Raw genomic sequence first — 71034 nt, forward strand, 5'->3', positions numbered from 1 at the left:
TGGACCATGTGTCCTTCTGGGACCATGTGTCCATCTGGGACCATGTGTCCTTCTGGGACCATGTGTCCTTCTGGGGCAATGTGTCCATCTGGGACCATGTGTCCATCTGGATCATGTGTCCATCTGGGACCATGTGTCCATCTGGACCATGTGTCCATCTGGATCATGTGTCCATCTGGGACCATGTGTCCATCTGGACCATGTGTCCTTCTGGGGCAATGTGTCCATCTGGGACCATGTGTCCATCTGGGCAATGTGTCCATCTGGACCATGTGTCCATCTGGGACCATGTGTCCATCTGGGACCATGTGTCCATCTGGGACCATGTGTCCATCCACCACTCTTCTCTGGTCAACAAATGGTTTAACACCATCTACAGTTTACAGACCTGTACCTTCCACCAGATTCAATATTTCTAAACTCCATCCAAGAGCTGTTCTGGGCACGGCAGTGGAAGGTTTATGATTTCCAGACCCAGGCTCAGGGCCCCAGGCTCAGGGGCCCCTCATCCAGGCCATGGAAGAGGCTTGTGACCAAACTGACGCTGCTGCTGCTGACCTTCCTCCAGCCCACTGCTTCCAGCTGCTCTTTTCCACCAGTCTGCTCTGCATCACCTTCACTATACTTGATCTGCTCTTCTACATACTGTTTGAATTTTACTACCATCTATATATGTAGTAGATTTAATGCCAGAACTGTACACCAGAACAGGAAACTATGGATCAGTTTACATGTTAGCTTCTACTTTGTATGAATCATCTGTCTGATCATACATGGATCCACCTGTGTGTTCTATGTTCCTTGTTCCCCACGCCCCCTGTTCTCTCATCCCTCTACCTCTTCTGTCCCTCTCTACCTCCTTCCAGCAGCAGATAGGTCCCTCACAGTAAGAGTCGGGTTCTGCTCCAGGTTTCTTCCTGTTAAAGGGTGTTCTTCTTTCCACTGTCTCCTTTATTTTATTTATTTGTTTTATTTGTTATCTTTCTTCCTGCTGGGGCCTCTTGCCAGGTCATTATTGTAAATGAGAAATTGTTCTGATCTGATCTTAACTGGGGCTGCACAGTGCTGTAGTGGTTAGCACTTTCACCCAGGCATGAACTAACCTTGACGTCACCCGTTGGTTTCAACGCCGAGAAAATGAAGTCCGGATTTTGCTACTTCCTGGTCGCCATTTTGGATTTTTTGGAGCCAGTGACGTAAAAAGCGTCATCAAACAGACTGGACCGGAGAGCAACTAGGGGCAGGACCAGTCAATGGAACTGTTAATCAAGTATAGCCACGCCCCCTGGCTCCACCAACTTTAACAATTTATTTAAAATTCAGTATTGATTTATTTAAGATCGGCCACCTGATCTCTCATTTTGACCATGAAAACTAACGGGAAAAAAATCCTGAGCTGTTGAACATCAGTCTATCACATTTTATTTTTTCCAAAAATGAATTGGGGTCTATGGAGAAAAAGCTTTTTGGAGCCAACCCTAGTGGATGGCGGGATATTGCAAGTTTTTGACACTTCCGGGTTGGCTTCATTTTTGGAGCCAGATGCTACGTCCACTTTATATACAGTCTATGGTTTGGCCTTGCAGCAAGAAGATCCCCGGTTCAAATCCCTTCCTGGGCCTGGGATCTTTCTGCATGGAGTTTGCATGTTCTCCCTGTGCATGCGTGGGTTTTCTCCGGGTACTCCGGCTTCCTCCCACAGTCCAAAAACATGTTGAGGTTAATTGGTTACTCTAAATTGTCCGTAGGTGTGAATGTGAGTGTGATTGTGTGTCTGTATATGTAGCCCTGTGACAGACTGGTGACCTGTCCAGGGTGTCCCCTGCCTTCACCCGAGTCAGCTGGGATAGACTCCAGCACCCCCCATGACCCTAGTGAGGATAAAGTGGTGCATGGAGGATGGATGGATGGATGGATGATCTTACCTGGTAAAATAAAGAATTAGGGTGCTCTGGGGGTTGATGTGGGTTCTGGAAAGCGTCTTGAGACAATCTGACCTGTAGTTGGTGCTATATAATTAAAGTTGAATTGAACTGAATTCAGGACGGTTCTTCCCATGTTGTCTTGCCAATGATGACATTTCCTGCAATGTTGATGAAATTCTCTGTCCAGATCCAGCTAGGTGAAGAGATGTGTAGTATTTATTTTACTTTACAGTACTATAACCTGTACTGGTACTACAGTATTTTATTGGTCTGTATTCTGGGCTTGCATTGTTGGGACATGATTTGTTTTGATTGTCTATGTTGACTGATTTTGGTTTTACAAAATAAATCATATTTTCAACAGTGTGCAGCACTGATCTTGTGTTTGGAGAGTTTACCATGTTGTGTATTTATACTTTCTCTGTGTAATTCACTGACAGTAATCTGATTACTGAGAGGCAGAATTAGTTTAAGTGTTTTAAGTTAAACACAGCAGTGTGTAACAGGTTCAGACAGAAGGAAGCCTGATGAAATGTGTGTTTCATGTGGGAACATAGTGTTTTTTAGAAATGGGTGTTTTATTTGGACAGGATCTGTGGTGTTCTGCATATTGTGTGTGTGGTTATGTTAATTGTGTGTAGTGTTTTGAAATTCTGAGCTCTGTTTTCAAAATCGTGCTGAAGCAATCATAAAAAACTTTAAATACTTTATTCCTCCTAAATGAACTTTACGATCAGAAGTCCAGTTATGTTTTCTTTTTATCATGAGTTTGAATCTTGTAAAAGTTCTTAACGTCTTTTCAAACCAGGTTCTGTTTCTCTGAATGATGAGGATTTATCTCTGAGCTCAGGAAGGTTTTCACTGTTGTTCAAACTGGTTTAAATAAAGTTTTAGCTCTCTGTTCTCGAACAAAAACACCAAAGTCATGATTTAATGCTTTTAATTATTAAAAAGCTGATTTACACTCTGTCATTTCTGCTTCATTTCAGCTTGAAAAGTTAAAATCTGAGCTAAAAAACAAACCGTTGGTTAAAAATCACAGCTTTAAAGGTTTGTTTATTTAGGACCAACAGCGCCCCTTGCTGGCTGTCGGATGAACTGCAGCTCCACCTGACAGGTAGATTAGCTGACAGGTTCCTCAGTAGAGCTTCATGGAGGCTTCAAACAGGCGGCTCAGGTCCTCCTCGTTGTGCTCTCTGGGAGACAGTTTGGTCACCCGCTCCTGAACGCACCACGGACACATCGTTAATCAAGCACCTCTTCAGAGCACCAGACACTAACAAAGTTTGTTAAAAGGTCCAGGTGAGACTCACCTGAGGGATGGTTCCTTTAACCAAAGCCGGGATGTCGTCTTTACTGTAGCCGACGGCTGAGAGGCCGTCCTCCACCTGCAGCTCCGACAGGAAACACCGCAGCGCATCAGCCAGGACCAGCCCGGCATCCTCCCGCTTCACCTGACGCACATCTGCACCTGAAAGCAGCACACAGTCTGTTAATGCACCTGAATGCAGCACACAGTCTGTTAATGCACCTGAATGCAGCACACCTATAAGACCTAAAATGGGGCGTTCTCTGGCTGTGGGAAGTTCCCTTATTTATTTGTTTTTTTTGGACGGGACAGTGCACATTAAGGAACATACAATCTCATGATAGTTTCCACAAGGTTGCAGTAAATACGCCGGGTTTAGCATGAGGCTAATTTCCATCCGTTGTCACACACATAAAAGAGAAAACGAGATAAATTAAAATACAGCATTTTGGACGCATAAAAGACAATATAAAATTAAAGCTGCAAGCAGCATTGAACGGGTCCTCGCGTCCTTGCTGGTCGGCCACCCCAAGCATGTCCACCAGGCAATGCTGTGACTGAGAGCGTATTTAGGCCCATGGATGTAACGAGGGCTGGATTCTGAGGACTCAGGTCAAATTTCAGGCAGATTGGAGCATGTACAGGCTATTTATGCAGCATTTTCTGTCCATCCACCAGGTGGCGCTATCTCTGTGACTGTATGTTGGTCTATGAAACTCATCAGGCCTGGACTCTGATCAAACATGTAAAGTTTGAGGCAGATTGCAGCATGTACAGGGGATTTACACAAGATGCCTGCTTCATGGCGTAACATTAAAGTTCAGTTGGTCGCCATGGCCACGCCCTTTGAGTTTTGTGAACAATTTTCGCAAATATGCAACCTGAGAGCGTGTTGTATATTACTATTCCAAATTCAGGTGTTTTGGAGTTATTGCCTGTGAGAAATGAATTATTGAAAATGACCAAAAACACCAAAAATCTGACATTTGATTCAAAATAGCGGACTTCCTGTTGGGTTTAGAGAATGACTCCAAGATACTTTTTTGTTTGCACTGACGTGCTACATATGCATGCCAAATGTCATAGTCATAGGTGAAAGTCTGTGTGGAGGCTATTTTTTAAATGCTGTAGGGGGCGCTATGGTCCATGCTGTGAATGTATATTGGACTATAAATGTGATCAGGACAGGACTGTGTTTAATCATGTGAGGTCTGAGGTAGATTGGAGCATGCAGAGGATAGTTAGGTAGCACTTGATGTTTCATGGCGAACCATCACAATTCTGGAGGTCGCCATGTCCACACCCTTTGACTCTGGAAGAATCTTTTAATAACTTTTGATCATAACATCGTGTTGTATATCCTGGCAAAATTTCAGGTCAGTAGAAGTTAACCCCTCGGAGGAGTTCACTCTCAAAAATTAAAAAAATAGAGACAATTTTTTCACTTAATTCAAAATGGCGGACTTCCTGTTGAGTTTAGGGGATGGCTCCAAGAGGCTTTTTTGTGTGTCCTGGTGTGCTCTATAGGCCTCCCAAATTTTGTGGATGTAGGAGAAACGTGCTGCAGGGGCTGTTTATTAAACATACTACAGGGGGCGCTATAGCACATGCCCTGCAGAGAGGCACACAGTGTTATTCCTTGAGACGACTGTGATGTGTGTGTAAATTTTAGTCAGCTGTTGAGCATTCTAAGCCTGTCATAAACTACTTTGTTTGTCACAACAACAACACGTTGCCATGGCAACAGCTTTTTATCAAATGTCAAAATCTTCACAGTATGGTATTGTCTGGGGTTGAAGAATCAGCTGACCAATTTTCAGAATGATATGACAAAGTTTGGAGCAATGGTATGGGCAAATGTCATTTCTAAACTTCTTGTTACCAATAGGTGGCGCTACGACTTTTCCTAAATGTTTGAGTGTGGATGTCCTCACACTGGGCCTGGTGTCCAGCACATGAAGTTTGGGGCAGATAGGAGAAGCATTTGCTGAGATATAAGCATTTTAGTCGTCATGGCGAGACATCAAAATTCGCCGTGCCGCCACAGACACGCTTTTTGATGACGAGTCACCATTTTCACTGTGAATCATCATCCACATGTTTAGGTTTATGTCAGCACATTTGAGGTGAATCTGAGCAAGAGGCAAAGAATACTACATCAAAGTGTAAAAAATGACATTTTCTGTTGCCAGCAGGTGGCGCTCTGACTGTGAATGGATTTCATCATATGGATGTGATCAGGGCAGGACTCTGATGATACATGTAAAGTTTCAGGCAGATTGGAGCATGTTCAGGGCATTTACACTGCATTTGAAATTTCATGGTGAAGGATCAAAATTCCACAGACCGCCACGGACACGCCCTTTGACTTTGGAAAAAGATTTTTTTTTAAACTTCTTTTTATTGTTTTAACAAAGGAAATACAACATTATTGTGCAAATAGAACAATTAAATACATTATGATGAAATAAATCAAAAGTAACCTCATTCCAGCCTTCCCTTTGGTACCTTTCCCCTCCACAAAACAAATAAACCATAAAAAGGACGTGGGACAAGCCAGGCATACATAGCCCAAGTGCACATAAAGAGTTAAACAAAATAACTCATGATCCTCAGTAAAAAAATAAAATTCTTCTTAGCATATTCTGTGGTGTGACCTTAGTGAATCAAGTTATAGAAATCACTCCAAACTACAGCTCAATCTGGTGTAAGTGTAAATTGTGTGCTGTTAATCAGGACAAAAAATGGATTCCAGATCTTACTCAACTTTTCTGATTGTCCATTAATCGACAACCTGATTTTTTCAAGTTTTACAAAGTGTAAGACATCCCTGAGCCACCGCATGTGTGTGGGAGGTAGAATGTTTACCCTAACCCTAGAATGTTGAACCCATTTCCATCTTAATAGAATTAGCCTCCGGGCAAGAAGAGTAGCAAAGGCCAAGGTGTCTTTCTGTGAGGAGGAGAGGCTGAGTGGGGGCAATGGAACTCCAAAAATAGCTATGAACGGACATGGTGGAATCAATACACCTATAATTATCGATAACGAGGAGACGATTTCGTGCCAAAATTTAGAAAGAAGTGGGCATTGCCAGAACATATGAAAATAATTAGCAGGGGTATGATGGCAACGATCACAAGATGGTGACACATTCTTAAACATCTTTGCCATACGTTCTTTAGTATAGTGAGCACGGTGTAAAATTTTACATTGAATAAAACAGTGTTTGGCTCAAATAGAGGATTTATGCACCCTACGTAAAGCCTCACCCCAGATGTTTCCAGAGATTTCCATTCCTAAGCTAGTTTCCCAAGTTCTTCTATAACTCTCCAAGGAGTCTGACCTAAGTTTGTGCATGTTTGAGTATATAGAAAATAGGGAATAAAAATTGGGATACATTGAAACAAGTACATAAAACGAGGTAGAATATTCTTTCTAATTATATTGATTTTAGCAGCTACCGATAAATATAAAAGAGACCAACGGTCAAAATCAGATTTAATTTGTGTCATCAGAGAGGTGAAGTTTCTTTTAAATATGGATGGATAGATGGATGGATGGATGCACTGACTTTCAAATTTTACTGATTAAATCAATGTTCAGTTTGATTATAAACATGCTGATTATTCGGGGTGTTGGAACTGCTTTCTGTTGTGTTTGTGAGGCGTTCAGGTACCAAGGATCTCTGCAGCCTCCAGGTGGCGCTCTGGACACATCGGAGCTGTGAAGTTGAAGACAGCCGGAGAAGTGAGGACGACTGAGAGTCCATGAGGCTGAAAACACACAAGAGAACACACAACATGAGAACACAACATGAGGACATACAGTAGGTACAGAAAATATTCAGATCTCTTGAAATTGTTCACTCTCTGTGTCATTGCAGCCATTTGCCAAAATCAAAAAAGTTCATTTTATTTCTCATTAATGTACACTCAGCACCCCATCTTGACAGAAAAAAACAGAAATGTAGAAAATTTTCCAAATGTATTAAAAAAGAAAAACTGAAATATCACATGGTCAGAAGTATTCAGACCCTGGGCTCAGTATTGAGTAGAAGCTCCTTTTCAGCTCGTACAGCCATGAGTCTTCTTGGGAATGACACAACAAGTTTTTCACACCTGGATTTGGGGATCCTCTGCATTCTTCCTTGCAGATCCTCTCCAGTTCTGTCAGGTTGGATGGTGAAAGTTGGTGGACAGACATTCTGAGGTCTCTCCAGAGATGCTCAATTGGGTTTAGGTCAGGGCTCTGGCTGGGCCAGTCAAGAACGGTCACAGAGTTGTTGTGAAGCCACTCCTTTGTTATTTTAGCTGTGTGCTTAGGGTCATTGTCCTGTTGAAAGGTGAACCTTCGGCCCAGTCTGAGGTCCTGAGCACTCTGGAAGAGGTTTTCCTCCAGGATATCTCTGTACTTGGCCGCATTCATCCTTCCTTCAATTGCAACCAGTCGTCCTGTCCCTGCAGCTGAAAAACACCCCCCCCCCAACATGATGCTCCCACCACCATGTTTCACTGTAGGGATTGTATTGGGCAGGTGATGAGCAGTGCCTGCTTTTCTCCACACATACTGCTTAGAATTAACACCAAAAAGTTCAATCTTGGTCTCATCAGACCAGAGAATCTTATTTCTCATAGTCTGGGAGTCCTTCATGTGTTTTTTCAAACTCTATGCGGCTTTCATGTGTCTTGCACTGAGGAGAGGCTTCCGTCGGGCCACTCTGCCATAAAGCCCCGACTGGTGGAGGGCTGCAGTGATAGTTGACTTTGTGGAACTTTCTCCTACCTCCTGACTGCATCTCTGGAGCTCAGCCACAGTGATCTTTGGGTTCTTCTTTACCTCTCTCACCAAGGCTCTTCTCCCACCATTGCTCAGTTTGGCTGGACGGCCAGGTCTCGGAAGAGTTGAGGTCGTCCCAAACTTCTTCCATTTGAGGATTATGGAGACCACTGTGCTCTGAGGAACCTTGAGTGCTGCAGAAATTCTTTTGTAACCTTGTCCAGATCTGTGCCTTGCCACAATTCTGTCTCTGAGCTCCTTGGGCAGTTCCTTCCACCTCATGATTCTCATTTGCTCTGACATGCACTGTGAGCTGTAAGGTCTTATATAGACAGGTGTGTGCCTTTCCTAATCAAGTCCAATCAGTTTAATTAAACACAGCTGGACTCCAATAAAGAAGCAGAACCATCTGGAGGAGGATCAGAAGAAATGGACAGCATGTGAGTTAAATATGAATGTCGCTGCAAAGAGTCTAAATACTTCTGACCATGAGATATTTCAGTTTTTCTTTTTTAATACATTTGCAAAAATTTCTACATTTCTGTTTTTTTCTGTCAAGATGGGGTGCTGAGTGTACATTAATGAGAAATAAAATGAACTTTTTTGATTTTGGCAAACGGCTGCAATGACACAGAGAGTGTCGTCCACTGTACACCCCCTGTCAAAAGTTTTGAGATACTTTCTCATTCAAATAAATTAGAACCTGTCTCAAACTTTTGACAGGGGGTGTATGTCTGAACACATCATGAGAACACAAAACATGAGAGCACACAAAATAAGAGCACCACAAAAGAGCAAAACATGAGACTACAGCATGTGAACACACAACATGAGAACACAGCATGACATCACAGCATGAGAAGACAACATGAGAACACACAACATGAGAAGACAAGATGAAAACACAAAATGAGAACACAGAACATGAGAACCCAGCATGAGAACACAGCAGGAGAACACATAGCATGAGAACACACAACATGAGAACTGGTTTTAGGTAGATGTTGATTACCTTGCTTGCAATGTCTGAACAAAAGAACTCAAAACCAGTATACAAATAAGACATAATGAATGTTTGAGACAAGATGAGAACACACAATATGAGAAAACAGCATGAGAACACAACGTGAGAACACACAACATGAAAATACACAGAATGTGAACACACAGCATGAGAACACAGCATGAGAACACACAACATGAGAACACACAACATGAAAATACACAGAATGTGAACACACAGCATGAGAACACAGCATGAGAACACACAACATGAGAACACACAACATGAGAACACAGCACGAGAACCCAACATGAGAACACACAGCATGAGAACACAACAAGAGAACACACAACATGAGAACTCAACATAAGAACTAGGGCTGCAACTAACGATTATTTTAAAAATCGAATAATCGGTCGATTATTTTTTCAATTAATCGATGAATCCGATAAAAAAAATACATTTTTAATTTTTGCTTCTTTATTCAGAAATAGAAAATTTGGACTGACAGAGCAAATAAGATGATTGTAGTGAAGCCTTTGTCTTCAACCATCAGAGGCCTCATGTCAGTGACGGTCATGGTGAGGATGCTCTCAGTCAGACAGCTGCTTGCTGTGGTGGACATGATGTCTTTCTATCATGAAGCCTGTTAATGTGATTCATCCTGCCTCACTCCAACACAGACCAGTGTCTTCATTCAGATGTCAGATAATTAAAACTTGAGGCTTAATCTTTAAATTGTTAACACCCCCGTGTATCAGTTACATTTATTTAGAATACATATTTAAACCATGCTTAAGCTGATTAAAGTGAAATAAAAATCATCTCTTACAGTCACACATGCCCTATCACTGTCATTCATCAGCTAACAAGCTAACGCTAGCATCAGACAAGCTAACAGAAATGGGCTACTGACATTACATTTCCTCACTTTAAAGTGGAACAAAGGCAGGATAATGCAATGACTTAAAGTGTGTGTCCACTAGATGACACACACTGTTTGTGACATGCTGGTCCGGTTGCAGTGCGTTTCCACCTGCAGTCCGGTGTGTTTACCTGCAGCTCATTTACATAAAGTAGACTCGACTTCTACTGTCCTCAAACACCTAAACTAACGGTCCGTGAACTAAACCAGGACAGATTCAGCTGCTGCAGCTTATTCACCGTCAAATGATTTCAGAAATATTTTCCGCTTAAGTGTTTTTGAAATAATACAGAAAGTTTGCCACCGAGCCGCTGTGTTTATCAGACTCATCTGTCGGACGGTCAAGCTGAAAGCGCGGCCACATGACCACGTAGCGGTCCGCTCATAACCGTCCGCCATCCGTGCGATTTTTAGATGCGTGTGTTGCCGTGCGGGAAAATCGCATGTAGTGAACAAGCAGCATGTTTTTTGTTTTGAGAAACAGTTTTCTACGTGTCAGTCATGTTTCATGTGTTGAATTTACTCTTCCCTTGAAAACCCCGCCTCTGCTCTGCCTCCACCTCGCTCTGTAGGTGAAGTAGACGGCTCTGTGACATGATGCATGAATCGTGCAACACAACGAATCGATAATGAAATTCGTTGCCAACGCTATTAAAAATTGATTATCATCGATTTTATCGATTCGTTGTTGCAGCCCTAATAAGAACACAACATGTTCCAGAACCACAGAGGTTCCTTGAGGAACCCTGATGATAAACTAATGTCCTGACTCACCACTAGGGGGTGCTCCACGCTGTAGCCCTTGGCATAGTGCGTCTTCACGTTCCCTGCGATCGGATAGGACATCCCATGACTGCAGAGACAGAACACACAAAGAACCGGGTCATTGAGAACCTGGAGAACTTCATGTTCTTCACACTGAGAATAGGAGTAATGTCATCCAGGTGTGATCCAGAGGTTCAACACTTTACCTGAACGTTTCAGGTAAATGCTTTAAATCTCACCACAGATGAACTCCAGCATTCCCGAAGCCGATCCCGGCGAACACGCTGGCCAGGTGCATGCTGGAGCGAGCCTCCACGTCCTCCGGGTCCCGCACCGCTCTGTGATCAATCAATCAATCAGTCACCAATCAATCAGTCACCAATCAATCAGTCAATAAAAAAATCTTGCTGGAACAAATCCTACAGGTCAGCTACAGGTAGAACAGGTGTATGGTTCTCAGGCTCTCCTGATAACTGGGACTTTAATTAAAAAAACAGTTTTAGTTTTTAAATGTGTTTCAATATTTAGATCATTCTTAACATGATTAAAGCTGAAATGTGAATCAAAAAACATGTTTAGATCGTCCTTAACGTGATTAAAGCTGAAACGTGAATGAATAAAAACGTTTAGATCGTCCTTAACGTGATTAAAGCTGAAACGTGAATCAATAAACACGTTTAGATCATTCTTAACGTGATAAAAGCTGAAACATAAATCAATAAACACTTCAGATCGTTCTTAACGTGACTGAAGCTGAAACATGAATAAACTCTGTGGAGTTCCTCAGGGTTCCTGTTTGGCTCCTCTGCAGTTCTTCAGATGGAACCACCGTACATACCGTTTCATGTACTTGGCGACCACATGGAGGGCTTGGCGGGACCAGACGTCGCTGATGGGGTTGCTACCCTGGTAGGCGGGGCGGTTGATAGGGTTGGTGGGGCAGGGCGCCCTCTGGTGGTAGGGCAGGGCGGTGTAGGACTCCAGAGCGTGGCTGAAGGACGGGAAACAGTCGTGAGCTGTACTGCCTGTTTCCATGGTAACATCAAACAACATGAAGCAGGAGAGAACTCAGAGAGACAGAAACCAGAGAGAAGAAACCATCTTTAAATAACTCTGTTCTAAGAACGTAAAACCTGGAACCAACATGGTTCTCCGGCTGTTGCCACTCTGGATAAAATCCTGCAGACATTGAACTGTTTCCATCTCCTCTCTGGAAACACTGAAGTTATTTTTATTTCTGGTCTGAATCTGATTCAAGCAAACTGTTTAATTTATTCCCAACGAATAGACGGTTAGTTCACAGACTGTCAGAAAACAGGAAATCCCAGCTCTGTGTCTGTAATTCCAGGAGCCTGTTGGATGAAATAAAAAGGTTGAGGGTTCCACAGACGGACCAAAGGACGTCGAAGCCGCTGTTGGCCGCCACTCTCTCGGGCATGCTCAGTGTGTGCAGCGGGTCCACGATCCCCAGCACGGGTCTGAGCGCTCTGCTGGCGATACCTGAGCAGAGACAGCCAGTAACAACTCAGTCTGACATTGATGTCATCATCACTGCACATGACTTCACAGATTCTTCTTCACTAACAGATCATAAATAAAAGTTTAACATTTACATGTTCTGTTAGCACTAACCAATAATCTTGTTTGTATTGACTGAATTTTTCTGTTCAAAGGTTAAACTCTCCAGCAGGGCTTTTAACCCTTTACGCTTCAGTGCGTAGTAGGTGTACCGCCGATGGTACACCTACTAATTTGCATAGGAATTTCAAGAATGTCTGACGGCTGCAAATGTGATTATACAAACACTATACGCCGATGGAAAGCTTAGATTCTCATGAATCCGCCGGTATAAACCACTTTCAGATGCGATTACCACAGCGGGTGAGAAAAACACATTTGTCCGACAAAAACAAATATTCATCCATCCGTTCTCTATACACGGCTTCAACGCACACAGCGCGACTCACATTTACGGGTTCATTATTACACACAGATGAAAAGATTCCACAAAAAACGGCCATAATCCAACCTTTTACATCCAGATGACACAAGTCAGTAAACTATTTTATCCAAAACATGTCCTGAAGTCGGTATAAAATCCCCGAATCGGTCGTTTTCAAAGAAATGCACCTCGCGATGTGCGTCCAATATTCCCCGTACTTTTCATAATTTTTTTATTTAAAAATAGAATATTAGCGATTTTTTGTACTGAAAACGGCTGGAATTGACTGCAGCTTAAAGGGTTAATGTGAAAGGGTTAAGTCTCATATCAACCTTTAGAAAAAAGTTTTAATTTTGAAACTGGCCTGTTTTGGCCTTCAGCGGCTCATAGTCGAAGATGGCGACGCCGGTCGTCTCACTGCCAGTTCCTGCAGTTGTAGGAACTGAAAAACATCATCAATAAATTGATCAATGAAATAAGCTGATGGCATCTGATCAATTCAGTGATCAAAACTCTGATTTATCAATAAGCTGCTGATGTCAGATTGATTATCCCATGGATCATTATCCTGAGCGTGTCCTACCTGCGATCAGCGGCCTCATGGCGCCTGTCACCGGCTTCCCTTTTCCGATTGGAGCGTTGACGAAGTCCAGGAAGTCGGCGTCAGGGTGACTCGCATACAGATTGGCTGCTTTACAGGTGTCAATCACGGAGCCGCCGCCCACCGCAACGAACACGTCGAACGAGTCGTTCTTAGCGAATGAGATTGCATCTTTGAAGCTGCGACACACAGACAGTCAGAACCTCTGAGGACTTCACCTGGAACCAGCGAGGTCACCTGACTCACCTAGCGTCCGTAGGCTCCACCCTCACGCTGTCATACACCCGGTACCGGACACCATTCTTCGCCAAAGACTCCAGAACTGCCGCCACTGGAGGGAGGCGGGACAACGTCTGGTCCGTCATCACGCAAACGTTCCGAGCACCCAAATTCTGCAAATCCTGGAGAAGAAGAAGAAGAGCTGCCATGACAACAACAAAAAAACCCAACAATAACAAAAACAACTATAACAACAACAACTATAACAACAACAATAAAACAACAACTATAACAACAATTCAATTCAATTCAATTCAATTCAATTTTATTTATATAGCGTCAATTACAGTCAAATCGTCTCAAGACGCTTTACAGAACCCAAATGCCTGACCCCCAGAGCAGCCCAAAGGCGACAGTGGCAGGAAAACACCCTTTTAACAGGGAAGAAACCTCGAGCAGAACCCGGCTCTATATAGGGGGGACCCATCTGCCGGCTGGCCGGGGGGGTTGAGAAGGACAGAGGAGGGCAAGGGGGAGGGATGGGAGAAGAGGGAGGGGTGGGAAAGCAAGGAAAACACAACACACATTTGGATACATGTATGACAGGATATGTGACACAGACAAAGTATAAGCTAACATTGAAAACTGACTCATAGTTTACTCTGATGATGTACGGCTCTGACATTAAACATACTCCTTATATAGCTAGCAGTAAAATTCAAACAGTATGTAAGTTAGCATAACAGTATAGTGAAGGCAATGCAGAGTTGACTGGTGGAAAAGGGGAGTTGGAAGCAGAGGGCTGGAGGAAGGTCAGCAGCAGCATCCCACAGTGGACATGGTGGAGACTGGACCAGCTGGTGGAACATCAACCACAGATCTGAAGCATCCAGCTCTGGGACCAGGGACACTCGGAGAAATAGCACAGGGGGAAACAGAGTGAATGTACTGCAATAACGGTATACATATTAAATGTAAAGGTAGATAGAGAAGGGCTCAGTGCGTCAAGAAAAGTCCCCCAGCAGCCTATAGGCCTATAGCAGCATGACTAGGGGCAGAACGAAGGGACGTCCAAGAGGGAGTCAGCTGTGCAATGAAGACACAAGCCGAACCCCTGTGGGTCACCCAGTCAGCCCCAACTATAAGATTTGTCAAAAAGGAATGTTTTAAGCCTGGTCTTAAAAATAGAGAGGGTGTCTGCCTCCAGAACCCAAACTGGGAGCAGGTTCCACAGGAGAGGAGCTGATAACTGAAGGCTCTGCCTCCCATTCTACTTTTAGAAATTCTAGGAACAACAAGTAAGCCTGCAGTTTGAGAGCGAAGAGTTCTACTAGGATAATAAGGTACTATCAGATCTTTAAGATATGATGGAGATTGGTTATTAAGAGCTTTATATGTCAGAAGAAGGATTTTAAATTCTATTCTGGATTTAACAGGAAGCCAGTGAAGAGAAGCAAGTATAGGGGAAATATGATCTCTTTTGCTAACTCCTGTCAGTACTCTGGCAGCAGCATTTTGGATCAACTGTAGATGTTTGAGAGAGCTATTTGGACAACCCGATAATAAGGAATTGCAATAGTCAAGCCTGGAAGTAACAAAAGCATGAACTAGTTTTTCTGCATCACTCTGAGACAGAATGTTCCTGATTTTTACAATATTATGCAGGTGAAAAAAGGAAGTCCTACAGACTTGCTTTATGTGTGAGTTAAAGGACATGTCCTGGTCAAAAATAACTCCAAGATTCCTCACAGTAGTACTGGAGGCCAACGTGATGCCATCCAGAGTAACTATTTGCTTTGAAAGCGAGTTTCTAAGATGTTTGGGGCCAAATACAATGACTTCAGTTTTGTCTGAATTTAGCAGTAGGAAGTTAAAAGTCATCCAGGTTTTAATGTCCTTAAGACAATCTTGCAGTCTAGCTAACTGATCAGTTTCATCTGGCTTCATAGATAAATACAATTGTGTGTCATCTGCATAACAATGGACGTTAATACAATGCTTCCTAATAATATTGCCTAAAGGAAGCATGTATAATGTGAAAAGTATCGGTCCTAAGACAGAACCCTGAGGAACTCCATGATTAACTTTAGTATGCTCAGAAGAGTTATTGTTGACATGCACAAACTGGAACCTATCTGATAAGCAGGATTTAAACCAGTCCAGTGCTGTCCCTTTAATGTCAATTGAATGTTCTAGACGCTGTAATAAAATGTTGTGGTCGATTGTGTCAAACGCTGCACTAAGATCTAACAAAACAAGCATAGAGACTAGTCCATTATCTGATGCTATGAGAAGGTCATTAGTAACTTTCACTAGAGCTGTTTCTGTGCTATGATGCACTCTGAAGCCTGACCGAAACATTTCAAACAAATTATTCCTTTGTAAGTGTTCACATAATTGATTTGCAACTGTTCTTTCCAGAATTTTAGAGAGAAATGGTAGGTTGGATATCGGTCTATAGTTAGCTAACACATCTGGATCTAAAGTGGGCTTTTTAAGCAAAGGTTTGATGACAGCAACCTTAAAAGCCTGTGGTACATAGCCTGTTACTAGAGAGAGATTAATCAGATCTAACATTGAAGAATTAATTAAAGGTAAAATCTCCTTGAAGAGTCTAGTTGGGATAGGATCTAAAAGACATGTTGATGGTTTGGATGTAGAAACTGTTGAAATTAGTTCAGAGAGACATATAGGAGTGAAGAATTCTAAAGATTCATCAGGTCTAACAGCCAATTCAAAAGCATCTGTGACATTTGTAGGAAGGGCCAGATTAATTTTATCTCTAATCAGAACTATTTTATGTGTAAAGAAGCTCATGAAGTCGTTACTGGTTAAAGCTAAAGGAATACAAGGTTCAACAGAGCTCTGACTCTTTGTCAGCCTGGCTACAGTGCTAAAGAGAAACCTAGGGTTGTTCTTGTTCTCATCTATTAAAGATGAATAATAAGTTGTCCTGGCATTACGAAGACCTTTTTTATAGATTACTAGACTATTTTTCCAAGCCACATACACTTCCTCTGAATTAGTGGAATACCACTTTCTTTCCAGCTTTCGGGATGCCTGCTTTAAAGTCCGCAGCTGGAATTATACCAAGGAGCAAGTCTTCTCTGAGATAGAACTTTCTTTTTTACAGGCGCAACACTATCAAGAGTTGTACGCAGTGAGGCTGAAGCATTATTAACATAATAATCCACTTCTGTGGGGGTAAAATAATAATAATTGCCTTCTGATTTATCAGTAAATGTTGCTGAAGTAAACAGTGAGGGTATTATTTCCTTAAATTTAGATACTGAATTGTCAGACAAACACCTACTGTAATGATATTTGTTCTCAGCTGCTAAACAATCCTTTACTTTAAATTGAAATGTTATCATAAAATGGTCAGAAAGAAGAGGGTTCTGGGGAAATACTGTTAACTCTTCAATTTCTAAGCCATAAGTCAGGACAAGGTCAAGAGTGTGATTAAAACTATGAGTTGGTTTATTTACATGTTGAGAAAACCCAATTGAGTCTAATAATGAATTAAAAGCTGTTGTAAGGCTGTCGCTGTCTACGTCAACATGAATGTTAAAGTCACCCACAATTATAACTTTGTCTGAACTGAGCACTAATTCAGATAAAAAGTCTGAGAATTGAGATAAAAACTCAGAATAAGGAGCAGGAGGACGATATATAACAACAAATAAAACTGGTTTCTGAGCTTTCAAATTTGGATGAGAGAGACTAAGAGTGAGATTTTCAAATGAGCTGTAATCAGGTTTAGGCCTCTGGTTCAATTTTAAACTAGAATGGTAGATTGCTGCTACTCCTCCTCCTCGGCCTGTGATTCCAGGAATATGACAGTTAATATGACTAGGGGGAGTTGATTCGTTTAGGCTAACAAATTCTTCCTGCTGCAACCAGGTTTCAGTCAAACAGAACAAATCAATCTGGTGATCAGTTATCAACTCATTTACTAGCAGAGATTTAGACCAGAGAGATCTAATATTTAACAGACCACATTTAATTGTCCTGTTTCTTTGCTCTGTTGAAATAGAGGTATTAATTTTTATTAAATTTTTGTGGTTACTATTTCTTTTGTATATTTTTGATTTGTGTAATTTATTGAATTTTGGTGGTCGGGGGACAGACACAGTCTCAATAAAGTTAACTGAATTAACTGAATTACTGGAGGGTGACAGCTGTGAGGAAACTGCAGAGAGGTGTGTAAGACTACAGCTCTGCATCCTGGTCTTAACTCTGGGTTGTCATGCTTTAGGAGTACTAATAAAATCAGCCATATTCCTAGAAATGAGAGCTGCACCAGCCAAAGTGGGATGGATGCCGTCTCTCCTAATCAGACCAGGTTTTCCCCAAAAAGAGCTCCAATTATCAATAAAGCCCACGTCGTTTGATGGACACCACATAGACAACCAGCGGCGAAACGACGACATGCGGCTAAACATGTCATCGCTGGTCAGATCAGGCAAGGGTCCAGAGAAAACTACAGAGTCCGACATGGTTTTGGCGAAAGTACACACCGATGCCACGCTAATTTTGGTGACCTCCGATTGGCGTAACCGGGTGTCGTTACCGCCGACGTGAATAACAATCTTACTATATTTACGATTATCTTTAGCCAGCAGTTTCAAATTTGCTTCTATGGCGCCCGCTCTGGCCCCTGGGAGGCATTTAACTATGGTCGCTGGTGTCGCTAGCTTCACGTTTCTGACTATGGAGCTGCCAATGATCAGAGTTGGTTTCTCAGCGGGTGTGTCGCTGAGCGGGGAAAAACGATTAGAAACATGAAGCGGTTTGTGGTGAGCCGGGACAGCAGGCTTGAGTTTAGGACTGTTTTTCCTACGAACTGTCACCCATCCACCCGGCTGTTCGGGCGCTGCTAAGGGACGGCTAACAGATGCTACACTAGCTAAGCTATTGCGGTCCGCACCGGCTAAGGGGGCCTGGCTAGCTGCTAGCGGGTTATTTTCCATGGTGCGGAGCCGCGATTCCAATTCAGACAGCCTCGCCTCCAGAACTACAAAAAGGCTGCACTTATTACACATATCGTTATCACTAAAGGAGGCAGAGGAATAACTAAACATGTGGCACACTGAGCAGGAGAGGGAGAGAGAGGGAGAAGCCATGCTAACAACACGACACAGCGCTGAAACAGGAAATGACGCAATACGCTCACCGTAACGTCAGACGTCGCCTGCAATAAAAACAAAAATAACAATGACAATAAAATCAACAACAATAATAATGGCAACAATAACAACAATAAAAACAATAACAAAATGACAATAACAACAAAACAATATCAACAAGAACACCAATCATGACAACAACAATAACAACAACAAAAATCAGAGCTGAAACTGTTCTGCACAGCAACAAGAACCTCGAGGGAAGGAATCTACGTGCTAGTTCTGCTTAGTGAGCTAACTGCTACATGCTACCCAGCTGTGAACATGCTAGTGCTAAGTTAGCTGGCTTGTTTGAGGTTAGCTAGCATGTCGCTAGCATAGCAGCATAATAGTGTCAGCGCTAAACTGAAGTAAACAGTTTATAAATATTTAAAATATGTAGTTTTAGGGCTGCACAGTGGTTCAGTGGTTAGCACCGTCACCTCCCAGATAGGGGTCTTTCCGTATGGAGTTTCCAGGTTCTCCATGTTGTCCCTGCTGGGTTCTCCAGGTTCTCCAGGTTCCACTCACAGTCCAACAACATGCTGAGGTTCATCAGTGATTCTAGATTATCTGTAGGTATTAATGTTTGTCTCTATGTGTAGCCCTGAGATAGACTGTTACCTGTCCAGGGCCCTGTTTCACGAAGCAGGTTCACTGAAAACTCTGAGTTTTTAACCTTGAAATGAGGGAAACTCAAAGTTTTCTGTTTCATGAAGCGAGGTAACTTAACCCTGAGACAGAGGGGTAACTCTAGCCTGTTTCACAAAGAGGGGTAACTTAAACTCTGGGTCAGTTACCGCAGTAACAGACTCTATGACTCTAACCTGGTCACCAGCAGGTTTATCTGAGAAAACCTCCAGTTTCTCTCCGTCTCCGCCCTCTTTCAGCCACACACTGTTTCATTTCTCATTCATTCAGTCAGTAAGCGAGCGAGTTTTGGCGTAGAACAGCTTTTATTAACGATCCAGTGGATAAAGGAGCAGCATTACTGCACAGATAATTAAATATTCGTCGGTAGATTGTTATCAGACCGAGCATAAATGTTCTCGCATTTCCGGACAATTATCGGTTTGAGCGGTACCGTTTTGTAATCGTTTCAAGTCCATAATCTACATAAACAACCTAATCCGTCCTTACATTTACATTACCAACCAGTCATGCTCTCACATCCAGCAGATATTGTGTGTTGCGCTGCGGTTCTTTGCAAATGGAAGTTTTTATATGATGTCAGAGATGCAGAGTAAGACAACTGTATGGAGGACAGTCAGAAAAGTTTTCCTGGCTCTGAAACGACTTTTACTCATCATTGTGGACACAAACCTGTCAGAACATCAAGGAGGATCCACAGGATTACAGGTGAATGATGTAGAGATCTGTTAAACTCATTTTAAATCATATTGTGTTAATGACATTGTCCTGCAGCCTCAGACTGGGATTAGTCATTTTAATTTCTTTTAGGATTTCCCAGTGTGATTGGCTGCATAGATGCACACACATCCCCATCACAGCTCCCTCACATCATGAACAGGAAGTCCATTCACAGCATAAATGTGCAGGTAGGCTACAGGTAGACTGACTACTGTTTCTAAATGTTAAAGACTGCATCATAGTTCAACATCTGTCATTCGCTGCACTGTCCAGATCATATGTGATGCTGCATACATCATTTCTAATGTGGAGGCCACGTGGTCTGGGTCTGTTCATGACTCCAGGATTTATGGAGAGTCTAACCTGAGCAACAGACTGCAGCGTGGTCAGCAGCATAAAGATTTTCACAATAGAATTCTCTTGTCTCCCTCCTTTAATATGCTCTGATGTATCCACTATACATTACAGGAGAGTTTGATGGCCTTCTGCTGGGTGACAGGGGTTACCATGCCAACCCAGGCTGATGACCTCATACCCTGACCCTGAACCAGGCCCCCAACAGAACTTCAACCGGACTCACTGCAGGACCAGAGCCCGGGTGGAGATGACCATAGGCCTGCTGAAAGCCCGTTTCCAGAGCCTACGTCTCCTCAGGGTGACCCCTGAGAGGGCCTGTGATATTACTGTGGCATGTGTTGTTCTTCATAATATTACCACTATTAGAGGAGAGCAACACCCTGCCCTACAAACTGAAGACCCAGATGATGAGCCCATCCACCTGCAGCTATCCAGGACAGCAGAGCAGTCAGAGACACCGTATGCAAGAATCACTTTAGAGTTTAAGTCTCCATCATCACCACCACAGCAAATAAAGACATGATACACATTTCATTTGCTCTTCTTTATTTCCTACAAATAAAAGATAGTTCAGTTCATGTTCCAGTAGTTAACATAATTCACCTGTGACCATCACCACCTCTAACTTGTGCTCCAGTATTTCAGTTTCCAGATCTGTCCTCCTAATCTGTTTTTTGGATTCTTCTCAGCAAATGCAGTTTGTAAATCTGTTTTACTGATAACTGGGAATACATAGAGGACATTCAATTCTACAGTTGCACATGAATTCCACAGAATGAAGCTCTGGTGTTTCCTGAACATCCATCTCACTGTGTCAGTCTGTGCAGTGGAAGCTGAGGAACCATCCTGCTGCTGTCCAGCCATGCTCTGTTAAAAGGATGAGAATGTGCAATACTTCAGTGTAGGCTAAATGTCACACTCTATATTCCACCCAGAATGTGAATGAGAAGAGAACTATCAGTAACATAGCTCTGTATGCCTTTCTGGATCCCCCTCTGTAAAGGCAGCAGACACAGTTTCATCCTCTTCATCCTAGATCAGTGACATGTTTCAGTAAACTTAAACTACCATTTGGAGAAATCTGTGGAGTGTTGACTACTTACAGTTACAAGGTGTGTGGTGTGAAGGGGCCAAAAGACAAGAAAAGACACGAAAGAGAACTAAAAAATCATATATATATATCTATATATATCTATATATATATCTATATATATATGTGCATCCATGACCTTTTATTCCACCGTTTTACAGGCATCTACTTTCTTTCTGTTGGCTGAGCAGAAGTCTATGTTAGTTTAAATAGGCTTAATTATTTAACAGGACATGATATGGATGCAGACATTTAGGCTATGTGTGGATAAAACAACTGCACAGTCAAACAGCCACTTAATATTTAGGCTACTTTACAATGTAAAACATGATCAACATGAAGTACCTCCATGAGATAATGCCGAGGTCTGACCTGTTTGAACAATGTTTTTATATTTCATCTTAAGCTGCTGTCCTGCAGGATTTCCTCTAAATGAAATAACTTCATATTCTATCATTCAGACAGTTATTCCCTGTAATATTATTACGATTACAAAGGACTACATTTAAACTTACGCATTGATCCGGGCTGTTCTCCACGCCGTCTCTCTCTCTTTTGCAGCTGCAGCGGTGTTGCACTTCTTTCTAAAAACGTGTTCAAACTCGCCATATGAGCGCGTTAAAAACTTCCATTTCAAAAACGCAGCCTTTCGCTTCCCCGTTTCCATGGTGACTCGTCGAATCGGGGTTCCATTGATGCTGTCTTTTCAGACTTGTGGTTCACGGGCGTAACTCCGGGTCAAACTACTCCGAGTTAATTAACCCAACTCAAATCAGCCGTTGTGAAACCGAAAACTCAGAGTTTTCTATCTCAGAGTAGATCAACTCAGAGTTGAGGAAGAAACTCAGAGTTTCTTGAACCTGCTTCGTGAAACAGGCCCCTGGTGAACCTGTGATAGACTGTTACCTGTCCAGGTGAATCAGCTGGGACAGACTCCGCCCCTGCGACCCTGGTGATGACTGATTGGTGTATTGATGATGCATTGATAATAATCTATATTTTTTATTTGATGTTCTGTCTGGTTCAGTTCCTCCACCCCTTCAATATCAACCAGCAGATGATTGATCAGTGATCTATTGATCGGTGATCTATTGATCAGGTAACCAGCTGACACAGTGATGATGACGAGGATGAAGAGGATGTGGTTACCATGCCGACCTCCCTGGTGACTCCTCCTCCGTATCTGATGTTGGAACTCGCCATCTGATGGAAACACAGCTGATCAGACTGCCATCTCTGATCAATCTGAAATCAGTTATTGATCGGTCAGGTGTCGTTACCTCGAAGGCGTAGTCGGTTTTCCTGACGGTGCAAGAAGCAGCTCCAACACCTGCAGAGAGAAACTCAGTAAAATACCGAAGGATCAGTGACTGATCATTATTGATTATTGATCAGTTACTGATGATACTATTATTGATCTTCAGACTTTCAGCTGTATACGTCATCAGCGTTCTGTCCCTGACCTCGTCGTGAGCCGATCAATTATTGATCAGCTGAAAACCAATCACACGTATGGATGAGACCAACCTCTGTGGAAGGTGTTGGAGTGAGCCGGACATCTGCATCTGGAACACACACATCACAACTCTGCATCAATAGAACATCTGGAACCAGAACCAGAGCCAGAACCAGTTTCACAGATCAATCAGTATCAGATCAATTAATATCAGCTCCTTTGTGTTCAGAACAACGTTCTGCGTTGTGAAATCTGTGTCAGTGTCTGATGATTTCCAGGACTCCAGGTGAGATAAACAGGCAGGTTCTGACCAGATTCCTTGGCTCTGACTGTCCCACCTGGTCTCACCCAGGTTTTTCTGAATTTACAGGTTTCATGAATAATGAAGTTTTTAGAGTTGGTCTCTGATCTGTGTGTCCGACACTGTGGTCTGCAGTACAGGGGCCCCACAGGGTACTGTCCTTGCCCCCTTTCTTTTCATCCTCTACACTGCAGACTTCTCCCATCACACCACAAACTGCCACCTTCAGAAGTTCTCTGACGACTCTGCCATCGTTGGCCTCATCACAGACGGAGATGAGGAGGACAGAGAACTTAACCGGGACTTTGTGGACTGGTTCCTGATGAACAGCCTCCAGATCAATGCGGTGAAAACCAAGGAACCGGTGGTGGACTTTAGCAGGAACAGACACACTTCTCCTACACCAGTGAACATCCAGGGAACAGACATTGAGATTGTGGACTCCTACAGGTACCTGGGTGTTCACCAACCCTTTAAGGTTTGGTCAATTTCCGCCCGAAATTTCTACTGAGATTTACAGAAAGTAAATTGAATGCTGTTCTTGAACTGTTTGGAGTACATGCATGGTTGGGGTCTCATTTGAAAGCTGACAACCTGAATTTTCACCCAGTGCAGTCAGAATTACTCTAGGTGCTACTGGCACAGAGTTATGTATGTTGGAACACACTGAATTAGGATGAATTTTTTTCTCGCCTACATTTTTCCCTAATAAAACACCTGAAAATCAGTGTGGCAGCACTGCAACAGCTTGAAAACACAATATTGCAAAAGCCTGGGGTCTTACATAGTTCAGGTCAAAATTTCAGAGCAATACTACAAGAAATGAGTGTTTCACACATGTATTTGTACTGATATGCTCCGCCCCTGTCAATGTTGGATACACTCTTTATACACTGTGCACACTCTCTACAGAATGGTATAAATTCCTTTTCACTTCATTTTCCACTTCATTTTCATTCCAAAAACTCATAAAGAACTCAAAAAATCACTTCAGATAGGCTTCAGTGTCGATCACACACACAGATTGAGAGGAATACAGAGAAACAGCAGGTGGACCCCGGAGCTCACGAATGAAATATCATATCAAGCCGCTGGCAGAGGCGGGATTTATAGGCAAGCCATTCAGCAAGCTCATTGGCTACCAGGCCTGTCAATCTAACGTTTCCTCCGGCGTGATTTGCTGAGAAACAAGTCAATCAAGTGATGTAATCGATATCTGTCAGACTCGGCCATGGTTGGGTAAATCGCCGAAGTAGGCGGAAACGAGTCACCTGATTGGTTGAAGTCCGGTTTGAAGCGGTCGAGAAGCCTCCAGTATCCATTTTGAATCGCGAACAAAGAAAATAGGACCGTGTATGATAAAGTTATAATAGAAAGATGCAGTGAATATGAAACGCACAGCGCCACCACGCGCCGCGTGCACGCGCACGGAGCCGATCGTTTTCTGGATTTTTTACCTATTTCGAGACATGTTTTGGCCAAAGTATTATACTGGATTGTTTCCTCTGGATGGCTAAGCTTGGGTTCTGGCCGGTTTTTGTGGATTATCTTCTTTTATGACCAGAAACGAGCGTCCAAACTGCGTCGACAGGTAAGCTGTGCACGTTTACTTGACTTGTTGTTTGTTGGATAAATGTGTTTATATTACCCGCTGTGGTAATCACATCTGAAAGTGGTTTATACCGGCGGATTCATGAGAATCTCAGCTTTCTATGTGTGTATAGTGTTTGTATAATCGTGTTTGCAGTGTCCTTCTATTTAAAAAAAAGCGTATACCGATAAAAAAACGGCCCGCCCGCGGGCCGCCGTACTTTAACGGGACAAGAACCTGGACTGGACTACTAACACCAGCGCACTTTACAAGAAAGGTCAGAGCAGACTCCACTGCTCAGAAAACTGAGGTCCTTCGGGGTGCAGGGAGCCCTTCTGAAGACCTTTTATGACTCTGTGGTGGCATCAGCCATCATGTATGGAGTGGTCTGCTGGAGCAGCAGCATCACGGCTGCAGACAGGAGGAGACTAAACAAACTGGTAAAGAAAGCCAGTTCTGTCCTGGGCTGAACCCTTGATCCTGTGGAGGTGGTGGGAGACAGGAGGATGATGACAAAGCTGTTGTCTATCATGGAGGACACCTCCCCCCCCCGCAGGAAACAGTAAGATCAGTGGGCAGCTCCTTCAGCGACAGACTGCTTCACCCTCAGTGTCTAAAGCAGAGATACTGCAGCTCCTTCCTTCCTGCTGCAGTCACACTTTACAATCAAACTCCCAGTAGTTCAGTTCACACATTTACTAACTGTGCAATAAAAAATGTAAATAATGATGCTGTGCAATTTTATTTTAAAAAAATACTGTAAATACTGTTTTCTTTTCTTCTGAAGAAAATATTTATATTTATATTTATACACACACTGTGTGCAGTGTGTACTGCACTCTTTTTTATCCATAGTGTTCTATTGCTGCTGTACACTGTAAATTTCCCCGCTGTGGGATTAATAAAGGTTTAATCTATCTATCCATCTATCACACCTGAGGTCCAACACGTGCAGAACGGGACCAATCAGGACACAGAGCAATGAATCATCAGCTAAGCAGAAACTCGGTTTGTGATCAGAATCTGATCCAGAATCTGATCAGCTGATCCTCGGCTGCTGACCAACTCAGGTTTCACCACATTTCTGTCAAAGTGCAGAGTCACAGGAGTTTCTAGTCCATTTTGGGGGGTGCTCAAGCATCCTTAAATTGAATCCCAGCACCCCTAAAATTTGAGATTCTTTTTATTTTTTTGGGATTGCACGTCCTTTTTTTTAAAACAAATCACAAAAGTGTAAAAATCATACAGTCCTTGGTTGATACGTAATGTTTTAACAACAAAAATACAGCACCCCCCAACCTCTGACCTGAAAATCACCCCTGTGCAGATCAGAGTTCTACCACAGTTCTACCAGAGTTCTATCATAGTTCTATCAGTTCTATCATAGTTCTACCAGAGTTCTACCAGAGTTCTATCAGAGTTCTACCACAGTTCTACCAGAGTTCTATCATAGTTCTATCATAGTTCTATCAGTTCTATCATAGTTCTACCAGAGTTCTATCATAGTTCTATCAGTTCTATCATAGTTCTACCACAGTTCTATCAGAGTTCTATCAGAGTTCTACCAGAGTTCTACCACAGTTCTACCAGAGTTCTACCAGAGTTCTACCACAGTTCTACCAGAGTTCTACCAGAGTTCTATCAGAGTTCTACCAGAGTTCTACCACAGTTCTACCAGAGTTCTACCAGAGTTCTATCAGAGTTCTACCACAGTTCTACCAGAGTTCTATCAGAGTTCTACCAGAGTTCTACCAGAGTTCTACCAGAGTTCTATCAGAGTTCTACCACAGTTCTACCAGAGTTCTATCAGAGTTCTACCAGAGTTCTATCAGAGTTCTATCAGTGTTCTATCAGAGTTCTACCACAGTTCTACCAGAGTTCTACCAGAGTTCTATCAGAGTTCTACCACAGTTCTACCAGAGTTCTATCAGAGTTCTATCAGTGTTCTATCAGAGTTCTACCACAGTTCTACCAGAGTTCTATCAGAGTTCTACCAGAGTTCTACCAGAGTTCTATCAGAGTTCTATCAGTGTTCTATCAGAGTTCTACCACAGTTCTACCAGAGTTCTACCAGAGTTCTATCAGAGTTCTACCACAGTTCTATCAGAGTTCTATCAGAGTTCTATCAGTGTTCTATCAGAGTTCTACCACAGTTCTACCACAGTTCTACCAGAGTTCTACCAGAGTTCTATCAGAGTTCTACCAGAGTTCTATCAGAGTTCTACCACAGTTCTACCAGAGTTCTACCACAGTTCTACCAGAGTTCTATCAGAGTTCTACCAGAGTTCTACCAGAGTTCTACCACAGTTCTACCAGAGTTCTATCATAGTTCTATCATAGTTCTACCACAGTTCTACCAGAGTTCTATCAGAGTTCTACCAGAGTTCTACCAGAGTTCTATCATAGTTCTACCAGAGTTCTATCAGAGTTCTACCACAGTTCTATCAGTTCTACCACAGTTCTACCACAGTTCTACCACAGTTCTATCAGAGTTCTACCAGAGTTCTACCACAGTTCTATCAGTTCTACCACAGTTCTACCACAGTTCTACCAGAGTTCTACCACAGTTCTATCAGTTCTACCACAGTTCTACCACAGTTCTATCAGAGTTCTACCAGAGTTCTACCACAGTTCTACCAGAGTTCTATCAGAGTTCTACCACAGTTCTACCAGAGTTCTACCAGAGTTCTACCACAGTTCTACCAGAGTTCTACCACAGTTCTACCAGAGTTCTACCAGAGTTCTACCAGAGTTCTATCATAGTTCTACCACAGTTCTACCAGAGTTCTATCAGAGTTCTACCAGAGTTCTATCAGAGTTCTACCAGAGTTCTATCAGAGTTCTATCAGTTCTACCACAGTTCTACCAGAGTTCTACCAGAGTTCTACCAGAGTTCTACCAGAGTTCTATCATAGTTCTACCACAGTTCTACCACAGTTCTACCAGAGTTCTACCAGAGTTCTACCAGAGTTCTATCATAGTTCTATCATAGTTCTACCACAGTTCTACCAGAGTTCTATCAGAGTTCTACCAGAGTTCTATCAGAGTTCTACCAGAGTTCTATCATAGTTCTACCACAGTTCTACCACAGTTCTACCACAGTTCTATCAGTTCTATCATAGTTCTACCACAGTTCTATCAGAGTTCTATCAGAGTTCTATCAGTTCTACCACAGTTCTACCACAGTTCTACCAGAGTTCTACCACAGTTCTACCACAGTTCTACCAGAGTTCTACCACAGTTCTACCACAGTTCTACCAGAGTTCTACCAGAGTTCTACCAGAGTTCTATCATAGTTCTACCACAGTTCTACCAGAGTTCTATCAGAGTTCTACCACAGTTCTACCAGAGTTCTACCAGAGTTCTACCAGAGTTCTATCAGAGTTCTATCAGAGTTCTACCACAGTTCTACCAGAGTTCTATCAGAGTTCTACCAGAGTTCTACCACAGTTCTACCAGAGTTCTATCATAGTTCTACCAGAGTTCTATCAGAGTTCTACCAGAGTTCTATCAGAGTTCTACCAGAGTTCTATCAGAGTTCTACCAGAGTTCTATCAGAGTTCTATCATAGTTCTACCACAGTTCTACCAGAGTTCTATCAGAGTTCTACCAGAGTTCTACCAGAGTTCTATCATAGTTCTACCAGAGTTCTACCAGAGTTCTATCAGAGTTCTACCAGAGTTCTATCAGAGTTCTACCACAGTTCTATCAGTTCTACCACAGTTCTACCACAGTTCTATCAGAGTTCTACCAGAGTTCTACCACAGTTCTACCAGAGTTCTATCAGAGTTCTACCACAGTTCTACCAGAGTTCTACCAGAGTTCTACCAGAGTTCTATCATAGTTCTATCATAGTTCTACCACAGTTCTACCAGAGTTCTACCAGAGTTCTATCATAGTTCTATCATAGTTCTACCACAGTTCTACCAGAGTTCTATCAGAGTTCTACCAGAGTTCTATCAGAGTTCTACCAGAGTTCTATCAGAGTTCTATCAGTTCTACCACAGTTCTACCACAGTTCTATCAGTTCTATCATAGTTCTACCAGAGTTCTACCACAGTTCTATCAGAGTTCTATCAGAGTTCTATCAGTTCTACCACAGTTCTACCAGAGTTCTACCACAGTTCTACCAGAGTTCTACCAGAGTTCTACCACAGTTCTACCACAGTTCTACCAGAGTTCTACCACAGTTCTACCAGAGTTCTACCAGAGTTCTACCACAGTTCTACCAGAGTTCTACCACAGTTCTACCACAGTTCTACCAGAGTTCTACCAGAGTTCTATCAGAGTTCTACCAGAGTTCTATCATAGTTCTACCACAGTTCTACCAGAGTTCTATCAGAGTTCTACCACAGTTCTACCAGAGTTCTATCAGAGTTCTACCAGAGTTCTATCAGAGTTCTATCAGAGTTCTACCACAGTTCTACCAGAGTTCTATCAGAGTTCTACCACAGTTCTACCAGAGTTCTATCAGAGTTCTACCAGAGTTCTATCAGAGTTCTACCAGAGTTCTATCAGAGTTCTATCATAGTTCTATCGCAGTTCTATCACTGTGGTCAAGCCAGCCGCCTCTCAATAGCTCTCAGGTCATGTGACTTATTGACCCCAAACTAATGCAGAATCACAATCCTACCTTACCTGGTCAGCATACGCCAAAGAAGAAGAAATAGTTTGGCTTAAAAGATTTTAAAGCAAAAAATTCAACATTTTTTAATGTAAATATCAGCATGTCTTCTCATTACGGTCCAGATCGTTTGACTTTTCGACTCAGGTTTATTTTATTATCACACTAATAGATCACCGGGATGACACACATCACTTTTTATTTGAATTCACAATTTTTAAGACAGACAGACAGACAGATAGATAAACACGTTTTCAGCTTCTTATACTTCAAGCTATTTATTTAGTGGAAAAATTGGCCGTACAATTCAATAGTTAACAGGTAAGCTGAGTCAGTTACTTAAAACATCGCTGTATAATACATCTGCGAATGCAGCGCTTTATTTTTTAAACCGGAAATAGTTGATGCGCGGTCGTGCATTTACCGTAAGCTGACGGTAAGAGCGCACTGAAAATGTAGGAGCGGCTGGCTTGACTACGGAGAAACGAGAGGCGGCTGGCTTGACCGCAGTGTTCTATCAGAGTTCTACCAGAGTTCTACCAGAGTTCTATCATAGTTCTATCATAGTTCTACCACAGTTCTACCAGAGTTCTATCAGAGTTCTACCAGAGTTCTATCAGAGTTCTACCAGAGTTCTATCATAGTTCTACCACAGTTCTACCACAGTTCTACCACAGTTCTATCAGTTCTATCATAGTTCTACCACAGTTCTATCAGAGTTCTATCAGAGTTCTATCAGTTCTACCACAGTTCTACCACAGTTCTACCAGAGTTCTACCACAGTTCTACCACAGTTCTACCAGAGTTCTACCAGAGTTCTACCAGAGTTCTATCATAGTTCTACCACAGTTCTACCAGAGTTCTATCAGAGTTCTACCACAGTTCTACCAGAGTTCTACCAGAGTTCTACCAGAGTTCTATCAGAGTTCTATCAGAGTTCTACCACAGTTCTACCAGAGTTCTATCAGAGTTCTACCAGAGTTCTACCACAGTTCTACCAGAGTTCTATCATAGTTCTACCAGAGTTCTATCAGAGTTCTACCAGAGTTCTATCAGAGTTCTACCAGAGTTCTATCAGAGTTCTATCATAGTTCTACCACAGTTCTACCAGAGTTCTATCAGAGTTCTACCAGAGTTCTACCAGAGTTCTATCATAGTTCTACCAGAGTTCTACCAGAGTTCTATCAGAGTTCTACCAGAGTTCTATCAGAGTTCTACCACAGTTCTATCAGTTCTACCACAGTTCTACCACAGTTCTATCAGAGTTCTACCAGAGTTCTACCACAGTTCTACCAGAGTTCTATCAGAGTTCTACCACAGTTCTACCAGAGTTCTACCAGAGTTCTACCAGAGTTCTATCATAGTTCTATCATAGTTCTACCACAGTTCTACCAGAGTTCTACCAGAGTTCTATCATAGTTCTATCATAGTTCTACCACAGTTCTACCAGAGTTCTATCAGAGTTCTACCAGAGTTCTATCAGAGTTCTACCAGAGTTCTATCAGAGTTCTATCAGTTCTACCACAGTTCTACCACAGTTCTATCAGTTCTATCATAGTTCTACCAGAGTTCTACCACAGTTCTATCAGAGTTCTATCAGAGTTCTATCAGTTCTACCACAGTTCTACCAGAGTTCTACCACAGTTCTACCAGAGTTCTACCAGAGTTCTACCACAGTTCTACCACAGTTCTACCAGAGTTCTACCACAGTTCTACCAGAGTTCTACCAGAGTTCTACCACAGTTCTACCAGAGTTCTACCACAGTTCTACCACAGTTCTACCAGAGTTCTACCAGAGTTCTATCAGAGTTCTACCAGAGTTCTATCATAGTTCTACCACAGTTCTACCAGAGTTCTATCAGAGTTCTACCACAGTTCTACCAGAGTTCTATCAGAGTTCTACCAGAGTTCTATCAGAGTTCTATCAGAGTTCTACCACAGTTCTACCAGAGTTCTATCAGAGTTCTACCAGAGTTCTATCAGAGTTCTATCAGAGTTCTACCACAGTTCTACCAGAGTTCTATCAGAGTTCTACCACAGTTCTACCAGAGTTCTATCAGAGTTCTACCAGAGTTCTATCAGAGTTCTACCAGAGTTCTATCAGAGTTCTATCATAGTTCTATCGCAGTTCTATCACTGTGGTCAAGCCAGCCGCCTCTCAATAGCTCTCAGGTCATGTGACTTATTGACCCCAAACTAATGCAGAATCACAATCCTACCTTACCTGGTCAGCATACGCCAAAGAAGAAGAAATAGTTTGGCTTAAAAGATTTTAAAGCAAAAAATTCAACATTTTTTAATGTAAATATCAGCATGTCTTCTCATTACGGTCCAGATCGTTTGACTTTTCGACTCAGGTTTATTTTATTATCACACTAATAGATCACCGGGATGACACACATCACTTTTTATTTGAATTCACAATTTTTAAGACAGACAGACAGACAGATAGATAAACACGTTTTCAGCTTCTTATACTTCAAGCTATTTATTTAGTGGAAAAATTGGCCGTACAATTCAATAGTTAACAGGTAAGCTGAGTCAGTTACTTAAAACATCGCTGTATAATACATCTGCGAATGCAGCGCTTTATTTTTAAACCGGAAATAGTTGATGCGCGGTCGTGCATTTACCGTAAGCTGACGGTAAGAGCGCACTGAAAATGTAGGAGCGGCTGGCTTGACTACGGAGAAACGAGAGGCGGCTGGCTTGACCGCAGTGTTCTATCAGAGTTCTACCAGAGTTCTACCAGAGTTCTATCATAGTTCTATCATAGTTCTACCACAGTTCTACCAGAGTTCTATCAGAGTTCTACCAGAGTTCTATCAGAGTTCTACCAGAGTTCTATCATAGTTCTACCACAGTTCTACCACAGTTCTACCACAGTTCTATCAGTTCTATCATAGTTCTACCACAGTTCTATCAGAGTTCTATCAGAGTTCTATCAGTTCTACCACAGTTCTACCACAGTTCTACCAGAGTTCTACCACAGTTCTACCACAGTTCTACCAGAGTTCTACCACAGTTCTACCACAGTTCTACCAGAGTTCTACCAGAGTTCTACCAGAGTTCTATCATAGTTCTACCACAGTTCTACCAGAGTTCTATCAGAGTTCTACCACAGTTCTACCAGAGTTCTACCAGAGTTCTACCAGAGTTCTATCAGAGTTCTATCAGAGTTCTACCACAGTTCTACCAGAGTTCTATCAGAGTTCTACCAGAGTTCTACCACAGTTCTACCAGAGTTCTATCATAGTTCTACCAGAGTTCTATCAGAGTTCTACCAGAGTTCTATCAGAGTTCTACCAGAGTTCTATCAGAGTTCTACCAGAGTTCTATCAGAGTTCTATCATAGTTCTACCACAGTTCTACCAGAGTTCTATCAGAGTTCTACCAGAGTTCTACCAGAGTTCTATCATAGTTCTACCAGAGTTCTACCAGAGTTCTATCAGAGTTCTACCAGAGTTCTATCAGAGTTCTACCACAGTTCTATCAGTTCTACCACAGTTCTACCACAGTTCTATCAGAGTTCTACCAGAGTTCTACCACAGTTCTACCAGAGTTCTATCAGAGTTCTACCACAGTTCTACCAGAGTTCTACCAGAGTTCTACCAGAGTTCTATCATAGTTCTATCATAGTTCTACCACAGTTCTACCAGAGTTCTACCAGAGTTCTATCATAGTTCTATCATAGTTCTACCACAGTTCTACCAGAGTTCTATCAGAGTTCTACCAGAGTTCTATCAGAGTTCTACCAGAGTTCTATCAGAGTTCTATCAGTTCTACCACAGTTCTACCACAGTTCTATCAGTTCTATCATAGTTCTACCAGAGTTCTACCACAGTTCTATCAGAGTTCTATCAGAGTTCTATCAGTTCTACCACAGTTCTACCAGAGTTCTACCACAGTTCTACCAGAGTTCTACCAGAGTTCTACCACAGTTCTACCACAGTTCTACCAGAGTTCTACCACAGTTCTACCAGAGTTCTACCAGAGTTCTACCACAGTTCTACCAGAGTTCTACCACAGTTCTACCACAGTTCTACCAGAGTTCTACCAGAGTTCTATCAGAGTTCTACCAGAGTTCTATCATAGTTCTACCACAGTTCTACCAGAGTTCTATCAGAGTTCTACCACAGTTCTACCAGAGTTCTATCAGAGTTCTACCAGAGTTCTACCAGAGTTCTATCAGAGTTCTACCACAGTTCTACCAGAGTTCTATCAGAGTTCTACCAGAGTTCTATCAGAGTTCTATCAGAGTTCTACCACAGTTCTACCAGAGTTCTATCAGAGTTCTACCACAGTTCTACCAGAGTTCTATCAGAGTTCTACCAGAGTTCTATCAGAGTTCTACCAGAGTTCTATCAGAGTTCTATCATAGTTCTATCGCAGTTCTATCACTGTGGTCAAGCCAGCCGCCTCTCAATAGCTCTCAGGTCATGTGACTTATTGACCCCAAACTAATGCAGAATCACAATCCTACCTTACCTGGTCAGCATACGCCAAAGAAGAAGAAATAGTTTGGCTTAAAAGATTTTAAAGCAAAAAATTCAACATTTTTAATGTAAATATCAGCATGTCTTCTCATTACGGTCCAGATCGTTTGACTTTTCGACTCAGGTTTATTTTATTATCACACTAATAGATCACCGGGATGACACACATCACTTTTTATTTGAATTCACAATTTTTAAGACAGACAGACAGACAGATAGATAAACACGTTTTCAGCTTCTTATACTTCAAGCTATTTATTTAGTGGAAAAATTGGCCGTACAATTCAATAGTTAACAGGTAAGCTGAGTCAGTTACTTAAAACATCGCTGTATAATACATCTGCGAATGCAGCGCTTTATTTTTTAAACCGGAAATAGTTGATGCGCGGTCGTGCATTTACCGTAAGCTGACGGTAAGAGCGCACTGAAAATGTAGGAGCGGCTGGCTTGACTACGGAGAAACGAGAGGCGGCTGGCTTGACCGCAGTGTTCTATCAGAGTTCTACCGCAGTTCTATCAGCTAGAGTTCTATCAAAGTTCTACCACAGTTCTATCAGAGTTCTATCAAAGTTCTACCACAGTTCTATCAGAGTTCGACCACAGTTCTGTCAGAGTTCTATCGGAGTTCTGCTGCTCCACTTTCCTTCTGCTTACTGATTATTGATTACTGATGATTAAACTCACGCCGCGCGCTCCAGCTGTCTGAGCAGGGAAACAACTCGGTCACGTCCCGCCATCTCTGCGCAGCCTCAATCCGACCAGACTAACGTCAACAGGCTTCTTCCGCCAGGCTTTTCAAGGTAAAGGTCACACGGAAGTACTCGGTGCGGCTCTGGACAAGAAAAGCACGAGGACAAAATAAAAAACAATTTCTATGAAACCTCAGGATTAAATGTGACCTGGATGCTCATATTTCATTCACTTTTCTGTCAGTAATATTTTCTCAAACAGACGCACATGAAAGTAGAATTTAAGAAGATCATTTTATATATATGTGTGTGTGTGTGTGTGTGTGTGTGTGTGTGTGTGTGTGTGTGTGTGTGTGTGTGTGTGTGTGTGTGTGTGTATAATATGTGTTGAAATGGGAAAATTGAGTGCAGAACAGTTTTAATATGGTATCTATCTATCTATCTATCTATCTACATCTCTCCATCTCTCTCTCTATATATGTCTCTCTCTCTCTCTCTCTCTCTCTCTCTCTCTCTCTCTCTCTCTCTCTCTGTGTGTGTGTGTGTCTCTCTGTGTGTGTGTGTGCGTGTGTGTGTGTGTGTGTGTGTGTGTGTGTGTCCAGCTGACAGTTAACTTTATTAACCAGCGTCAGGGTTAGGGTTAATGAAGTTCTATTATAACTTTATAACTTTATGAACCAGCATTGCTGCTGACGTTTACAGAGTTCTCTTTGTCCCGTCGTCCTGTTTGGTGGAAATAAAAACAACAGCTTCACCATCTATAAAACACCTCATTTAATGGGTTTATTGTTTTTATTGAGATCATAAATTAAAAAAAACTAAAAGTGAATATGAAATATGAATAGCTGAATGAATACCAGAATGAATGAATGAATGAACACTGAATATTTCAGAGTCTCCATACCTGACATATTAATGACTCTAAAGCCGGATCACAGTTGATTTGGTGGAACCGGTTCTGTTCAGTTCACTGGTCTTTAACCGTCTTCAGGAAAGCGTTTCCTGCTGTGAACATTGTTCTGTGTTTGTGTTTCTTCTTTATCTTGTTGTAAAGGTCACGGCTAAACTCTGAAGTTAATCAACTGCAGCTCTGAACTTTGATTCGTGCGTCTTGGAAGCAGAAAGATTCGTGTTGAGTCTGAGTTTCCTCACAACAACCTATCAGTGCGTTTATTTATCGTTCTTTTACAGAACTGATCCTTCAGCTGATCAGGTGTTCAGAGGATTATTTCAAATTGAAGCAGCAGATTTCATGTCATTCCTTGAACAACCACACGTCATGCAGAAATGAAGAACCTGAGCTCAGCTGAAGGTGTTTCTGTTGACTTGTTGGATGGTCAGAGCTCACAGCAGTGGATATTTAAAGACACAAACACTCAGAAGGATTTAGTGTTGAGGTGCAGGCTTGCAGTAAACATGACATTTGGAGACACATCGACCTATAAACAAATCGCTGCTTTGATTTAACCTTTCACTTGTTGGACTTCATCTTTTAAATCCATTCAGACTGAAAGATCACAGCTAGTATTTGTAGAAATGCAGAAATAAAGAAAATTTTGAAGTTAAAAAAAAAACTGTGAAAGTTCAGTTACCAAAGGACCAGTCCAACATTTTGTGTGTCTTCAGTCTCTGTTCCCAGTGATGGTCCTGATCTGCTGCTTTGGTCGCAGATGCTGTTCTCAGGTTTGATTAGACTGACGAGCTGCTCACCTCCATCTGCAACAGGAGCTCCAGGAAGTACCCTCGTCCAAGCAGCACTAATGATTTCCTCTTGTCTCTTTGGTTGTTTGCTATTCTGAGTTCTTGGAAGTAGAAATGTAGAGTGTTTCATCTTCAGACAGTGTCCAGCTGTGAGTAACACCACTAATCAGGAGGTCTAGAAGGAGTCATAGTTCCACTAATCAGGAGGTCTAGAAGGAGTCATAGTACCACTAATCAGGATGTCTAGAAGGAGTCATAGTACCACTAATCAGGATGTCTAGAAGGAGTCATAGTACCACTAATCAGGAGGTATAGGAGGAGTCATAGTACCACTAATCAGGAGGTATAGGAGGAGTCATAGTTCCACCAATCAGGAGGTCTAGAAGGAGTCATAGTACCACTAATCAGGATGTCTAGAAGGAGTCATAGTACCACTAATCAGGATGTCTAGAAGGAGTCATAGTACCACTAATCAGGAGGTATAGGAGGAGTCATAGTACCACTAATCAGGAGGTATAGGAGGAGTCATAGTTCCACTAATCAGGAGGTATAGGAGGAGTCATAGTTCCACTAATCAGAAGGTCTAGAAGGAGTCATAGTACCACTAATCAGGATGTCTAGAAGGAGTCATAGTACCACTAATCAGGAGGTATAGGAGGAGTCATAGTTCCACTAATCAGGAGGTCTAGAAGGAGTCATAGTTCCACCAATCAGGAGGTCTGGAAGGAGTCATAGTTCCACCAATCAGGAGGTCTAGAAGGAGTCATAGTACCACTAATCAGGAGGTCTAGAAGGAGTCATAGTTCCACTAATCAGGAGGTCTAGAAGGAGTCATAGTTCCACTAATCAGGAGGTCTAGAAGGAGTCATAGTACCACTAATCAGGAGGTCTAGGAGGAGTCATAGTTCCACTAATCAGGAGGTCTAGAAGGAGTCATAGTTCCACTAATCAGGAGGTCTAGAAGGAGTCATAGTTCCACCAATCAGGAGGTCTAGAAGGAGTCATAGTTCCACTAATCAGAGCTCCTAGAATGACTCCACAGACAGTGATCTACTTTCTCCATCAGCTGTAAAAACAGACATCAGCTGCTTCAGACTTGGTTCAGGGGTTCTCCATGGAAACCAGAGTTAGTGTGAAGCTCAGACAGTGTGAAGGAACCTTCAGAAGATCAACCTCTATGGACGGAGGACTAGAACTAAACCTGGTTGCTGCTCAGAACTAAACTTCCACATGAAAGTTTACTGTAGAACATGAGGATAATAATAATAATAATAATAACTTTATTTATAAAGCACCATTTATACAAGAATGCACCTCACATTGCTTCCCAATCATAAAATACAAACGTTAAAATCTACTAAAACATTGCTATCATAGTGAATAAATCTAAAAGGAGGAAATGCAATAAAGAAGCCTGAATGAAAGAAGAAGAATCCTGATGGATGTTGGAGAACATTCTTTGGTCAGAGGAAGATCAATGAGTTGGGCTCAGATGGAGTCCAGATATTTGGTGAGAACCTGACCAGGACTACCACGGTGGATGCATGGTCCTGACAGTGAAGCATGGAGGTGGGAGTGTGATGATCTGGGGCTGCATGAGGTCAGAAGGTGTTGAAGACATTTCTACATGCATCATCATCATCATCGTAATCATCATCATCATTATCACCTTCACCATCATCACCATCATCATCATCATCACCATCATCAACATCATCATCATCTTTATCAACATCACCTTCATCATCATCAACGTCATCATCACTTTCATCATCACCATCATAACCTTAATCATCATCATCATTATCATCATCATCATCATCCCCTTCATCATCATCATCATCATTATCATCATCATCGTCGTCGTCGTCATCATCATCACCTTCATCATCACCATTATCACCATCATCACCTTCATCATTATAATTATCACCATCATCACCTTCATCATCATCATCATCATCATCACCTTCATCATCATCATTATCATCATTATCACCATCATCACCTTCATCATCATCATCACCATCATCATCATCATTACTTTCATTATCATCACCATCATCACAATCATCACCTTTATCATCATCATTATCATCATTATCACCATCATCACCTTCACCATCATCACCATCATCATCATCACCATCATCATCACCTTCATCATCACCTTTATCATCATTATCACATCATCATCTTCACCATCATCATCACCATCATCACTTTCATCATCATCACCTTCATTATCATCATCATCATCGTCACCATCATCACCTTCATCACCTTCATCATCATCATCATTGTCATCATCACCATCATCATCATCCCCTTTATCATCATCATCATCATCATCATCATCATCATCATCACCATCATCCCCTTCATCATCACCATCATCATCATCATCATCATCATCCCCTTCATCATCATCATCATCATTATCATCATCATCATCGTCGTCGTCATCATCATCACCTTCATCATCACCATTATCACCATCATCACCTTCATCATTATAATTATCACCATCATCACCTTCATCATCATCATCATCATCACCTTCATCATCATCATTATCATCATTATCACCATCATCACCATCATCATCATCATTACTTTCATTATCATCACCATCATCACAATCATCACCTTTATCATCATCATCATCATTATCATCATTATCACCATCATCACCTTCACCATCATCACCATCATCATCATCATCATCATCACCATCATCATCACCTTCATCATCACCTTTATCATCATCATCATCACCTTCATCATCATCTTTATCATCATTATCACATCATCATCTTCACCATCATCATCACCATCATCATCATCATCATCATCACCATCATCATCACCTTCATCATCACCTTTATCATCATCATCATCATCATCATCATCATCATCACCTTCATCATCATCTTTATCATCATTATCACATCATCATCTTCACCATCATCATCACCATCATCACTTTCATCATCATCACCTTCATTATCATCATCATCATCGTCACCATCATCACCTTCATCACCTTCATCATCATCATCATTGTCATCATCACCATCATCACCTTCATCATCTTCCTCCTCCTCCTCCTCCTCGTCTGAGCATGTGCAGACCGTCCTTCCTTCTGGTATAAGAAGCAGCAACAGTTTGACTTTTTGTGTTCGACCGAAGAGACGATCAGGTAGGAACCTTATTTAAAACAGAACTCATAGAACATTGAACTGCTGGAAATCACTCATGTCTATTTTTATTTATACTCTTATTTATTTATTTGTTTATTTATTCATACTCTTATCTATCTATCTATCTATCTATCTATCTATCTATCTATCTATCTATCTATCTATCTATCTATCTATCTATCTATTTTAACTCTTATTTCTATCTATATTTATGTATATTCCAACAGAGAACTGACAGTGGCATTCTCTGGTTATTCAGTTTGTTCCCATATTGATGTAAAGAACCTCCAATATTTGAAACTAGACTGATAGATACGAATATTTGTTTTCTTAATAACAGAATGTTCTTTCTAATCAAACTTCACAGAACCTTAACCCTTTGATGTTTAGCCAGGAGAACCCGTGTTCCACTGGATTAAATCAGATCAGAGGGTTCAATCAGTTTACAGAAAATATCAACGGGTGTTCCTGAAGATGAAATGATTCTCCTGCTCTCCTCTGCTCCTCCTGCTCTCCTGTGTTCCTTCCGTTCTCCTCCCATTCTCCTCCTGTTCTCCTCCCATTCTCCTGTTCTCCTCCTGTTCTCCTCCCGTTCTCCTGTTCTTCTCCTGTTCTCCTCCCGTTCTCCTGTTCTCCTCCCGTTCTCCTGTTCTCCTCCTGTTCTCCTCCTGTTCTCCTCCCGTTCTCCTGTTCTCCTCCCGTTCTCCTGTTCTCCTCCCGTTCTCCTCCCGTTCTCCTGTTCTCCTCCCATTCTCCTGTTCTCCTCCCGTTCTCCTGTTCTCCTCCCGTTCTCCTGTTCTCCTCCCGTTCTCCTGTTCTTCTCCTGTTCTCCTCCCGTTCTCCTGTTCTCCTCCCGTTCTCCTGTTCTCCTCCTGTTCTCCTCCCGTTCTCCTGTTCTCCTCCCATTCTCCTCCTGTTCTCCTCCCGTTCTCCTCCCATTCTCCTCCCGTTCTCCTCACGTTCTCCTCCCATTCTCCTGTTCTCCTCCCATTCTCCTCCTGTTCTCCTGTTCTCCTCCTGTTCTCCTCCCATTCTTCTCCTGTTCTCCTCCTGTTCTCCTGTTCTCCTCCTGTTCTCCTCCCATTCTCCTCCTGTTCTCCTGTTCTCCTGTTCTCCTCCCATTCTCCTCCTGTTCTCCTGTTCTCCTGTTCTCCTCCCATTCTCCTGTTCTCCTCCTGTTCTCCTCCCATTCTCCTCCTGTTCTCCTGTTCTCCTGTTCTCCTCCTGTTCTCCTGTTCTCCTCCTGTTCTCCTCCTGTTCTCCTCCCGTTCTCCTCCTGTTCTCCTGTTCTCCTGTTCTCCTCCCATTCTCCTCCCGTTCTCCTGTTCTCCTCCTGTTCTCCTCCCGTTCTCCTGTTCTCCTCCTGTTCTCCTCCCGTTCTCCTGTTCTCCTCCCATTCTCCTCCTGTTCTCCTCCCGTTCTCCTCCCATTCTCCTCCCGTTCTCCTCACGTTCTCCTCCCATTCTCCTCACGTTCTCCTCCCATTCTCCTCCTGTTCTCCTGTTCTCCTCCTGTTCTCCTCCCATTCTCCTCCTGTTCTCCTGTTCTCCTGTTCTCCTCCTGTTCTCCTGTTCTCCTCCTGTTCTCCTCCTGTTCTCCTCCCGTTCTCCTCCTGTTCTCCTGTTCTCCTGTTCTCCTCCCATTCTCCTCCCGTTCTCCTGTTCTCCTCCTGTTCTCCTCCTGTTCTCCTCCTGTTCTTCTCCTGTTCTCCTCCTGTTCTCCTCCTGTTCTTCTCCTGTTCTTCTCCCATTCTCCTCCTGTTCGTCCTGCAGGTGAGATGAAGTTGAATGTGTTCTTGTGGGTCGTGGTTCTTCTCGGTTCCTTCCTCCCTCGCTGTGCTGACAGCCGACCCTCCATCGGTTCCTCCGGCTGCCTCCTTGGACCGCTGCTCCTCCTGGGGGAGAAGTTCTCCCTGCGGCTGGGCGAAGGAGGAGCAGCTCCGAGGTTCCTTCCTTCGGCAGAGAACCGGGTTCTGCTGGAGGCAGAGCAGAAGGTGAGGAGGTCCGAGGAGCCGCCCATCTCTCTGGACCTGACGTTCCACCTGCTGCGGGAGGTTCTGGAGATGGCCCGGGCCGAGCAGATAGCCCAGCAGGCAGACAGCAACCGGAGGATGATGGACACCTTCGGAAGGAGACGGAACGTTCTCTAGAACCTCCAGCTGGCTGCACAGAAACAAACACAGTTCTGTGTTCTCCAGTGTTCTCCAGCTTCAGCAGATAAATTAAACACTTTGTAAGAAATAATTTCAGAAAAATAAATCTAATTTATTCGAATAAAGTTGTTCGAATAAAGTCGATGTAATTACAAACAAACCAATAAAGGCTCATGGCTTCTTTTTTTTACTTTAATTTGAAATTGTTTTTATTTTATCTGACTTCTCATTGGCTCTGCAGAAATGATGTCATTATGTCTGATTCATGATTAACTTTTTGCACCTCGAACTGAAAATGTTTTTCTAATTTTACTTTAACACATCAGCTGACTAATGCTAGCATGTTAGCATGTTAACATGTTAGCATGTTTGGTGTTTTACATTTTAACAGCCTCATGGTTTATGCTAACATGTTAGCATGTTAACCTGTGTCGTGGTTTCTCTTATACATCAAAGTTGTAGATGTTGACTAAAACGTCCGGTGACACTGTTGCTTTAATATAATTTTATTTTAAAAAGACAGCTGGGTTAGTCAGGCCCATGGTCTGCCTGATAGAGGATTCAAAAGCCAATACGAATCTCACCCCAACCAAAGAAGTCAGGCTGCTTTTATACCTTCTGGTGAAGGATAGAATTACAACATCTGGTTCACGTTTGAAGTCCCCTTACTCAAAAACAAGACCTCCCTTGTGTAGAACCCCTCTAGCCTAGCCGTGCTAGACAACCCACGGCAACGAATTTAATTCTCTGCCAGGGTGGGTCTAGTTACCCTCCATAAGGCTCGAGGCTGGATGCTCCTAAAACTGGCCGGACCAATCACCATGAAGTGTAGAGTCAGAAGGCGGGCGTAACTAAGTGACGACGGAGGCGCGACGATTCCGACAGAAACAACCGGAAACAATAAACAGTTATCTTTGGACTCGGCTTTGGCCACAGCCCTTAAAGATTTGAAGCTAAAATTCAACTTGAAAGATAAACAAAGGACGGCACTGAAGTGTTTCATTGAGAAGAAAGACGTATTTGGACTTATGCCGACGGGATATGGCAAATCCTTAATATACCAGTTGGCTCCGCTGGTTGGGAAGCTAATGGGACTTAGCCACAATCCGCCGGCGCTCTCGGAATACGTCAGCCTATTCGTTGCGCTGATTGGTTGTATACCTACCCAATTGCTGCAGAGGGATTTGATAGACAACCTTTTAGCCCGCCTCCCTCCCTGTCGAGCTTCCCCAGACCCTTGTGCCGTCAGAAACATGGGTGTAGCATGGCTAGGCTAGAACCCCTCGGCTCTGCAATGTCAAACGACCACATCCATCTTCTAGCTAGACATAGGTGTCCCAAAAACAACAGTTCATCGGGTTCATGAGACTGAAAAACACATTCCAATGATATTGGTAAAATTAGTAACACATGTAGTTCAGGTTCCATTTGTGGTCAGATGACACCTATAAGGAATCATATCAGAGCAGATACTACATTATAGATACTACAATAAGCTACTCATATCAGATACTAGAACAAACAAAACAGATTCCATTCTACTATCTTACAAAGTAATGCATCTCTCAGATCAGACACTACACCTGAACATACCGCTACACGCTAACATATGGTGTAAAATAGAAATTAATATTTAAATAACTGTTGGAGTGATCGACCCACAAACCTACTTTGATTTATGGACAGCACATCTGGACATGTTTAGAATTGGTGTTTTTCAGAGAGCAGTTCTACTTTCACTTTGTTTCTGAATGTTTCATTCTTCATGGGCAGGACACCTCTACATTCACTCTCATCATGGATTCATCCACTGCTGGAAATAGTCCCAATCCAGGAAGATCTACCTCCTGGCCTGACCCACCTACAGCTCCTCAGATACCTGCCCCAGAACTTCTACTGGTCTCTAAGGAGGAACCGACTGTTGGAAACCTTCTATCAGTTCTGCGACAAACCTGGAGTGGAAGGTTTGGATAAATATGGAGCCGTTGGTTGGTTAGTAGTTTTATATTCGGTCTTTTTGTTGATTAAAAATAGAATAAAGACATTGTTGAAATAATATGACAACATGAAGGATTCCTGGATGGAGTCTGGAGCTCAGTGGTCGGTTCCAGACTACATCCAGGAAAGTTCTGGTTAGTTCATTTCATGAAGAAAAAGACGTTCTTAACAAAACAATAATTTATTTCCAAAAGCCAAAACTTCTCAGTTTGTATTTAAAAAGAAAAATATTTTGGAAAAAACTTCTTCCAGACTTTAAGAAACATCATCATCAGAAGAAGCAGCTTTTCTCTTTTAAAATGCTTTAAAAAACTAATAGAACCGGGTCTAGGTCTAGGACCAGGTCAGGTCCAGGTCCAGGTCCAGATCCAGGTCCAGGTCCAGATCCAGATCCAGGTCCAGGTCTTATTTCTGGTTGAGCCAGCTGAAGGAGAAGACGTGTTTGGGTCCATCCTCCGACTCGCTCTGCTGCTCTGACTAGAGAAAAAGAAGGGCTTATTACATCATCAGTCACATGACGCCTGTTTCAGTGTTTAATCTGTGATGTCACACCTGGGGCACGGAGGTGGCGGTGGGCAGAGGAATAGGGGGCGGGGCATGTGTGGATGATGACAAAGGGGCGGGGCTCTTTGTCTGTGAGGCAGAGATGGGCGGGGTCTCTGTGGGCCACTGGGGGGGCAGGGTTGAGAGGACAGGTGACAGAGGAGACTGCTGATTGGCTGAGAGTCCTGCAGGTGTAAAGTGCTGCTGTGACTCAGCCCGACTTCCTGGTGGTGCTCTGACAGTGACCTCGTCTTCATCATCATCATCGTCTTCAACTAAGAGACAGAGAGCTAGCCCATTAGCAACCCATTAGCATGCTAATGCTAGCATACAATGTGCTTAATGCTCGTCTTTCATGCTACATGAAAACATGTGGTTTTGTAAATTCTACCATCTTAATGCTAACACATTAGCAAGCCACCTACTCATGTGTAATATGCCAACTATTCCGCATGCGGCTCTTTCAGCCCTCTGTTGTGGCTCCCTGTAACTTTGGAAAATTGTTCTGCCTTTCAGGCGCGTTTCAATGCATTTTAATATAAAGAGTTTTATTGTGAAATTACTGCTCTTATTTTGATGTGTCACTCCACCGGATGTGCTGCGTTTCATGTCTTTTTTTGTTTTACTCCTGGAGAAGCAACGCCTGTAGTTTCACATCGTTTTGTACTAAGAATGGCAAGCCTGTATATTAAAGCTCCACTCCAAGAAAGACACGTCTGTCTTTGAGTTAAAAGTACTCGTGAGTACTAAGGAAAACTACAGATAATTGTCTTGCTCAGTATCTACTCTTTGATAGGGTAATACACATTACTTGCAAGAACAGGGCTCGATGTCACGTACAGAATCCAGACAGCAGGTCAGAGAGTCAGAGGAGTGTCGTCTTGGAAAATAGGGCAGCGACTTACCGGAGAAAAGTTTTTAGCTTAAGATAAATAGAATTTACAAGTTAAAGAGACATTCGCAAAATATTGATTTCCAGCTAACATTATGTAACATATGAGGTCCAGGAGCAAAAATGACATTAACCAAGTAAGATAAATATTAGTGGAAGGACACAATTTAAAAAATGAATAATTAGAATCTTTGTAATTAATCACGACTGATTAACAAGGGGGGCTGCACAGTGGCCTAGTGGTTAGCACTTTCGCCTTGCAGCAAGAAGATCCCCGATTCGAATCTCGGCCTGGGATCTTTCTGCATGGAGTTTGCATGTTCTCCCTGTGCATGCGTGGGTTTTCTCCGGGTACTCCGGCTTCCTCCCACAGTCCAAAAACATGCTGAGGTTAATTGGTTACTCTAAATTGTCCGTAGGTGTGAATGTGAGTGTGATTGTGTGTCTGTATATGTAGCCCTGTGACAGACTGGTGACCTGTCCAGGGTGTCCCCTGCCTTCACCCGAGTCAGCTGGGATAGACTCCAGCACCCCCCATGACCCTAGTGAGGATAAAGCGGTGTATAGAGGATGGATGGATGGATGATTAACAAGGGCATAGAGGTAAAAAAAAAAAAGCGATATATGCAGTGTTGTCTTCATTTTAAATGCCGAAAGGATTTTGCGGCTCCCTCTGTTTTCTTTTCTGTGGGAAACGGGTCGAAATGGCTCTTTGAGTGTTAAAGGTTGCCGACCCCTGAACTATACTGTCCAAAAAAAAGTTCCCATGGACAGTTATCTCAGTGCTAACCTCCAAATGGTAGCTTGATCTGTTACCTTTCAAAATGCTAACACTTTTAATATAAAAGCATGTTCCAACCATATGCATCTATATGCAAAGACTTTAACATGCATATTTGCATGCTAAATGCTAAAATATTAGCATACACTGCAACCTATGATAGAGGCTAAATTTTAACACTTTAGCACATTAGCATGCTACATAGTATTGCATTTATGCATGGTACACTTTATGTCCACGGTTGTAACATATTAAAATGCTACATGCAAACATGCGGTACTCCTGTTGCTAGCATTTTAGTGCTAGCATCTTATCATTCTGCATGCTAATATGCAGTGCCCTTAATGCTAGTATCTCAATAACAATACGATTACATGCTACATGGAAACAGAGTTTTGTAAATGCGAGCGTCTCACTGATAACACATCAGCATCGTATTATAGCTGCAACATTCTATCCTTTTAGAATCCTTCATGTATGTGTATTACTTTTGGCATGGTTAATGCTAAATGACAGTAGCACTATGTTGATGAATTTGTTAGCATGCTAGTACATTAGATTACACTATGCTAATTGATAGTACTACAATGTTGCTGAATCTGCTACCCTGTTGGGATTAGCTTACATATGCTAAGTGATTGTAACACCATGCCAAAGTGTAATATGCTCTGTCTTCTGCAACAGTAACTCAAAACTAACAGCTAAGCTACCACACATTGTAGGTCAATAACAGCTGTATTAACTATGGCAGTCTGGGGTTGGCAGACAAATGACATACTGATGTACTTAAACACTGCGACGATAAATACTTAATGCTAATGAGTGCTACTGAGGTGTCTCATCTCTGATTGATTAGTGATGATTGTGTTTACGTTTGATGAAGTCGATGATGCTCAGTGCTCTCCTCTGATGCTCAACGTTAGCTGTAAAGTGCTCCATGTTCTCATAGCCTGGCTGGACCTTATCCAGGTGAGACGTGTTGGTTCCCTCCACGATCCTGGAGAGGAGAAACATCACCGTCTCCATGACAACGACAACAAAAAGTATCAAACACTAAAAACAAACATTAAAAATTATTAAAAATAACAATAACAAATAACAACAGACAGGAACAAACATTAAAAACAATAACAAACATAACAAACAATAACAAAAACCCATTAAAAATAAACAAAAACAACAAACAATCACAAACTAACAAACAACAATAAACATTAAAACTCAATTACAAACAAATAACAATAACAATGACTGAAAACAAACATGGAGACAGAAACTTACTTCTGCAGGAGAGGTTTTGCTGCCTGTGGACGAGAAATTAGAGATTCAACATTAGTCTGATGCTAACACTTCCTGATGCTAACACTTTCTGATAAAAGAACTACAATGATGGTAGCTGCTTGCTAACATGACAGCAAACTTAGAATATTGTGGTTTATCTGGTCGATTGTCAGTCTTTAGGTCATGTAGTCCTCAGAGCTTCAGTGAAAATCAACATGAAATGTGACGGTATGTATCTGAGTGAGTTAAGCATAAAGAACCCTCTGAATAAAAGTGGAACATATTCAAGAACCTAAAACAGAAGTCCAGTTGTCTTCTACTGAAACTCTGAGAAATACTGTGGTTCTATTGCTAGTAGTTTCATGTTAACACTTTCTATTGCATTGAGATAAATGATAGATAGGGGGCGCTGCTCAGTGAGCAATGGAGGAGAACGCATGTTTCAGAGCAACTTTTAATAAATATTATTTTTGGCAAAAGTCAGCAGGAAACTTGGTGGTGATTAAAGGAAAATCCTCCACAGGAAAACAAACAACTCCATGACCACGAGGTTGCAACTCCCAGTCCGCCCACAGCCTCCACTGGGAAGGCCAGGTGAAGTTGATCCAGGTGTGACTGATCCAGGTGTGGCTTATAAAGGTGAGGCTGCATACACGATGGACACTGAAAGTTTCAAGAAGAACTGGTATCCTCCCTGTGTGAGGACTTGTCAGATGCTTTCTAAGCTGAGGGCTGTTGGAGGGAGATCCAGCCGTCAGAACCGACATCATTGCAGTCAGATCCAGAAAGAACACAGAGTGAAGAACAACTGAGCTGTCTGCGCTGGGTGAAAGTCTGCTTGATGGATGTTTAGAAAGAAGTCCATCGGCTCACTGCAGATGCGCTGCGAAACAACTATGATGATTAAGAGGCAAGATCACAGAGGAACAATGTCAGTCTAGTCTTAGTTCTGCTCTACAGTCGGTTCTGTTAAAACCAGAGTTGAACGTGAAAGAAGCTCCGATGGTGGACAGACTCACTGATCCCTCCTCGTGGTGCCGGGACAAGGGAACCCCCATGCATCATGGTGGAACATCTCCACTATGACCAAGACAACAAACATCCTCCGCCTTGGCCGACAGAAACAACAGATCAAGATGAGCGGCATGAACATCTCAGTTTTCTCGGACTACACTCCAAATCAGCCAACGCTGTGTTCAGTGACATCAGACAACAGTGTTGGAGGCAGAGGGGATGAAGTTCAGCATCCTCTATCCAACCTAGCTCAGGATCACCGACCAAAACATGGAAAAACTTTCTCCACCCCAGAGGAGGCTCAAATGTAAACAACACAGAAGATTACAGGACGCTGAACAGCTGGCTACTGTTCAGGTAAGACAGATACAGACAGCTGGAAGCGTCTAGAACCAGGATCACAAACAGCCTGGGCATTAGAAAGTTGTGTAAGCTGGATTTTATTTTGAAAATGTAAAATATTTACTCCATGCTTCCTTTTTTAGCACATGTACTGTAGTTGGATTGTTAAGATTCTGCCCCAGTTTCTGCTCTTTTGTCCTCTTCCCACTTTTTCCTCCCATGTTGTTTTGTTCCTCTGTCTCCCGCTGTCTGTCATCCTTTCCTCCTGTCTCTCCCTCCTGGCCGCTCACCCCCTAGCTCTGCTTGATGATTGCTGTCTTTGGCATCAGCTGCAGCTAATCAGCCAACTCCACTCACCTGCTCTCCTCCTCTGCCATCTAAGCTCTGCTCTTCCCCTCAGTCTCTGCTGGTTCATTGTTGGACACACTCATCATTTCAGTCTCCGCTCCCTTCGCTTTCCTCACACCTCTGGACTGCATCAGTTTTTGGACTTCTCAACGTTTCCCCTTTATGGAATTACCTTTTGGACTCAGTTACTTGGATGGACATCAGTTTGTTTTCAGCCACTTATAGGTTTCCTCATGTGTGACTACCTTCTCTGAGTTCAGTTGTTTTTTCAGTTGCTTGGTTTTTGCTTTACCACCACAGTCCGGTTTTTAGTTACGTTGTTGTTTGATCTTGATTTAAATAAACCTCTTTTTCTTTCACACCTGTTGCCTGTCTGTTGTGTCTGCGCTTGGGTTCTAAACACCCTATTTCCTAACATGGATAGGGGCTGCACTTGTGGGTAGCACCACTGCCTCACAGGTAGAAGATCCCCAGTTTTGGTTCTGATCATTCTGCATGGAGTCTCCATGTTCTCCCCGCTGGGTTCTCCAGGTTTCACTCACAGTCCAACAACATGCTGAGGTTCATCAGTGATTCTAGATTATCTTTAGGTATGAATGTTTGTCTCTATGTGTAGCCCTGTGATAGACTGTTACCTGTCCTGGTCATTTCCCATACATATGAAATGTGTACCTGGGTGGTGACCGGGCTGAGAATGTTCTTTCTAGTGAGGAAGGAAAACTCTGGAGGATTTTCTCCAAACATCTCATTGTCCTCCAGCAGAACCCTCAGACAATGACTGGTTCTCCCTGAGGATGAAACATCAGAACAGCAACGACGTGTTCATAGTAGAAAATGAACAGCTTTACTAAACTGAACACAGAAGAACCTCAGGACCAGACTCAGCATCCATCTGAAGGATGGAGGATGTTCCTTTGAGAGGAGCAAAGGAAGCCATCTATAACTGGAATGTCACCTGTCCACAGAGGAGGAGGTTCTGCACACCACACATTAAACAGCTAGAACTCAGTGATCAGGTCTTTCCATCCTAAACATCTCCAGTCTCTCCTGACTCCACAGATTCATATCCTCTGTGGAGTAAACTGCAGCTCCACCACCATGATTGTTGTTGTTAGTGGACCTTCTGGTTTCACGGCAATCATACCTGGAGACAGGTGAGTCCTGGTGGTTAATGGACCATCAGCTATGTGAGCTGAAGTGGGCATAAATCCTGGAGCTCCCGTTAGTCTGAACTGAAGAAGAACCTTGGATGAAGGTGGAACCTATAAGAGAAGTCCAGATGATGTCCACTGAAGCTCCTACCATTAAAGTTGAACAGTTTCCATCTATGAGACAGAAGCAGCAGCTTGTTGGGTCTCAGAAGGTAAACCTGTCGTCTGAAGTGAAAAGATTCGTTGTCTGGTCGGATGATTTGACCAACTGGAAGCAGGTGGATGGAGATAAAACTGGACCTTCAGGTTAGTTCCACATGGAGCGAATACCACCAGGTTCTATTTAACCAGTGTAGTACCGCTGATGCCAGCTTGGGCCAAATGTGATGCTTATGTTCTCTGGTGTTCTACCATAAAATCAGGGCAGTCACATGACCACCTCTAAACCAATCACAATTCAAGCAGCCTTATACTTCCTGGTACAGCAGCAAACCTCACCTGCAGGAACACGGCCATCTCTGATTCATCCAGCGTCTGGATGCAGGTCTCCAGCAGCTTGGCGGTGCCGTCCAGGTGCTCCGTGTACTTCCTGGTCAGACCACGGATGTAGTCCAGCTTCTCCTCCTGCTCGCTGTTGATCCTCAGCGTCAGCTCTCCTTTCTTCTCCTCCAGCACAGCGAACAGGTGATCGAATGTCTCGCACACCTTCGACTTCTGCCGGCGACCGTTTTCCTGCAAAAACACTTCCTGTGAAATAATCACTGCCTAAAGGGGCCAGTCAGGGGCCTCAGAACATTAGTAGAACATTACCTCAACATTACTAGAGCATGATTAATACATTAGTAGAACATTACCAGAACATTGCCAGAATGTTAATATAACAGTACCAGAACATTACTAGAACACTAGTAGAACAGTACCAGAAGTTTAGCAGACCATTGGTAGAACATTACATGACCTCACTGGAACAGACTGAATATCCAGCAGTGTTCAACGTTCCGTGTCTGAAAGAACCTTCTGTCTTGGGGTTCTACGTGACAGTTCTTGTCTTTTTCATGTCTTTTATCTTTTCCTTTTAGTTGCAATTTGTTCTGTTTCCTGTCTGGTTCTCCTCATGTTCCTCGCCTCGTTCCAGTTTGTGCATCTAGTTTTAGAACCCTGCTGTGTTCCTTTATTTCATGCTTCAATTTGCTGGAGTTGGTTTTTAGATATTTTTGTGCTTTTAGTTTCTTTTGTTCCAGTTTTTGTGATTAAAGCTGCCAGACAGACAGAGGCCCCTGTGGCCAATGTGGCCCCTGAGGGTAATGAGGCCCCTGTGGCCCGTGTATGACCTCCTTGAGGTCAGAAACATTCAGGGGAAGCAGATCTACTCACGTCTACGGCTCTGCAGGTTTCCTCCAACTGACTGATGATCGCCTGAACCCTCTCATTGTTCCCAACCAGCAGTGACACACAATCTGTGAGCTCCACCTACACACACACACACACACACACACACACACACACACACACACACACACACACACACACACACACACACACACACACACACACACACACACACATACATAAACGTTGCTGTGAGGTTGTGTGTGTGTGTTATCCGTCCTGGCGGTGTGTAGTGTGTTAGTTGTGTTTGTTGAATGCTGTGTATATTCTATATGTTTTGTTTGTTGCGTGTATTGTGTATATTGTGTATGTTCTGCTGGTTGTGTTGGTTGTGTTAGTTGAGTTAGTTCCTAACATGTTAGACATCATGTTTGGTTGTTGGTCTAAATGGTTCCACCTGGTCTGTCTGGTTCTGGTCAGACTGTCAGGTTCTAGTAGATAAACTTCTGCTGGTCCAGAATGCATTAAACTCTAAACCAGATGTTGGAGGTGTTCCTGTGGCCAGGAGGAAAGCTGCATGGAAACGCCCCACATGCTGCATGCTTCAGGTCTCTCAGAGCTGCTCATTGTTCCTCAAGGTTCCACTGTTAATGCTCAGTGTTAGACCAACAACATTCTAGAAGGTTCTACTTCCTGTTTAAGCCAGGAGGCACACACTGGGACCTGTGACTGAACGGAAAATGTCTGACAGATGTTCTGAGTTGGTATTTATGTAGATGAAACCTGCAGGACTAACAGTGGGGTTCTGAAGTTCTACCTGGATTTAAGGGGGAATGGAACCCAAGACTGACCTCAACCCAACTGAGAACTGTTGGAGAACCTGAACATCTTTACCAGTCCACCACCGGCCTCCATGAATCATCCCAACTCTAGAAGATGGAACCATCCACAGTCTAGAACCTCCTAAATCCATGAAAGACTGAGAGATGATCATCTGGTTCCTTAATAGACTGATTATATTACAGCCAGTCTCTGAGCTTCTGGGGAGAACCATGGACACACTGGATGGTGTGTTGTGTTGGTCGTGTTGTTGTGTTTATTGTGTTGTGTTTATTGTGTTGACCTTCTGCTGCTGGAAGACATCGTTGATGGGGGCGACCTCACAGTCTTTGTGAACTCCAAACACTTTACAGAGGGAACAGGTGGGAACGCTGCAGGAGATGCAGTAGATGTTGATCTTCTCACCTTCATGATCCTCACACATGGGCTGCTCCACCTTCACCTCCTGGACCGGCTTACTGAGACACAGACAAGTAGACAGATAGGTGGACGGACAGAAAGATAGACAGGGGGACAGGTGGACAGCAGCTTTTAACACTGTTGATCACCACAGCCTCCTCAATCGCCTCCACCTTGACATATGACTTTCTGGTACTTGGACTGGTTTGCGTCGTACTTGTCTGGAATGATCGAGTATGTCAGTCTGGGAGGTGCCAAGTCCCAGACACTTCCTGTCACCTGTGATGTCCCCCAAAGGTCTGTCCTCGGTCCAACCCTATTCATTTTATACATGCTTCCTCTCAGCCATGTCATCAGCTGTCATGGAATCTCTTTCCATTGCTATGCTGATGACACACAGCTTTGTCTTAAACCCATCTGTCCCCCGCCGTCTTCATCATCATCAGCAGCAGCAGCAGCAGCGTCCATTCTGACCACCTGCTTGGAGGAGTCAAAGGCCTGGACGAGTAAAAACTTTCTCCAGATAAACAGTTCCAAACTGAAGCCCTCCTTGTCGACACCCCTCATCAGGTACAAACATCTTCCAGAACCACCATCACCATTTCCAGACAAGACATTCCCCTCTCATCGCCAGTTACCAACCTCGGTGTGAGACTGGACCCTCACCTGACATTTAACAACCACATCAAACATCAGTGCAAGTCTGCTCCAGACTTCGTCCCACCCTCACCCTTTCTGATGCAGAGAATCTCATCCAGCCTTTGTCTCCTCTAGGTTGGACTACTGCAACCCATTGCTCATCAGGATCTCTAGCAAGAGTCTGAAAAAGCTCCAGTATAGTCAAACCAAGTGCTAGGATCCTGATGAGAAGGAAGACCACATCACACCATCCTCTGTTCACTCCACTGACTTCAGTGCATTCATGGCAACGCTCCGGACTACCTTAAAGAACTCATCTGTCATCAATCTTCAAAAATAAACCTCCACTAATAACTGCCTCCTCCTTCTGCCCAGAACCAAACTCTGGACCAGAGACAGAACCTTCAGAACTCTTCCCTGACCTCTTGAGAGCTCCACACAGTGGATGTTTTTTAAAAAGACCTGAAGATCTTTATGTTTAACGAAGCTTTTAACTAAATCTGTTCCTGAGTGTTTCTATTTTTACTCTTATTTTATCTGATTGTTTTCTTTTGATCTGTTTTAAATCTTAAAGGAAGCACTTTGAGATTTTGCCTAAATGAAAAGTGCTTTACAAATAAAATCTATTATTGTTATTATTATTACAGACAGGTGGAGCTTTGATTGTGTGTGTGTGTGTTATTGTTGTTGTCCTGAACTTGTTTATCTGATCCAGAACTATATTTATCTCCTGCTGTCTCACTGACCTCCATCTGGAAATAGTCTCAATGCATTAGCTGTTAGAGCTCTGATTGGACAGAGACATTTGTTTTTAACCAATTTCTCTAACAAGGAAGAAGAAAACAGGAAATAGGAAGTGTGTTTCTGATCAGCTGATCCAGATGCTGAAATTTTCTGATTCAGCAGGCACCTGAAACCTGAATCCAGCGAGGTTCAGCAACAACGACCCAGAAAGCACCAGACTGACTGTGATGTGTTCAGGTATCATCAGCACAGGTGGAAACAGGTCTATACAGGTGTGTACAAGTGTGTAAAGGTGTATCAAGGTGTGTCCAGGTGTATCTAGGTGTGTACAGGTGTGAACAGGTGTGTCCAGCTGTGTGTTTCCACCTGGTGCTCCCCTGCTTGTACATGTCGATGATGTTCTCCACCAGCAGGTTCCTCTGCAGGCCGTAGACTCCGTGTCGGTCCAGAACCACCTCATGTCTGCATGACGGGCAGCGGAAGCGTCCACCAGAGGTCACCGTGGAGCCGCTCCTGGATGACAGGTAGGGATTGGACGCCTACGAGGGGTGGGGCATCGCACAGGTAAACATTCACATCTGAAAACCATCTGTGTGTGTGTTCCTCACCTGGAAGACGTCGTTGGCACACTTCCTGCAGAGGTTGTGCTGACAGGGCAGAATGACCACTGGCTTGGTGAACATCTCCAGACAGATGGGACAGATGAGCTGCTTCTCCAGACTGTCCATGATGGAAAGGACGGAGATGAAGAGAGCAGTAGACAGAAGCAGGCCTGACTGCAGTGAAACTGTTCTGCTGTTGGAGACTCTGAGGCTCTCTGCTGTTTTTAGCTGCTGTGATGTCAGCTGTTGCCGTGCCAACATGCCCTTATATGTCAAAGGTCAGGGGGACACATGGGGGAGGGGCAGCAGAGGGTCTGCTTCTTAAAGGGACGGTGGACAGAAGACACAGCAGCGCCTCCTGCTGGTTCCAGTGGAACATCCATTAGAACCATGACAGAAACTGATACTGAGTAGGATTTATACTCTTATTACACAAATACTTACATACTTATACACATAACTGGTATTACACATGTACTTATATACTTGTCTACTTGTATACTTTTATACTTGTGTTCTTGTATATTTGTGTACTTGTATACTTATACATAACTGTGCATTTGAACAGTATATTATTGTATAAAAGTTGATTCTTTGTCATATTTTAATGGACAGCTCAGCTTTTATGTTTTCTATCACGACGTAAAGTGAAATATTTGGAGGCTTTTCTTGTTTTACTTTCGATAATTAGAACAGGTGAAAGTCAGGAATCCAATTTCTCAGATTATTAGAACTCAGATCAATCAAAAACAGATTTGCAGAACCGTCTGAGTTCTGGAGGAGAACCCACTGAAGTTCTGCTGAGAGTTCGTGAAGCTCCACTGGGTGTGATAGCAGCTTTCAGCTTAGCTGTGGGTTCTGTGGGGTTCTGTGGGGTTCTATATGTGGTTCTGCGTGCTTCTGTGGGGTTATATATGTGGTTCTGTGGTATTCTGTATGTTGTTTGGTGTGGTTCGGTGTGGTTCTGTGGGGTTCTGTATGTGGTTCTGCATGGTTCTGTGGGGTTCTATATGTGGTTCTGTTGGGTTATATATGTGGTTCTGCATGGTTCTGTGGGGTTCTATATGTGGTTCTGCATGGTTCTGTGGGGTTCTATATGTGGTTCTGTGGGGTTCTTTATGTGGTTCTGCATGGTTCTGTGGGGTTCTGTATGTGGTTCTGCGTGGTTCTGTGGGGTTCTATATGTGGTTCTGTGTGGTTCTGTGGGGTTCTATATGTGGTTCTGCGTGGTTCTGTGGGGTTCTATATGTGGTTCTGCGTGGTTCCTTGGGGTTCTATACGTGGTTCTGCATTGTTCTGTGGGGTTCTATATGTGGTTCTGCGTGGTTCTGTGGGGTTCTATATGTGGTTCTGCGTGGTTCTGTGGGGTTCTATATGTGGTTCTGCGTGGTTCCTTGGGGTTCTATATGTGGTTCTGCATGGTTCTGTGGGGTTCTATATGTGGTTCTGCGTGGTTCTGTGGGGTTCTATATGTGGTTCTGCGTGGTTCCTTGGGGTTCTATACGTGGTTCTGCATGGTTCTGTATGTCGTTCTTTATGTAGTTCTGTGGGATTCTATATGTGGTTCTGTGGGGTTCTATATGTGGTTCTGCATGGTTCTGTGGGATTCTATATGTGGTTCTGTGGGGTTCTATATGTGGTTCTGCATGGTTCTGTGGGGTTCTATATGTGGTTCTGTGGGGTTCTTTATGTGGTTCTGCATGATTCTGTATGTCGTTCTTTATGTGGTTCTGTGGGGTTCTGTATGTGGTTCTGCGTGGTTCTGTGGGGTTCTATATGTGGTTCTGTGTGGTTCTGTGGGGTTCTATATGTGGTTCTGCATGGTTCTGTGGGGTTCTATATGTGGTTCTGTGGGGTTCTATATGTGGTTCTGCATGGTTCTGTGGGGTTCTATATGTGGTTCTGTGGGGTTCTATATGTGGTTCTGCATGGTTCTGTGGGGTTCTATATGTGGTTCTGTGGGGTTCTATATGTGGTTCTGCATGGTTCTGTGGGGTTCTATATGTGGTTCTGTGGGGTTCTTTATGTGGTTCTGCATGGTTCTGTATGTCGTTCTTTATGTGGTTCTGTGGGGTTCTGTATGTGGTTCTGCGTGGTTCTGTGGGGTTCTATATGTGTTTCTGTGTGGTTCTGTGGGGTTCTATATGTGGTTCTGCATGGTTCTGTGGGGTTCTATATGTGGTTCTGTGTGGTTCTGTGGGGTTCTATATGTGGTTCTGCATGGTTCTGTGGGGTTCTATATGTGGTTCTGTGGGGTTCTTTATGTGGTTCTGCATGGTTCTGTATGTCGTTCTTTATGTGGTTCTGTGGGGTTCTGTATGTGGTTCTGCGTGGTTCTGTGGGGTTCTATATGTGTTTCTGTGTGGTTCTGTGGGGTTCTATATGTGGTTCTGCATGGTTCTGTGGGGTTCTATATGTGGTTCTGTGGGGTTCTATATGTGGTTCTGCATGGTTCTGTGGGATTCTATATGTGGTTCTGTGGGGTTCTATATGTGGTTCTGCATGGTTCTGTGGGGTTCTATATGTGGTTCTGTGGGGTTCTATATGTGGTTCTGCATGGTTCTGTGGGGTTCTATATGTGGTTCTGTGGGGTTCTATATGTGGTTCTGCATGGTTCTGTGGGGTTCTATATGTGGTTCTGCATGGTTCTGTGGGGTTCTATACGTGGTTCTGCATGGTTCTGTATATCGTTCTTTATGTAGTTCTGTGGGGTTCTATATGTGGTTCTGTGGGGTTCTATACGTGGTTCTGTGGGGTTCTATACGTGGTTCTGCATGGTTCTGTATGTCGTTCTGTATGTGGTTCTGTGGGGTTCTGTATGTGGTTCGCTGTGGTTCTGCGTGGTTCTGTATGTGGTTCTGTGTGGTTCTGTATGTGGTTCTGCATGGTTCTGTATGTCGTTCTGTATGTGGTTCGCTGTGGTTCTGCGTGGTTCTGTATGTGGTTCTGTGTGGTTCTGTATGTGGTTCTGCATGGTTCTGTGGGGTTCTATATGTGCTTCTGCGTGGTTCTGTGGGGTTCTATACGTGGTTCTGCATGGTTCTGTATGTTGTTCTGTGTGGGGTTCTATATGTGGTTCTGTGGGGTTCTGTGTGGTTCAATTCAACACAGTTGTATCCTGCTCCAACCCTTTGTCAGTCGTTCTGCTGTAAATGAAACCAGTATCTCCATGAAGCCTGTCAGAAGATGACGGAGCTGAGATGACTGTGGACCTGGTAGAATCCAGAGGACCAACAACATTTCATGACATGACATTTGATGACCGTCTCCAATGGTGACAGCTTTGTCACCATTGGAGATGGTCATCTTGTGGACCACCTTCAGGACAGCAGTCTACTCCAGGGCAGTGGATCCAGAGATCTTTCTTCTGCTGGCATCGTCTTTTATTCAGATGAAGCTTTTTAATGACTTTCATGAGCCAGTATCATCAAAACTAAAAGAAATGTTTCTCTGCATGTGTCCTGAGTCTAGTGTCCAGATGTCCAGGTGTTCATGTCTTCATGTGTTCATGTGTTCAGGTGTTCAGGTGTTCATGTGTCCGTGTGTTCATGTCTTCATGTGTTCGTGTGTTCATGTGTTCATGTGTCCAGGTATTTATGTGTTCATGTCTTCATGTGTCCAGATGTCCAGATGTTCATGTCTTCATGTGTTTATGTCCAGGTGTTCGTGTGTTTGTATGTTAATGTGTTCATGTGTTCAATTGTTTGTGTGTTTGTATGTTAATGTGTTCACGTGTCCAGGTTTTCATGTGTTCATGTGTCCAGGTGTTCATGTCTTCATGGTTTCAGTTATTAATGTGTTCGGGTGTTCATATGTTAATGTGTTCATGTATTCAGATGTTCCTATGTTCATATGTCCAGGTGTTAATGTCTTCATGTGCGTCTGTCCATGTGTTCATATGTCAATGATTTTGTGTGTTCATGTGTTCACGTTTTCATGGTAAAGGGTAAATGGTTGTATTTATATAGCACTTTTATCCAAAGCGCTTTACATGATACGTCACATTCACCCATTCACACACTGATGGTGGAAGCTGCCATGCAAGGCGCTAACCACAACCCACCAGGAGCAGTTAGGGGTTAGGTGTCTTGCTCAGGGACACCTTGACATGAACTCAACGGGCCAAGGATCGAACCGGCAACCTTCCAGTTACAAGACGGCCACTCTACCCACTGAGCCATGCCATCCCCTTTATGTGTTCATGTGTCCAGGTGTACATGTTTTCATGTCTTCACTTGTTCAGATGTTCTTGTGTTCATGTGTTCATGTGTCCAGGTGTTCAGGTGTTCATGTGTTTATATGTCCAGTTGTTCCTATGTTCGTGTGTCCATGTCTTCATGTGTTCAGGTGTTCATGTGTTCATGTGTCCATGTCTTCTTGGTTTCAGTTTTTAATGTGTTCAGGTGTTCATGTTTTAACTTTTAGATCATTTATTAAACGTTCAGTGAAGCTCTTTATTCTTCTCATGGAGGTTTTTTGAAAGTTCATCAAACATCAGCCGATCAGAGCAATCAATCAATCAATCAATCAATCAATCAATCAATCAATCAATCAATCAATCAATCAATCAATCAATCAATCAATCAATCAATCAGGACTGCAGTTTCCCTTCATTAATATTTTACTAATTAACACGAAATCTCCTGAGGTGAGTGTAGAAACATATGTCAAACCAAAACTTTATTTACAGCAGATGTTAACAGAACTCTGGAAACAATCAGCAGCCAATCAGAGTGCTAGTTTAGTCAGGAGAAGTTCAGTTTATAAATTCAGAGACAGTCTGACATCATGAAAAACCTCCACAAGTCCTCTAAGAACCTTCAGAAACTCTCTAGGATTCCAGTGAACGTCAAACTGTGGCTTCAAGACCCAAAAGTTGAGAACATTTTACGCCTTTTACTGCTGAAGCTTCATGTGTAGGAGTCTCCGTACCGACGGTGTCCGTCACCGATCAGCTGCGTTTTCTCACTGGCGTTGGCCGGCTGCTGGACGATTGGAGCTTCGACATCTGAAGACACAGAACCAGAGTCATTAACGAAGAAAGATTAAAAATATTCAGGACCAGAGTGAGAGAAAAATAAATAAATAAAAAAACATTCAGAACCAGAAAATATATTAAAGAAAAATATAAAAAAAACATTCAGAACCAGAGTCAAAGAAGAACCACACCACATGACACTCAGGGTTACACTTTTCACAGTGCAGGGATAATGTTTCCTGTCGGGGATTGGGAAACATATTAATAGGAGGGTAATGGGGGGGGGTTCACTGGTATTCCTCGCTGGTGGGACCCGGCCCCCTTACGGCTATGGGGCGGTGGACCATCATCCATGTTGCTGTGACTGGGGGGTCCCCGGAGTTTGTGGCCTGTGGCCTGTGGCCTGTGGGGGTTCTTCTGCATGCCTGACGGTCCCGGCTAGTGCGGTGGCTCTTGGTGGTCTGTGGGGGCTGGATTGGCTGGATTGGCTGTCCTGGTGGGTGCTGTGGCTGTGGTGCGGGCTGGTGGTGTGTGGTGGCTCTGTCCTGGTGGGGTGTTAGGGTGCGTCGCAGGATGTGGGAGCCTCGGGTCCGCTGTGCTCGCGTGGAGCCTGGTGCGGGGAGGTATGCTGGGTGCCTCCCCGTTGGCGTTGTCGGGCCCCACAGCTCTGTCCATTTTTGCCCTCCGGATTCGCATCGGGATCTGGGTCCGGTTCGCTCTGGCTGACCTCAGTTTGTGGCCTGACCAGCGGTGGGCTGGTTGCCGTCCCTTCGGTGGGGCGCTCGGCCCCTGTGTCTGGCTTCCTGGCTGCGTGGGGCCGTTGACCCCTTTGTGGGTGGGGCTGTGGGTGGGGGGGTTAGGGCTTAGGTGGCGGGTGGGTCCTTCTGCCCCGGGCTGCCTGGGTCGGTTCTGGCGTCCCGGAGGGTGTTGGAAGCTGCTCCATCTTGTCCTCGGGGTCCGTGTGGCACATGGTGACCCCGGTTGCTCCCTGGGGGTGCCGCCCTGTGGCTCCTCCAGCCCGGGGGAGGGGCTTCCTGTCTGCTTGGCCCTGCATTCCTGTGATAGCTGTTCTGGGCTTCGAGGTCCTTCACACTTGCGTGTTTGATCAGGTCTGTCCAGCTCCTGTCGAGTTCCATTGTTGAGCAGTGATGGGACCAGAATGTGCTGAGACTCTCTTCAGAGTCTCCACACTAAACTCATTCTCTCTTTCTCTAGTATCTTCTTCTGGCCTATTCTATTCTAAACTGTCAAGACATCCACGATTATGGTGTTCAATACTGTTTGTTTATCTATTTTTTTATTTGTTTTGTTTGTTTGTTTGTTTTATTGACGGGTAATTAGTAGTCGGGAATAACACAGCACCTGATATTCTTCACATGTAATAGCACCGCTGGCTAGTCCCTGTCCCTGTCCGTCCTGCCTCATCCTGTCCTCCCTTTGTTTCCCTGCACATCACTGAGGTGTAGCACTGCCCTCCCTGGCTTTTATTAGGGAATCCTAATAAAGAATATCAGCTTACCTTTCAGGGAGGGCTGGTGATGGTCAAACACACGCACTAAATAATAAGATATTTGGCTGCAAGACTAAAATATGCATCAATCTCATAAAATGTTGACACCCCTTCTGTGGAGTTTCCCAATGAGAATAAATGCAGACAGAAAAAGAAGAGAGTATAAAAACCGTTCAGAACCAGTAAATAAATTAAAGAAAAAAATTCAGAACCAGAGTGAAAACCTGAAAGCCGCAGATTCATCATCATTTTAAAAAAGACCAATAATAAACTAAACCAGAACATATTAAACAAAAAAACAACAACAACATTCAAAAACAGTAAAATCCAAAGAATTCAGCTTAACAAAATGAAAATAAAGCCAAGTGAAACAAAGATTTAAATAAAACCACATAAAAAAGCGCATAATAAATCAAGAAAAACAGAAGAAAAATCTAAAATGAACCCGACCAGCAGAGGGCTCCCTTCTCCCTCACCGTTGTCATGGCGAAGCTCGTCCTCCAGGTCATCGGGGGATACATACTCTGGCTCCGCCCCCTCACCTGTGGGCGGCGGCTTCAGCTTCCCACAACAGCAGTTGCAGCAGCAGCAGAGGCAGCAGCAGCAGTAGAACCCGGTCAGAACCCCACAGACCACGAACAAACCCTGGAAAAGAACCAGATGGAACCACACAGAACATCACTTCCTGTCCCCTCACTCTGCCCAGGTGCACCATAAACTCTGCCCCCACCTTGGCCCACCAGGTGGACAGCATGAAGTAGGTGTTGACGTTGTCCTCTCCGAACTGTTGCGCCACGTAGAGCCCCAGCGACCCGTACGAGTCGTAGATGTTCCTCTTGGAGAGGTCCGACAGCACGGCGTGGGCCCCGTTCAGCTCCTTGAACTTCTCTGCTGCCTCGGGGTCATCAGGGTTCTTATCGGGGTGGAACCGCAGCGCCAGCTTCCTGGAACCAGAGGGATCGCATCACTTCCTGTTCCTTTACTGAAAGTTCACCTGAAGGAAACACCTGGCTGACATCAGAGGTCGGAAAGGTTCACCTGAAAGCTCCAAATCAATTATTTGTTGTTTTATTGAAAACTTATTCATTTGATTTACTTTAGTTTTATTTAACGCTTTATAATTAATGAAGTAATTAACTTAGTTCCGACATTGTTTAGTTTTGTTCAATATTTTCTATATTTTTATGTAGTTGGATTCACTTTGTTCTGTTTGTTCTGAAGGCTGTGGAGCTTCAACCCCCTCCTCTATGAAGTACAGTATTATGCATTTAAGATAAGATAAGATAAGATAATCCTTTATTGATCCCCAGAGGGGAAATTCAGGTATTGCAGCAGCACAGGGCAAATACAAGCATACAAGGGTAACACAGGGCAAGTACAAGGATACAGGGTAGTTACACATAGTTTTAGGACAAACCAAGGGTGACATATAATAAACAAAACAAATAAACTGACCAGTAGCAGCAAACAGTATACATATAACATCATAGTATAGATATAAATATATTATAAAATATACACATATTAATTATAGTATGATACATTTACAGATATTGTAACGTTATGTACAGTGTATATATAAATATTATAAAATACACAGTATTATACATATTATTTGAAGAGAATTAAAGGCCGTGGAACCTCACCTGTCGTTACACTGATCTCTTTTTGTCTTTTGTCTTAGACATCTTTGTATTTTCCACATTTCAGAACCGACTGTTTAATTCAGACAGAAATGATTTATTGTGTCCAGAAAGGAATTCATTCTAATGATCTCTTCTGATCAAACACAGATTTTTGTTTGTTTTTGTGTGAAACTAAAATGTAATTTCAAACTTCTGCTTCCTAAACTTCTTACTACAAGTTCACCAGGTGTCTGTTCAGATTTACGTCTCTGAGGTTTACTAAAATAGAATCAGAGCTGCTGTTCACCAGGTGGCTGCTCACCTGTGTGAACCTGCCTCACCTGTACGACTTCTTGATGTCATCATGGCTACAGCCCTTCTGCAGACCCAGGATCTGGTACAGAGACTCTCCAGAGGTGGACAAAGTTCGCTGCCTCCCCTCAGACATCCTGACACCATCACCTGCACAGGTGGACACGCGGCAGACAGGTCACCATGAAAATGAAACATCCCATCATCACACCTGAGCAGCTACTGAGCATGCTCTGTGGAACCAGAACATCCTGAAGAACTCGGTTCTGTCAGTAGAACTCTGGAAACATTCAGATTTAACCATCTGTGCTTCTACAGCTCCTCTCTGTCTTTTTGGTTCTATTTGTGACTATTTTATCTTGTTGTGAAGATAAATTAAATTAAATTTTTCATTCACTGTCTTCTTTTTTTTTTAAACTTTATGTTTATTCAAATTTTTCAGTTAAAGAACAGACAACAAAAGGAAAAAAACAGCAAACAATACAAGAACAACATAAACAGAGGGGGTTTACAAGATAAATCACAAAATATATAAAGAAATAAATAAAAAGCAATACGATTCTAGGTATATAGGACTTGTCCATATTGACAAGTTCAAAAATTGCCCCTATCCCTTAAGTATGTCTCCCATTTTTCCCACAAGGCATCACCCTTTTCTTTTTGAAGTCTTATGTTAAAAGTCAGGCGTTCCATGCAATAAATATTATTAACGATGGCCATCCATTGATTAATATTTGGTGGGGGCTTAGTTAGCCATCGCTTGGTTATAGCTTTTTTGCTTGCTGTCATAAAAATTTTTAGCAAATACCTATCTGATTTGGGCAATCTTTTATCTATATTTCCTAAGTAGAAAGATGTGCAGGTAAATAAAACATTGAAACCAAGAACATCAGTGGTCACCCTTTGAACCTCTTTCCAAAAAGAGTTAAGGACAGTGCATTGCCAGAAAACATGTGTGTGGTCTGCGGGGCAGTGTCCACATTCTCGCCAACATTCGGCCGGTTGACCCGTCTGTCTCGATTTTTGTTTTGGTGTTATAAAATATCTAATTATTGTTTTCCAGGAGAAATCTCTCCATATTTGGGAATTAGTTGTAGTAATTTGAGTGTCAATAATGTTTTCCCAATCATCCGGTACTATTTCAACTCCCAGTTCTCGTTCCCATTTCTCCTTGATATAAAATGTTGAATGACCTCTTAATTCTATAATATTCAGATATAGATCACCAATTATCCTCTTGAAAAGTTTTGATTTATAGGCTTTTACAAACATTTGTAATATCCCAGATAGGGTAACCAGGTGCATACTTTTAACATTTTTATCAAAGTAGTGTCGAAGCTGTAGATATTTGTAAAAGTCCCGCCGTTCAAGGCCATACCTTTCAAACATAGTTTGAAAATCTATAAAATTCATATTATCCATTAATAAACATAATGCTGTAATTCCCTGCTTTTCCCAGACAGTGAAACTCCTATCCAACACAGCAGGTTCAAAGTGTGGATTATGTACTGGCCATGTTAAAACACAAATCTCCTTTTCAAGTTTAAGTTGTTTCACTAAATCCAGCCAAACGTCAATCGAGAATCTAACCCATTGGTTTTGGAAGTCATATTGTTTAGCTTGCACCGGATTACCCAACACAGTCTGTAATGGTTTGTTTGACAATGACAGTTCTATAGCTTTCCATTTTGCAATATATTCATTGTTGCACCAAAGGATAAGTGGTCTTATTTGTGCTGCCATATAGTAATCTCTAAGGCATGGTAAACTCATTCCTCCTTTAATTTTTGACAGTTGCAGAGTTTTTAATCTTATTCTCGGGGCTTTGCCACTCCAAACAAAGCGAGAAATGACCTTATCCCATTCTCTGAATTGATTATCAGGAATTTGAATGGGCAATGCCTGGAATAAGTAGAGAAGCCTTGGCAAGATATTGGTTTTTATTACCATTATTCTATTACCCAGGTCTAAGGTCAAAGGAGACCATCTGTCCAAGTCCTCTTTAATACGAGTATTGATTCGTTGATAATTTTCTGCAAAAAGTTTGGATAAATCTTTTGTTAATCTTACTCCTAAGTATTTTATAGAATTTGAGTCCCAGTTAAATTTATATTTAGTCTTCAGGTCAGGGGTAGGTATGAAGTTAAATACCAGAGCTTGTGTTTTCTCAATATTGAGGGTGTAGCCAGATAGATTTCCATATAGCAGCAGTAGGTCCATTAATCTTGGGATCCCTGTATCGGGGTTTTCAAGACTAACCAAAACATCATCTGCATGAAGACATACCTTGTACTCAGACCCTCTTATCTTAATACCTTGTAAATCTACATTCTGTCTTATAGCTTGTGCAAGCGGTTCAATGAACAGGTTGAAGAGGCTTGGGCTTAGAGGGCAGCCCTGGCGGCAGCCACGTCGCAGGTGAATGGGATTTGATAGACTCCCGTTCACTTTAATCCTTGCCAATGGGCCTGAGTACAAAGTTTTGATGCCTCGAATAAAAACCTGATGAAAGCCAAATTTTTCCATTACTTTGTGAAGAAATTCCCACCCCACAGAATCAAACGCCTTCTCGGCATCCATGCTTAATAAGATCGAATTTAAGTTATGTTTTTTAATATATTCAATTATATGAAGAGACCTCCTTATATTGTCCTGAGTCTGCCTTCCCTGGACAAACCCAGTCTGATCTTCATCGATCAAAAAAGGCATTATTTCCTCCATTCTTTTTGCCATAATTGCGGCGAATATTTTATAGTCTTGGTTTAAGACACTAATAGGCCTGTAGGAGCCACACTCTGTCAAGTTTTTCCCTTCTTTTGGAATCACTGAAATAGAGGCTTCCTTCCAGGAAGGGGGGAGGAATCCCTCTTTAAAAGTATAATTAAAGCTTTTAACTAATATTGGTAGCAATACGTCTCTCAGTGATTTATACCATTCCCCCGGAAACCCGTCTGGCCCCGGGGATTTGTTTGATTTTAGCGAAGATATCACTTTATCAATTTCTTCAGTTGTGATTGGTTTAGTTAGTTTTTCATTATGTAGTTTACCAAGAGAAGGCAGATCCAATGGCATTAAAAAATTCTCCGCTAAGTCAGCATTAAATGGTTTTGGTTGATCATATAATTTCTGATAATATTTTTCAAAAGACTTTTGTATGCCCTTCAAGTCGAATTCCATTTTATTTGTTTCAGGGTCTTTGATTTTATAGATGGTATTATCTGACTGCTGTTTACGTAATCTCCAAGCCAAAATTTTAGAAGCCTTAGAACCTGCCTCATAGTATTTCTGTTTCATGAACCTGAGCTTTTTCTCTACTTCCTCACTATATATTTGGTCAATTTCTTGTTTTAGCGGTCTCATTTTTAATAGTAATTGAGAGTCTTTTGTTTCACTATGCTGTTTCTCGAGTTCTTGGAGCAGTTTTTGAGCATCTAACAATTTCTTCATTTTCGCTTTTTTTATAGCTGCAGTTTCTGATATTATAAAGCCACGTAGAACAGCTTTGGCAGCATCCCACAGTATTGCTGGGTTAACGCTACCATCATCGTTATTATCGAGATATGATTTTAAGTAATCCCTCATCCGTTGTTTAAAAGCTGGGTTATTTAAAAGACTCACATTAAATCTCCACAAGGTCTTTCTATGACTACCTTCAAAGTGTATTTTCGAGTGAATAGTTGAGTGATCTGATAAATCCCTTTGACCAATTTGACATTCACTTATCTTATGTCTCTCAGATTTATACATAAAGAGGAAATCTATTCTCGAGTAAACATTATGCCTATTTGAGTAAAATGTGAATTGTCTTTCCTGTTTGTGGAAATCTCTCCAGACATCCAAAATGCCAAGATCTTTAATTCGTCTTTTAATCCATTTCTCAATACTTGTAAGTTTTCTTTTTTATTGGTTGTATCCAATTTTGAATCCAGGATTACATTGAAGTCACCTGCACAGATCATGACTCCAGTAGATTGGGTAATTAATTCGAAAATATTTTTAAAGAAAGCCTTTTTACTGCCTGGTGGGGCATAAACATTTAGCAGAGATACTTCCTTGCCATTAATCTTCCCTCTCACCATAATGTACCTTCCCTCTCGGTCCTTTGTTTCTGACTGAAATTCAAAGTTAATCGAATTTTGTAACATAATGGCTACACCTCTTTTACGACCTGTGGCAGATGACGAATGAAAAGTATTTTTAAAACCATATTTTTTAAATTTTTCATGCTCTGAACAACTAAGGTGTGTTTCCTGCCAAAATATGATTCCGGCCATTTCCTTTTTCATCTTTGATAGTAGTTTGCTTCTTTTTATGGGGCTTGTTATACCATTAACATTAAGAGTAATTACTTTGTATTGTTTGTATTGCATATGAAGGACAAAAAACAATTACATACTCTTTAAACCCCCGAACATTGAACAGTAATTGTAGAACGCAAAGAAAAATATAAAATAAAAAAAGAAAAAGAGCTTCAAAAGAAGAGATCATTCCTCGACCTCTTGGGTGGGGAGTTAGCTCGACCACTAAGTGGCGGGGCCCCCTTGAAAAAGTTTTGGTGCAGGTGTCTTTCATACAAAGTAGGCTGACTACCTGGTCATACTTACAGTAATGTAAGAAAATAAGTCCCATTTCAAATAATAATCCCCATTCCAAACACAAAAAGTCACCTCCGCATATAGTCAGTGTGTTTGGGGATTTAACATACAGTGAATATCATTATTGGGCTGAGTGTCAAAAATAATGCTTACTGCATTTGAGGTGAAAGATGGGTAGCCACCGTTGATCACGTCGAATGATGTGCAGCACCCTCGTCCGTGTTGCCTGCAGATCTGTGGTGGAATTCCCAAAGTTTTTCACGGACTCTCTGGCGGTATCCGGCGGTGCTCTTAGTCCCGCTCCGCTTCTCTTTCACTCGCTCCCAGGGGAAGGTGAGCTCCGCCGCCTCTCCCCGTTGTGGCATCAGGGGGACATCATAGCCCTTCGCTTGTAGATCTTCAGCTGCTTGATCGGCACTTTGGTAAGTCACAGTCCCGGAGTCCAGGAAGACCCGCATCTGTGTCATAGGTGTGTGGAAACGTATTCCCCTTTCTTTCAGTAGTTTTTTGATAGGTTGGTATTCTTTCCTACTTTTCATCACAGCGGTTGCGTAATCGTGATCAAAAAGCACCCTCCGTCCGTCCACAGTAATCTTCTTTTTCCATGCCGCGCTCAGAATCTTCTCCTTTGTAGAATATTTAAGAAACTTGATCACAGTGGACCGCGGGGTTGCATTGTCGGCTGGCTTTGGTCCCAGGGCTCTGTGCGCTCTCTCTATGCCCAGCTCGGACAGGCCTGTGCTCTCGGCTAGCTCGTTTGTTAGCAGGTTATCAATGTATCGAATCATTGAAGTGCCCTCAGCCCCTTCTTTAATGCCGTATATCCTGATGTTATTACGACGCGAGAATCCTTCCAGATTAGTGACTTTTGACTGCAACTCGAGCTGGTTCTTTTTCAGAGCAGAGAGATATTCTTTCATTTCCACCCCAAACGTTTCCACCTCGTCTATGCGGGCCTCCGCCTCCTCGAACCGCTGTGAGGTGGCCTCCATTTTAGCAGCGTTTTCTTCCACCATCGTGTGAAGCTCTGCTCGTACCTCTCCAAGCTGTTTTTTAATATCTTCAGAGAATTTGTCTTGGAAGTTTTGAAATCGCTGAGAAAGTCTTTTCTCCAAATCTGACATAGACTTTTCCATTGAATCATTAATAATCTCACGGATAGATGCTAGCAATGGCTGCGGCTCGGACTGGTTAGCTGCTCCATCTCGACTTGTTTCTTCGATGTCCAAAAGGTTCTTTCTACTTCTCAGCCCGTGACTAGGACCTTGGTCTCCCCCTGCCATTTTGTGTTCAAATATTACTTAAAAGTTCTCTTGAAATATCCAAAAAGGGGGTATTCCTGTGTAGTTCAGTCGGGAGCAAAGGTTTAAGCTGCCATCATGGCGCTGACGTCACCGGAAGCCCCCATTCACTGTCTTCTTTTCCTTTTATGTTTGTGTCTCATTTCTGTTGTTTTTCTGTTTGTTAGTTTTAAAACCCGTCTTTGAATTCAACCCTGAAATAAGCTCAGATGTGTTTTCCCAAAGCTACTGGTGCTACTAAACCAGGACTGGATGGTTTGACTTTGGACCTCTGGAGACTTCCGGAAGGAGGAATGGTCTTTAGGATATTCTTCATCCAGATGTGCAAAGGACAAAGACCAGACAAGTGGGAATGTCAGTGATTGTCTCAGTTCCAAAGAAAGGCTCCTTACTATATGTGACAGCTAGAAGAGAGCATGTGAGGGGTCACGGATGACTGGAAAACCGGATCATCCGTGACCCCTCACATGCTCTCTTCTCTGCATCTGAGCGGCTTCCTTCTGGTTGACGGCTTCGCTGCCCTGCATGCAGGACACAGGAGAAGGTCTACCTTTGTACTCAGGACGGTCCAAGTCATCAACTCATGAACCATAACACCTCCACCTCCACTCATGGACTTTAACATGGACCTCTGGGAACTCTGCCATTTTGCACTCCTCAATTTATATCTGCCGTGATATAATCCTTTATCTACCTCATTGTCATATTGCACCTACTTTCATTCATATTTGCACTATGTTTGTTATTAAGCCACATTTTTTATCTTATTTCTCGCTTTAATTTTTATTCTAATTGTTACTTGCTCTAGATTTGTACATATATTTATCCCTATTTTTTATTATGTCATTGTTGCACTGACTGCTCTACGTGCCTTTTTAATTTGACCCCTGGGGACAAATAAAGTTTTCTGAATCTGAGTCAAAATCTGAATCTACAGGTTATCAGCCTCACTACAGCTGCTGGAAAGATCTATTACAGTGGTCAACAACAATTTATTGTTGAAGTTTTTTGAGCTGATTTAGGATATTTTTGGTGTGCTGAATCCAAAAATCACATTGGTTTTGCTCAGTCAGATCAACTTTCTGAACTATGCTACATATGATGGATGCAGTCATGATGGCTGATTACTGCTGGACTCTGAACAGAGACATCCCTGCTGCTGAAGCATTCCAGGGGTTCGAAGAAACCAAAGCTCATGTTCTGAATTCTGCACAGTGATCGCTTTCAAAGCAAATAGTTACTCTGGATGGCATCACATTGGCCTCCAGTACCACTGTGAGGAATCTTGGAGTTATTTTTGACCAGGACATGTCCTTTAACTCACACATAAAGCAAGTCTGTAGGACTTCCTTTTTTCACCTGCGTAATATTGTAAAAATCAGGAACATTCTGTCTCAGAGTGATGCAGAAAAACTAGTTCATGCTTTTGTTACTTCCAGGCTTGACTATTGCAATTCCTTATTATCGGGTTGTCCAAATACACACGTGGACAAAATTGTTGGTACCCCTCAGTTAAAGAAGGAAAAACCCACAATTCTCACTGAAATCACTTGAAACTCACAAAAGTAACAATAAATAAAAATTTATTGAAAATTAAATAATCAAAAACAGCCATCACTTTTGAATTGTTGATTAACATAATTATTTAAAAAAAACAAACTAATGAAACAGGCCTGGACAAAAATGATGGTACCTCTATAAAAGATTGAAAACTATTTGACCAGAGTGACATGATTAACTCAGGTGTGTCATTTAATTGACATCACAGGTGTTTCCAAACTCATAATCAGTCAGTCTGCCTATTTAAAGGGAGACAAGTAGTCACCCTGCTGTTTGGTGAAAAGGTGTGTACCACACTGAACATGGACAACAGAAAGCGAAGGAGAGAATTGTCCCAGGACATCCGAAAAAAAATGATAGACAAACATCTTAAAGGTAAAGGCTATAAGACCATCTCTAAACAGCTTGAAGTTCCTGTGACAACAGTGGCTCATATTATTCAGAAGTTCAAGACCCACGGGACAGTAGCCAACCTCCCTGGACGTGGCCGCAAGAGGAAAATTGATGACAAATTGAAGAGACGGATCGTTGGAATTGTATCCAAAGAGCCCAGAGCAACCTCCAAAGAAATTAAAGGTGAACTCCA

The 71034-nt window shown here is 42.7% G+C and overlaps 4 protein-coding genes and 1 long non-coding RNA gene across 11 annotated transcripts in view; 2 read left to right on the plus strand and 3 right to left on the minus strand.

Moving 5' to 3' along the window:
* Nucleotides 1-2848: 2848 nt before the first annotated feature.
* Nucleotides 2849-34711, minus strand: adhfe1 (alcohol dehydrogenase iron containing 1). The gene is made up of 14 exons (XM_022216233.2): nt 34604-34711; nt 22979-23016; nt 22732-22781; nt 22601-22654; nt 13493-13647; nt 13229-13425; nt 13010-13087; nt 12098-12203; nt 11542-11694; nt 10943-11041; nt 10713-10791; nt 6911-7007; nt 3239-3396; nt 2849-3147 (listed from the first exon to the last, which is right to left on the minus strand). Exons 1-14 carry the CDS (start codon nt 34654-34656, stop codon nt 3064-3066), a joined length of 1401 nt encoding a protein of 466 aa, XP_022071925.1. The 5' UTR covers nt 34657-34711; the 3' UTR covers nt 2849-3063.
* A 749-nt stretch (nt 34712-35460) lies between these two features.
* LOC127535567 (uncharacterized) lies at nt 35461-37881 on the plus strand. Of its 6 annotated transcripts, XR_007944412.1 has the most exons (3): nt 35498-36516; nt 37061-37162; nt 37197-37881. It is a non-coding gene; the product is annotated as an uncharacterized LOC127535567 (long non-coding RNA). The 6 variants fall into 6 exon arrangements; XR_007944413.1 differs by lacking the exon at nt 37197-37881 and having other exon boundaries at nt 35461-36516; nt 37061-37183; XR_007944416.1 differs by lacking the exons at nt 35498-36516; nt 37197-37881 and adding an exon at nt 36524-36652 and having other exon boundaries at nt 37061-37183.
* Nucleotides 37882-41289: 3408 nt separating this feature from the next.
* Nucleotides 41290-41661, plus strand: LOC110966767 (corticoliberin-like). The gene has a single exon (XM_022216232.2). It carries the CDS (start codon nt 41290-41292, stop codon nt 41659-41661), a length of 372 nt encoding a protein of 123 aa, XP_022071924.1.
* Nucleotides 41662-43824: 2163 nt separating this feature from the next.
* On the minus strand, nt 43825-54791 carry LOC110966769 (E3 ubiquitin-protein ligase TRIM63-like). Of its 2 annotated transcripts, XM_022216234.2 has the most exons (9): nt 54574-54791; nt 54332-54504; nt 52467-52641; nt 51389-51484; nt 50513-50746; nt 47160-47182; nt 46751-46875; nt 44215-44480; nt 43825-44139 (listed from the first exon to the last, which is right to left on the minus strand). In XM_022216234.2, exons 1-9 carry the CDS (start codon nt 54691-54693, stop codon nt 44068-44070), a joined length of 1284 nt encoding a protein of 427 aa, XP_022071926.1. In that variant the 5' UTR covers nt 54694-54791; the 3' UTR covers nt 43825-44067. The 2 variants fall into 2 exon arrangements, with proteins under 2 accessions (XP_022071926.1, XP_022071927.1); XM_022216235.2 differs by lacking the exon at nt 44215-44480.
* A 4425-nt stretch (nt 54792-59216) lies between these two features.
* The window catches only part of LOC110966770 (dnaJ homolog subfamily C member 5-like), a 16842-nt gene continuing 5024 nt past the window's right edge, over nt 59217-71034 (minus strand). Inside the window, exons 2-5 of the mRNA XM_022216236.2 lie at nt 63022-63142; nt 61786-61999; nt 61532-61700; nt 59217-59575 (exon numbers count right to left, since the gene is read on the minus strand). Of these exons, the coding sequence (XP_022071928.1) occupies nt 59478-59575; nt 61532-61700; nt 61786-61999; nt 63022-63128 (588 nt within the window). The 5' untranslated portion in view covers nt 63129-63142 and the 3' untranslated portion in view covers nt 59217-59477. The remainder of the gene's footprint in view (nt 59576-61531; nt 61701-61785; nt 62000-63021; nt 63143-71034) is intronic.

The sequence above is a fragment of the Acanthochromis polyacanthus genome, chromosome 9 (assembly GCF_021347895.1).
Source record: "Acanthochromis polyacanthus isolate Apoly-LR-REF ecotype Palm Island chromosome 9, KAUST_Apoly_ChrSc, whole genome shotgun sequence".
Classification (NCBI taxonomy): Eukaryota; Metazoa; Chordata; class Actinopteri; family Pomacentridae; genus Acanthochromis; species Acanthochromis polyacanthus.

Excerpts from the sequence above, each read along its gene's own strand:
- LOC110966767 (XM_022216232.2), top strand. The coding sequence starts at position 41,290 with ATGAAGTTGAATGTGTTCTTGTGGGTCGTGGTTCTTCTCGGTTCCTTC.
- LOC110966769 (XM_022216234.2), bottom strand. The coding sequence starts at position 54,693 with ATGGACAGTCTGGAGAAGCAGCTCATCTGTCCCATCTGTCTGGAGATG. Across the intron at positions 51,485-52,466 it reads ATGTCTTCCAGCAGCAGAAG|GTGGAGCTCACAGATTGTGT; the intron begins GTCAACACAATA and ends GTGTGTGTGTAG. Across the intron at positions 44,481-46,750 it reads CATCATCGACTTCATCAAAC|TTGAAGACGATGATGATGAT; the intron begins GTAAACACAATC and ends TCTGTCTCTTAG.
- adhfe1 (XM_022216233.2), bottom strand. The coding sequence starts at position 34,656 with ATGGCGGGACGTGACCGAGTTGTTTCCCTGCTCAGACAGCTGGAGCGC. Across the intron at positions 7,008-10,712 it reads GCGTGGAGCACCCCCTAGTG|CCTCATGGACTCTCAGTCGT; the intron begins GTGAGTCAGGAC and ends GTGTGTTTTCAG. Across the intron at positions 3,397-6,910 it reads GGAGGCTGCAGAGATCCTTG|GTGCAGATGTGCGTCAGGTG; the intron begins GTACCTGAACGC and ends TGCTGCTTTCAG.